We start from the raw sequence: 72,089 nt of genomic DNA on the forward strand, positions 1-72,089 counted from the left end.
TGTCCCTAGGGGTTCTGGTACCCCTAAAGACATATTTGAATCGTTCATATGGGTCATAGAGTGACCTATGACCCCCTTAGACCCATTAAACGATGACATAGGTCCCTAGGGGTCCTAGGACTCCTAGGGATATATTCAAATTGTTCCTATGGGTCAAAGGGGGTCATAGGGTGGCCTATGACTCCCTTTGACCTATTAAATGACGACATATGTCTCTAGGGGTCATGGGACCCCTAAACACATATTCGAATCGTTCATATGGGTCAAAGGGAATCATAGGGTGACCTGTGACTCCCTTTGACCTATTAAATGACAACATATGTCCCTAGGGGTCTTAGGACCCCTAAGGACATATTCGAATGGGCCATATGGGTCAAAAGGGGTCATAGGGTGACCTATGACCCCCTTTGACCCATTAAACGACAACATATGTCCTTAAGGGTCCCAAGACCCCTAGGGACATATTCGAATCATTCATATGGGTCAAAAGGCTTCATAGAGTAACCTATGACCCTCTTTGACCCATTAAACGACGACATATGTCCCTAAGGGTCCTAAGACACCTAGTGACATATTCGAATGGGCCATATGGGTCAAAGGGGGTCATAGGTCCCTTTGACCCATTAAATGACGACATATGTCCCTAGGGGTCCTCGGACCCTTAAAGACATATTTGAATCATTCATATAGGTCAAAGTGGGTCATAGGGTGCCTTATGACACCCTTTGACAAATTAAACGATAACATATGTCTCTAAGGGTCCTAAGACCCATAGGGACATATTTGAATCATTCATATGGATCAAAGGGGGTCATAGGGTGACTTATGACCCCCTTTGACCCATTAAACGATGACATATGTCCCTAGGTGTCCTAGGACCCTTAAGGACATATTCAAATCATTCATATGGGTCAAAGGGGGTCATAGGGTGCCCTATGACCCCCTTTGACCCATTAAATGATGACATATGTCTCTAGGGGTTCTAGTACAACATATGTTCCTAGGACCCCTAGGGACATATTTGAATCATTCATACGGGTCAAAGGGGGTCATAGGGTGACTTATGACCCTCTTTGACCCATTAAATGATGACATATGTCTCTAGGGGTTCTAGTACCCCTAAGGACATATTCGAATTGTTCATATGGGTCAAAGGTGGTCATAGGGTGACCTATGACCCCCTTTGACCCATTAAATGATGACATATGTCCCTAGGGGTCCTAAGACTCCTAGGGACATATTTGAATCATTCCTATGGGTGAAAGAGGGTCATAGGGTGACCTATGACTCCCTTTGACCCATTAAATGATGACATATGTCCATAGGGATCATGGGACCCCTAAGGACATATTCAAATCATTCATATGGATCAAAGGGGGTCATAGGGTGACCTATGACCCCCTTTGACCTATTAAACGATGACATATGTCCCTAGGGGTCCTAGGACCCCTAGGGACATATTCGAATCATTCCTATGGGTCAAAGGGGGTCATAGGGTGACCTATGACTCCCTTTAATCCATTAAACTACGACATATGTCCTTAGAGGTCATAGGACCCCTAAGGACATATTCGAACTGTTCAAATTGATCAAAGGGGGTCATAGGGTGACTTATGACCCCCTTTGACCCATTAAATGACGACATATGTTCTTAGGGGTCCTAGGACCCCTAGGGACATATTTGAATCATTTATATGGGTCAAAGGGGGTCATAGGGTGACCTATGACCCCCTTTGACCCATTAAACAACATATGTTCCTAGGGGTCCTGGGACCCCTAAGGACATATTCGAATCATTCATATGGGTCAAAAGGGGTCATAACCCATTAAATGATGACATATGTCCCTAGGGGTTCTAGTATGACATATGTCCCTAGGACCCCTAGGGACATATTCGAATCATTCATATCGGTCAAAGGGGGTCATAGGGTGACTTATGACCCTTTTTGACCCATTAAATGATGACATATGTCCTTAGGGGTTCTAGTACCCCTAAGGACATATTCGAATCATTCATATGGGTCAAAGGTGGTCATAGGGTGACCTATGACCCCTTTTGACCCATTAAACGACGACATATGTCCCTAAGGGTCCTAAGACTCCTAGGGACATATTTGAATCATTCCTATGCGTGAAAGGGGGTCATAGCGTGACCTATGACTCTCTTTGACCCATAAAATGATGACATATGTCCCTAGGGGTCATGGGACCCCTAAGGACATATTCGAATCATTTATATGGGTCAAAAGGAGTCATAGGGTGACCTATTACCCCCTTTGACCCATTAAATGAAAACATATGTCCCTAGGGGTCCTAGGACCCCTAGGGACATATTCGAATGGGCGATATAAGTCAAAGGCCCTATGACCCCCTTTTATCCATTAAACGATGACATATGTCCCTAGGGGTCTTAGCACCCCTAGGGACATATTCGAATGGGCCATATGGGTCAAAGGGGGTCATAGGGTGACTTATGACCCCCTTTGACCCATTAAACGACAACATATGTCCCTACAGATTCTAGTACCCCTAAGGACATATTCAAATCATTCATATGGGTCAAAGGGGGTCATAGGGTGACCTATGATCCCCTTTGACTCATTAAACGATGACATATGTCCCTAAGGGGCCTGGGACCCCTAAGGACATATTCGAATCATTCATATGGGTCAAAGGGGGTCATAGGGTGCCCTATGATCCCCTTTGACCCATTAAATGATAACATATGTCCCTAGGGGTCCTAGGACCCCTAGGGACATATTCAAATCATTCATATGGGTCAAAGGGGGTCATAGGGTTCCTTATGACACCCTTTGACCCATTAAATGATGACATATGTCCCTAGGGGTCTTAGGATGCATAGGGACATATTTGAATCGTGCATATTGGTCAAAGGGGGTCATAGGGTGACCTATGACCCCCTTTGACCCATTAAACGATAACATATGTCCCTACGGGTCCTAGGACCCCTAAGGACATATTCGAATCATTCATATGGGTCAAACCTATGACCCCCTTTGACCCATTAAACGATGACATATGTCTCTAGGGGTCCTATAACCCCTAGGGACATATTCGAATTGTTCATATGGGTCAAAGGGGGTCATAGGGTGCCCTATGACCCCCTTTGACCTATTAAGTGACAACATATGTCCCTAGGGGTCCTAAGACCCCTAGGGACATATTTGAATCGTTTGTATGTATATGGGTTAAAAAATGAAAGGATATATATATACTATTTATACTATTTATACTATTTTATGATAATAATAATAATATAAATAAACACAAAATATTTACACTATTATATCTATAGTAATAATATTAATACTATCATGGGTATAATAATAATATTGATACTATAGCTATATTAATACTATATATTAAATTTACTATATATTAATACTCTTATATATTAATACTATTGATAATTTATATTAATACTATTATACTATTAATACTATTATATAGTAATACTACTATACGATTAGATTAGTAATAAATCAAAGTCAGTTTCCCTCCAATGATTTTCATAATATTAATATAATTATGGAAAAGGAGGGAAATTATAGCAAGTTTTCCCCCCAAAAATTCATTTTACATAATCGGATATCCAATTTCAAATTATCCTATTGCAAATCGAATATCTGATTTTACTGACACCAATTCCCAATAATTCCCTGTCCTTGCAGACCGGACAACATCATTTTTTCACTTTTTTTTCATGGGTTCTGGAAAAAGTTGTGTTTTGGGGCACACTAATCAAAAAAATTCAAAAATATAACATTAGGTGTTCGAATTTGTCATTTGAATGGGGAGCAGCAGTTGCCGAAATGATAAACACAAACAGAAGATATCCAATGAAGACATTGCGGCATATAGGGAAAGGGACAAAATGGAACACCGAAAAAAAAGATAAGGTATGCTAAATATTAGTCAAGTTGACGATGAATTAATCGAAGGTGAAATCATAGAGTCAGATAATGAATATGTATAGTTAGGGAATGAAAATGTACCTATTGAAAATGATAATGCCGAAATTAAAAATTTGGAGAATAAAAATTTTGAAAAAGAAATGCCACCAAGTCATAATCCAAATTGCATAATTGACCATGTCAAAGATGACAATGCACAAGAACCTTACATATCTCCTAATTATAATCGACATGAAGGTTCTAAAACACCAAAATGGATAATTGAAATTGATGAAACGATTATTACTAGTTTGGAAGGAAAAAAAATTAGAAAGAACCATTCGGTTATGGGCTTCAAGACTATATCAAATGTTTTTTGGCAACAAGATAGTGGTAGAGCAATGTCAGCTTTTCATGCACTTATTAAAAATGCAAAATATGAGACCTATGCTTTCCAAATTGAAGATTCATGTCAATAAAAAGTTGGAAAGAAATGCCATTGTCCTGAAGAATATTTTCAGTACTCTCAATAGCATTGGAAAAAATAGCAAAGAGAAGGATAATAGAGCTGCTTGAAGGGTCATTACAACCTCTTTGGTAAGTCATCATTTGAGAAAGGGTAGATATATGAGACAAACTTGTATTGATTTGAATCTAAATCATACTACTTTGAGAAGAGCACTTAGTCGACGAGAGAAAATTGATGAACCTCTTCAAAATGGAACATGGGCATTTGGTGGGAGACTTCCACATTTTGATTAAAAGCTATCTGACAATGTGAAGGAAGAAATTACACAATTTTGGCACTCCAACTCATGAGTATCACCCAATGCTAAAGATGTCTTAAAGTTGAGAATTGGCATCAAAGACCGCATGCCACATCCTAAACACCATTTAGAAGTAAGTCAAACTATGTTGTTCAAACAATTTAGAGAGAGTCATCCAAGTCTTCATATATCACAAAGGGCTTTTGAATCTTTGAAGCCATTTTATTGTGTGCCACTCAAAATTTGAAATACATGTTGTTGCAAATATCATGTTGAGTTTTCTATGCACCATGAACTATTACGCTCCATTTGTTCTACTTTGCATAGTAAAGAAATGTTGGAGGATTGTGGGGCTAGTGGGCTTCCAAAATCATCAAGAGACTTGCTAGATCAACTCTTATGTCGTAGAGTTGATGGTTGTTCCTTTTATAGAAATGTTTGCTTAAATGAGAAGTGTTTAGAATGTGGTGGCTTATCCAAGTTTGACACATGTTTCCATGAGGGGTGCGAACGAGATCTTTGAAAGACAATACTAAAAAAAAGGGTATATGAAACGGTGAAATACACATTGAAGAGTGGGAGTGAGAGCTCTAGATGTGAATTGGTTGTAAAAGATATCAGTGTGGCTAATTTTATTTTAGATTTCAAGGAAAATCTTTTTTACAAGTATGCAAGACATAGTCACAGGTCTCAGTGGTTGGATCAACAATTTAGAACATGTAAGGAGACTTTTCCTATTGGCACTATTATATCAGTTGTTGATTTTGCTGAGAACTACACATTGAAACCTCAAAATGAGACACAATCTCAGTATTACAACTCCATTCAAATTGCAATTTTTGTTCACATAACATATAGACATGCCCCTGATAGTGTGGAAGATAATCAAAAGATTATTAGAGAGTATCATTTTTTTATGAGTGATGATAGATCTCACTCTCATGAGTTTGTGCAACATTGTTTTAAAAAAAAATTGATTTCTTATATGAGCATGCAATTGCTATGGATAGACATATCATTTGGTCAGATAACTATACATGTCAATTCAAGAATGCTCGCATATTTTATTGGTTGTGTAGGATGCATGTAGAGAGAGGGGTGCCTCATATTTGGAGTTTTTTTGAGTCCGGCCATAGAAAAGGGGAACATGATGGAGTAGGGGCATGTGTGAAGAGAGCTCTAGTTAAGGAGCAACTAAAGATTTCAACAACAGGGCTTCTTGATGCTCATAGCATTGTTGATTGGTGTAGTTTAGCATTATCACAGGGGGGACTCTTGATTCAGTGATACGCAGGTTCTTTTGGTTGGTTGAGGAAGGGTCCATAGGTGATAGATCAGATTGTGCTATAGTGAGAGACTCATCAAAAATGCATTCATTTCGGAGCTCTAATTCTAGTACATGGACCATTTGGACATGACAACTAGTTTTTTTTGTCATACTTGTTTTCAGTGTGATTGGAATCACTATGAGTCAAGTGAGTGGGTGGACACATGGGCTCCACATTATCTTGCTCCATTGTCTATCATACCCTCTATCAAAAATGATGAGATGGAAAGTTCACTTGAGCATAACCATCTATCAGATCTACTTCAGCCAGGACATGTCTTTGCATTGGTTGCACCACAGGGAATGATGAAAAATTCGATTATTGGTTAGCACGTTGTGCAAGAGGCAAACAAAAACTTGCACAACTGATCACAGATGATGATGGATTCACATATCCTACTGGTTCAGTGGTTGTTGTTGGAACATGGCTACGGACATACATGCTTAGAAGGAACGGAATTCCTACATTCGAAGACTATAAGAAGCACAAAGTAATTCTTATATATTCGCATCTTATTATAGCAACAAAGGTAAAGTTATTGAAGCATCAAGAAAGACCAAAAGTAAAAGAACTTTTTGCTATTGCTAATGCTAATCATGAAGCCCTATTGGAGACCCTAAAACATAGAGAGGACCCTATTGGAATACTTGACTAGGTATATATACTTCTTATGTTATTTTCTTCATAATGATTTAATGAATTGATGATTATTTTGTTTAATACAATAAGTTACTAATTTTTTTATGATATTGGAATGTAGGTACATCATGAAGAGTTGGAGGGGCGTGGTATTGGCGAGAATTTCTAAAATTTATGATGTATTATGATGTAAAATGTGTACTTTTTTTGTATATGCTTTTTGTATTTTGGTAGGTTCTTTGTAAGGAATTATAAGAGGAAGATATTGAACAAGTTCTTGCAAATCATATTTGCATGTGATACAAGGCTATAAGGACAATTTTAAGAGCATTTATAACTATATGAAAGATAATTGCATGCAGATATCTTATTACAAATTTGGTTTTTTCCTTATTTGACATAAAGCTGACATTATGATTAATAAAACTATTTTTATCAAACTAATCAAATAAGAAAAATCTAGAAAGTACGGATGAACAATTAGAATACTTGATTTCTTCCATTTTGCAACCAATCATAGCATTTGAAAGCATAAAGAGTCATAATATTGTATAATGTTTTGAAAGACTTTCATATTGAAAAGTTGTATGAAGCACATTTGGGATAAGCCATGAAATCCATGAAAGAAGATAACATGTACGATAAGCAATTAAAGCTAATAAGCAAGATAGCAAATGCATAATGACATGATATGAAGTTGGATATGAAGGCTATGAGTGAATGAGAAAGTAAAATAGGGAATCTCATGGATAAGATAATGGTTTTCACCAAGGCACATTTTTTATCTTCTTTGCTATTTTTTTTTAATTTTTTAGAAATAGGTCAACTATTTTCAAGTTAGATAGTGTTCCTAATGAAAAGATAAGTTATGATAAGACAAGATCATAGATAATTATTCTCAATGATGTTGATAGGGTGAAGGAACTGAGATGATAGTAGGATAAGAGTTCATTCCTTGGAAGGATTGTATGAGTATGGATAGTAGGTAAGTGTAGCTTTGAAAACATTCCATAAGGGTAAGTGAAAAAGTGGAGAAGATCAACATTTACACACACCTTGGAGGGTTTCCGAATGATGGAGGAATCATGGAGGAAATGGATCAAATTTTAGATGTATGAGCTAGTAGACAATGTTAGAAGAATATTGAGTGGAATATGTGTAAGCTTTTGAGAAAGATGTTTGGAAGAAAATGGAGTGGAAGCCTTTGGAATATTGAATGTCAACTTAGATTTATGTTCAATATTAAAGTCTTTCAAGAGAGACTTTGGAGAGCTAGAAGTAGAAAGTGTAGGAGAAGGTTTGAAGACATTAGATTAGATGGATAAGGACTAAGGATAGAATTACGAAATGCAAAGGGATAGTGACTAGGGATTTCAACATCTTTAGAGTGAGTAGCATGACCAAAGTCATCAATAGACTCGTGAGTACCTTTTATAGGAGAAAGACCTTTGATAGGAGTGTTTGACTCTTGAGCATAGTTTTGAAGTGGATATGGAGAAGTAGAACATGAGGGGACACTTTGATCTTGACATCTTTCTTTATATAGCATAGAAAGATCACTTTTCCCATAAGTTTCAATAAGCTCAATGGAGGTAGTGGAAATGGTATCCTCATCATATGTAGGAGGTGGGTAACACACAGGATATAGAAAGGTGAAATTTTGGATGAGATGAAAAGGTGTTTGATTTTGATCTTTATTTATATATTTTTCTTTTTGAGAGTCATCTTGATATGGAGCACCTTCTAAGGACAAGGGAAAATGTGAGGTGTGCATGATAGAATCTTAAAGAAATAATGCAGGATTAGCTAAAGTGGGCATAGTAATCATAGTATTGCATGAATGTTGAGGATCTTTAGTCTTAGTAGCATGGAAAAGGTTTGCAGACAAGTGAAGCTTAGCTTGATTTTCTTTTAGTTGTAGCCCTTGAGGGTACGCATGGTCTATATGGAAAGAATTAGGTTCTTTGTTTGGTGGAGGCATTTTCAAAAGCTTTGAAACTTTAGGAGGTTCATTAGTGTTATAAGAAGTGAAGGTGTCAAGGAAATCATCACTTGACATAGGTTCATCAGCATGATCTTGTGACACATGAGTCATTAGAGGTATCAAAAATCCCATCATAAATGAGATCTTTGATTTTATGTTTCAACACTATGGAATCTTTAGTTTTATGAAATTTTCTTCCATGGAAGTGGCAATAATGATAATTTCTCCACCATGGAGGTTTGATTTTGGGTTCATAAGGTCTAGAGTTGTCTAGTAATGTGATGGATTCATTATCAAGAAGTGTTTGCAAGATGTTATCATGAGAATCTTCCAATGGAGTAAAATTTCTCTCAAAAATTTATCCATGATAATTTTGTTGTTTCTTAAGTGAATAGGATGCATCCATCTCTTCATCACTATCTTGGTCAAAGATAAGTCCATAATGAAAGTTTGGTATAGGCTCAAAGGAGGTATCACTTGCTTGTTCTCTAAAGAGATCTTTATCTGGAAGATGAAGATATTTGATGTCTTGGCATAGAATATGTAGACCTTGAAGAAGATGACCCGTGTGTATGTAAAGGTCTTAACGGAGATTAATTTAAGAATGCAATATTCTCCTCTAACATTTTCTCAAGTTTAGAATTGATTTCTATCATGTGCTTAGAGAGATGAAGGTAAGAAAGATTATTTGTCTCTTCTAGCTCTTTGTATTGAACATATAGATCTTGAAACTCTTTAGTGGCATGGAGGATATCATGATCATCTAGATTTGGTTGAGGTTTGGTAGCACAAGGTTTGAATACCATAGTGATAGATAGATAATAAAGCATGAAGGAGACTAGAGGAAGCTAATAAGGTGACACAAGATAACTTGATGTCCAAACTAGAGAGGTAGAGTGTTCACATGTCAAAGAGAGGTAGAAATGAATGAGTGACTTGTCAAAAAAATTGTCCAAGCAAGTTATGACACTAGTGACACAAGTCAAGAGCTATGAAAAAATCCCAAATAGCAATGTAGATAAAGAAAGAGAGATGACAAGTGAACAAATTTAAGTGTAGTCAATAGATCAAGGAAACCATTTAGTGAAAGAAATTCTTAGTATGCATATCATAGACCATGAAGTTAGAAAATACCAATAGCTCTAAGACCAAAGAGCCATTTTAAGCATGTTCAAGCACTAGAGACATAGAAAATCAAAGTCAATTTATGAAACTCCCCTTAGCAAAAAATGCAAACAAATATTTGCACTTGACGTTTTGACTTGGTTGAAAAAGTTTGACAATAATTGATAATATTGCAAGCTTGATGTTCAAAAGCAATTTTTTTTCCAAGAAAGATAGCGACACATGGAGTAGTCTTCAAACAATCAAACAAGGCACAAAGCAACCTTTCATGATACAAGTCAAAGGGGTCAACCTTTCTTGACAACTTTTCAAAATCTAACTCCTAACGGCTACAAGTCAGTGCCATTAGTTTCGAGTGGGTGGGTGAACTGTAGTGACACCCTTGTTCTAACCATGGAGACCCTCTATCATCCGTGGGCACCCCGTACTAAGGAGTCCTCAAGGTTCTCTAAGTGCATTTTGAGGTCGATCTTTTGAGGGTCATAACTCGGAGCTCGTGAGGGCTATCAATAAACTATCAAATGCTACAGGACATTGATGTTGAGGCCTAAAATAACCTATCTCATTTTTGAGAGATCACATTCTGTTTGGATTAGGTATAGCGATCTCGCTCGATGCCAAAACTCGCAATGTGCCTTAGTTCATAGGTGCACCACAGCGTAACTTTAAAACCACTAATCTTGGCATTGAATCGTCAGTACCATTAGCTCCAGATGGGCAGGTGAACCCTAGTCACACCCTTGTTTCAGCCACAGAGACCATCCATAATTTGCAGCCACCCTATACCAAGGAGTCCCCAAGGTTCTCTAAGTGCATTTTGAGGTCGATCTTTCGGGGGTCATAACTCAAAGCTCATGGGGGCTATTGATGAACTATCAAATGCTATCGAATGGTGATACTGAGGCCTAAAATAACCTATCTCATTTTTGAGAGATCACATTTCATTTGGATTCAGCACAGCAATCTCACTCGATGCCAAAACTCATAGTATGCCTCAGTTCATAGGTGCACCACAACATAACTTTGAAGCCACTGATCTTGGCATCGAATTTTCAGTGCCATTAGCTCTAGATTGGTGGGTGAACCCTAGTCACACCCTTGTTCTAGCCACGAAGACCATCCATCATTTGTGGCCATCCTGTACCGAGGAGTCTCCAAGGTGCTCTAAGTGCATTTTGAGGTCGATCCTTCGAGGGTCATAACTCAGAGCTCATGAGGGCTATTAATGAGCCATTAGAGGAGACAAGTTTGTAAGGATGGAGTGGCTTAGTGTTTTTGCTAAAATAAGTTAGTGGGAAGGCTTTATTAGAGGGTCTTGGCCAAACTAGTGGGGTGTTTGCCCACTCTCTAATTTTAGAGATAGGTTCTGGAGGGAGATTAGGGGAGCTCTACTACAACTATCCTTACCCTAGCTTGGACCAAGGTTGGTATCTCAAACTTGCTTCTTTTCCATTTCTTTCTTTTAGCATGGTTAAGCAAATATGCAAGTGTGGAGTTTATCAATGGAGTATGCATTGCATTGCATTGTGGAGTAGCATTCATGTGAGTGCTTGAATGGTGTTCATTCCATGTAGATTAGTGTGACACCATTGTGCATCTTGTTGTATTGTGTGGAGTATTGTGAGTATGAGGTTTGGATTTTGTCTATTTCCTTGTTGTATTATGGGTGTTGATATTGTGTTGTGAAAATGTGATGTGCTCTTGAAAATTTCTTGTTTTATTTCTACTTGGTTTTTTTTTCTTGTTTTGTGCTTAAGTATTGTTATGGGGTGGGACTTACACTCACCCTTGTGCTTGAGTATTGTTATGGGTATGGCAAGTCTCCATTTTAGAACACACCTTCACCCTATGTTTATGGTTCCATCTTTGAAGCCATTGTGAAATAGCCTTGGGGGGAAATTGTTCAAGTTTGAAATGTAATGTTTATACATTGAAAGATTGTATGTGTATCCTAGTTTGAGCCTTGTTCCCTAGCACGAGGGTGGTCTCTTTGAGGCCTATGGTTGGGTGGAAAGTACCCATGGTCCTTGTTATTTTTTTGTGTTGCATATGTAGATTTGTGTCCAAGGGAGCAATGGAAATGGCTTGGAATGATCATCTTGCAGATTGATGTTGGATGAGAAAACTTGACATTGTGCCCTCATTTGTGAAGGAGGATTCACCAGCTTGTTCATGTTCTCAACAATCATGTTGGACAATGTTCATGCTACTCATTGTCCATATCTTTCAATGTCCATGTTCCTTATCATTTTGAAAAATCCCTTATGTTTCCCCATTGTGATGGAAGGAGATTGTATCATTGTTACCTAATGTACGTGTAGAGGAAATAATTGATAAGGTTGTATATGCATGTTTCATTTGGAGTTTATATTGTTATGAAAGCATTGGTACAAGTCACGGATTTTCTTTGACATCATTGTTATCATTTGAAAATTTGAAAGAAAGTTTTCTCCTTGTCGTATTGTAAATGACTAGATAATAACAATCCATAGATGTTATGTGATACCATTGATTGTATAAATTTAAAACTTAGTAGATTTCTTACAATCTTGTTGTGCACTCAATAATTTGGAAGGAAAATTTTATGTTCATATCACATGCATGGATAAAATTGATTTTAATTACCAAGCTTAATGCAATTCTAAGCAAGGAAATCATCAAATTAATTTCATGATATAACAAAATGAAGTTTTTTGTAAGAGAAGATATAATAAAATCTATGAGATAAATTGTTGTAGGCATGCATTTTCCTCTCTAGAAAATGTATGGTAAAGGCAAATAAATCCCTTCCTTAATACAGAGCAATAAAATATTAAAGAATATTCCCAGATTCTAGACTGCTATCCAATAAAAATAAAAATAATAATAGCATATAGAGACTAATGAGTGTCCTAGACTAATATATTTCCTAAGTGGCAGAATGGTACACATTACAATCTTGTGACCTCTAAGTCACATCCAACACTCAAATAATAAATTAGTAATTAAATAAATAAAGGCATATTAGTGTGCATGTTAGAGAATATGACAAATTTAAATATTTAACTCAAAAATAAAATAAAAGCCAAGATTGATCTTGACCGCCCTTCTATAGTAGCCCCCAACATTTCCTAAGCCATCATAATGCAAAAAAATTTCTCCACTCCCCAAGGTGTATTGTTAAATCTGACATTCATTCTGACATGTCATGTCAAAACTTTTATCCTTGAGTTTGCCTTCTTGAAAAGGGGTTTCATCCCCATTAATATACTTGGGTGCATAGGAGAAAGGGTTTATGTCACATCCTTGTCTTATGCACTAGTTGTCCCCTCCTTGCAGTAGTGGTCACATGTTCCCAAGCATAGGTAGTCGACTTGAAATTTCTTACAGCAATGGTCACGTGTTCTGAAGCATAGGTAGTCGACTTGAAATTAAGGGGGAGTGGGATAGCAATCCCAAGGGATTTGTACTTAGGAGAATGTCAAGTTGACATTTAATATGACTTGTTCACATTAGGACTGTTGATTGGAGCGATGGGAAGAAGATGTCCTAAGGCTTGGATTAGTCAAAATTCTGCACATGACCCACATAGGACCTTGTGGAGACCATGTGTAGGAAGAAATGTGGCCTTTGTAAGAGTTAGGGAATGATGAGGATTTAAGATAGATAGGAGATTCACCCTTTATATTTGTTTTTATTTTTATCAGATAATTATTTAATCATTTCAAGTCTTGAATAGAGGATAATGACACTTAGTGTATTTGACCTTAGTTTAAGGGTAATGTTTATATCAAGGGGCTCATTTAGGAACATGTAACAATTAAACCATATGGTAATGGAAAAGCTCAATATAGGAAAATAAATTAAATGAAATAAATAAGTTTACAAGAATGCATATATAATTGAACATGATGTTAAGTACGGAGCATTTAATTAAATTAGTGTTAAGACTGTAAATTAGGATAGTTGGATGTACATATAATAGGGTTAATATGAAGTAAGTTGTTGGAATGATGGGATTGGAGAATCAAGGATAAGGATGGATGATGGATTAAAATAATAACTCAAATGTAGTTTTATCTAGTCAATAAAGCACATTGATAGATAAGAGTTACTAGATAGAATTGAATGCATGACAAACCTGTGTAGATGTTGGATTTAATGTCAAGTGAATTTTATATTTGGCTTGAGGGAATGTTAGTTAGATAATGAATTTTGTGGATTTGATTGAAGATATTAGTAGAATATCAAAGTCGATAGAATATATATACCAATTTGAAAATGTAGTGTAGGGATAAAGCATTAGTTAGCTAGTATGTAATAAGGGTCAATAGGCATGTCATTAGAGGTAGCTCATCAGCTCATGTACTCTATGCATAATTAATGATAATATGATTCATGTACACCACATTTTACTATGTTAGTTACATGAAATGATGAATACATATATATCATAATGACAAGGTATGCTATATACAAACCTTATTTATACACTTGCACCTAATCCTTGCATAAACAATTCATCTAACAAATTTAAATTGACACACTCAATACGATGGTGTAGTAGGATGTGTTTAAATACAGATCATGAATTATTATTGAGTTAAGTACTTTGAATTGGCCCTTAGACTTACTAAGAGTTCCTCATTTTATGTGCTTACTAATTCGTACTATGAAACTACTTTGAATCTTAACATGCTTTGATAATAATAATATTGATAGTGAGAAAGTGAGCTTATGGTGAATAATTAGATGTAATAATGTAAAAAGTAAATGTAATAGTATAGTAATTATAGTAATTAAAATAGTAAATTTAAAAGCATGGCAATGTAGCTAGATTAGTTAGTAGTTGATGAGCTAGATAGTTAGTAATTATCTTTTGTTAGAGTGAGTTTAATTTATGTATTGGAATAGTAATTTTTGTGTTTAGGAAACTGTAGTGAGTGCTAGTTTGGTGAGGAAGCAATGTTGATAGAATGTATAAGGATGACTAAATAGAGTAAAGAGGGAGAAAATGACTCAGTATTAGTCCAATCTTTGAGAGGACCTGTAACTAGTAAGATATGGATGCAAGCACATGATACACGTTTGGCACATAAAACAAATTGTTTATTCCATAAGTTGTGTAACTAATGTGTTGAATGATGGATACTATCAATGCAAGTGGCCCCTTCTCCATCATGTAGACTTCGAAGCTACCTTTGGTGCATATCTTTTCTAATTTCCAATGGTTAGATCCGATATAGTGTGGTAGATAAGTGCACATTTTCTTATTTGACTAAGGGTGCTCATGTGATGAGTACTAAATCTAAATTCTCTAGATACGTGTGTTTAATCGATTAAGATATACTACACTTCCACACCATATAGTAATTGTCACATTAATATATATTGTAATGATTAATGAATGTGTGTACATTGGTAATGAGGATAATAAGTAATTATGATCCCCTTCCCTTACATGCTATAATCATGACCTAGTCCATATGATACAACTGACAGACCCTAATAGAATATTAGTATCAGAGGCTTGTTAGGATATGAATTACCTCACTAATTTATGAGTGTTGTATCTTGAACTTGCTTATTTGATTTGTGATGCTAACTTGAACTAGACTGTCATCCAATCTATTTGAAAATCACCTGTGACTAAAATGTTACAACCGGATGACACTATCCACATGAGTCTTGAACTCCTATTCAATGATAACCTTGTTTTACAATATGTAATTTCTTATGCAACTTCATAAGCTACAAAAAAATTTAAAAATTTTTGTATTTTTACTAGTAAAATTTAGGGCATGACACATGATCCACGATAAATTGAACAATACTAGATACTAAATTAATATGTATATCATTGTGCACATAAATGAAAAAAATATATATCAAAATACATGTATCCATAGAAAAAAATTTACACAAATATATATATCAAAGATCATGTATCCATAGATAAAGTACTCAAATATATATCAAAATACATAGATCCGTATACAAAATGTGGCTGATCATGCCATCAGAATGTGTATAATATCAATGTTGTTGTATACAATGTGGCATATGCCATCTCAAAATGTCTCATGATGCATCTTACAAAAACTATACTATCCTAGGGTGCTAGTGGATGATCAAAATGCAACCTCTTCACTGCACTAGGTGGATCGGATGCCTCCTACATAAACAAAAAAGGAAAACCCAAAGTTAGACTACTAAATTTATATGATTCTACATATCTAACATTGAATTACTCAAATGCATAATGATCTTTTCCGTAATGGAGATTAATACTATCAAAATTTCATAATAAATACCTCTCTTGTTGACCTCCTGCACTGGCCAAGAGTCATCTCATATGCCCTCAGCAATGCTGGTACCTCTCTGATTGTGGGTTGTATATGTTCAAATACCTTTCTCAGATGAATCTACAATTTAAACTATAACATTATAATTCATAGCATGCTAAATTTATAACATATTTAATCATGAAATCAAACTATAACTTACTATTGTAGGCTCCTCCTTAGGAGTGAGGGGTCGTGTCATCAAATCTACATAACTGTCCCATCAGACCTCTTGTGCACTAGGAGTCTCCTATGAGATACAAAATAGTAGTTGTTAATATCACAAATATTAGTTTTGAATTTATTTATGAAGATAAGTGATGCAGCAGCATCCCATGCTCATTAGGAAAAAATTGAAGATCCAAGGCATTACAAAGGTCATGGAGCATCTCTTGAAGTCAATTGGGCAATCCTTGCACCAATTATGGATCATGGAAGCATACAAAGTTATAATGTTGGACTCATATGTGGAAAAAAGTTGTAATTGGGCATGAGATAGGATTTTAGGATTTCATATGGTAGATGAGTCATTTGATAGGTTCATGTAGGTTTTCATGATCATATTTTGTCATTAGACAAGTCAAAACATTCAATAAGCCCATTAAAAGCATAGTTTAATAGTTAGAAATTTGAATAGTAACGGTTATGTATTTTTTGGAGGGAAACTATATAATTTAAATTTTATGAAGAGTTAACAAATGAAACCGATTGGAGGTGGTTGAGGGGGTTACTAACCATCCCTTGAAACTTATAAATTGTGATTGTACAGCCTGGAGGGTCAGATTTGTACTGACTGTCTCAGAAAATTGAATGAAAGTGCTTGGTTTTCAAGAGCAACTTGAAGAATCCTTTGTTTTGTAAGTGCTTTTTGATATTGGAATGATTGGTAATATCATCTTAGATATTAAAATGCATGGTGAATGCTGAAGGAGAAGTTCTAGAATTGAGTTTTGGGGTTTGAACAAGTAGGCCCTGGTTCTTAAGCCATTTTAAGGAGGGTTTTGAAGTTTGGGTGTTTAGGAGTGTGACCAAGACCTATAATATTGAAAATCCTTTGATTTAGATCATTAATAGAGACTATGAAAAAGGATTAATTCAGATTGAAAGTTTGAAGGGTACTTTCTTTGTAAAAGTGGTCTAATTAGGCCTAATTCTGAGACAAACTGCCCTATTTTGTACAATCTTTCCAAAGGAGTGATATCTAATTTTTGGATATGTTATAAAAATAAAAAAAGGGTATCTAAAAAGCTAGTTTATTTTCTTGGTTTTTTGGAAAGTTTGGGAGAAAAATTAAGAAAATAGGGTCTGTTGATCCAAAGAAGAGAATAGCCTAGTAAAGGGCAAAAATGGTCTCTTTTGTATCTACTAAAGATTTGTGGGTTTGGAAACATTATAAACATGTTGGTTGAAGTTTTTAAAGGTGTGTAGAGGTGGACGGAACACTTGGTGAATGTAAATCCAAGTTTGGAGTCTTTGGTGGCATTGTGTGCATTTGGGAACACCATTGAAACATAGGAGTTGGGTCCATATTGTGCTTGAATTTGCAAGTTTGTGGTTAGATCCTCCATCCTCTACATCAAATGGTATCAGAGCATCAACAAGGTCTTTTGGGAGTAGATAAGTTGTAGGTTTCATCATCATAGGAGTCTTTGTCATCCTTAGTGTGCTAGTCCCTTTGTTGAAACCTTGGCATGTCTAATTCCTCCTTGTGTGTCCCAGAGTTGAAAGGTACATAAGTGGTGTCCAGAGATTTCTTGGTGAGGAAAGAAAGAGAATTAGTGAGTTGGCCCTTGGGAAGGAAGAAAACTCGTTGTGAAAATTCCTCCTAAAAATTAAATGGCTAGAGAACTTGAAGAATTGAGAGAAGAGTTAGCAAGAGAGAAAAGAGAGAGGAGAGAACTTGAAGCATCTAGAGTGAGGGAAGAAAGATAGATGAGAAGAGAGAGGCTAAAGCTTATTGCAAGGATAGAATCTTTAGAAAAGGAAAGGCAAGAACCTAGAGGAGAAGAGGTTAGAGGAAGAAATCATGGAGAGAACCATGAAGAAGAAGAGGTTGGTAATGCAAGGCAAGAGCATGAGACAATAGATGATCCTGAAGAAAGGAGATTTATGAGAATCATTAAGGTAGTACAAGGTAATGGTGGGAGAACCATATTGATTTGCCAATATACCAGGGTAAAATGGATAATGAAGAAGTGCTAGGGTGGATAGAGGCCCTTGAGAACTACTTTGATCTTGAAGACATAAAGGCAGATAAGAAGGTAAAAGTAGCAAAAGCAAGACTGAGAGGAACAACACTCACTTGGTGGACTAGTGTTCAAAATGAGAGAGAGGAAAGGTGGTGCAGGGCACCTGACCTATGTGGCAGGGGGGAACAAGTATCTATGTTGCTCGACACCTTGCCACTCCATGAAAGCAAGGATTCAAGTAGATTAGGAAGATGGAATAAAGGTTTGGTCCATATTTTACAAGTTGGTCTATGTTTTTTAATAAAGGCACATGTAAGGCCCACAAGCATTTTGGTGTGGTTATAAACAAAGTGACTCCATGGGACCAAAAGGCCTTAGAATAGGGTATTTAGAGTCTAAACAATATTAGCAAAAAGTGGTTGTTTATTTTTTTATGGTTGGGAACACCTATATGGTTGTTCCAATGGTCATGTAGACCTTTATATATGTCATATGTGATCTCAGTTGAAAGGGGGAGATCAGAGTGTATGGTGGTTTGGAGAAAAAATAATAAAAACTTTAATTTTCTGGAAATTTACTGGTAATTGCTCGATTGTTATGCTGGTACAGATTCGTACACAAATTTTATGATTTCTAAGTGTATGAAATAGTTGCAGGGGTGAGTTAGGAAACTTTTGGTTTTGGTTTGACTCAAAAAGGGGTTGGGGTTTAAAAGTTATCTGCATTTTAGTAGAAGGTGGTCTGAAAAGCCTTGTTTCCTAGACCCTTCCACAAATGCATCCCTAACTTGCATTCCCACTGGTGGAACCCTCTAAAACTGAGGGATATGAAAGTTAGGAGACTAGGAAACATAATGCCAGAGGTTGGAGGCCTGGAGAGAAGGGAAACTATTTTTCCAAGTCGGCCCTAGGTCAAGCAAGCCCATGTGCTTGACTGATTTTTGCAAGGTAATTGGTGACAGTCATGGTTGTAGGCACTTCTGATCAGTTTGAGTGTTGGAGTTGGATGCATTGATTGTGTTGGAGATTTCCTTAAGTATTTTGGGTCTTGGGAACCCACCTTGGCCATTCTTCCTTGAAGCCCTAGCCTAACTTGATCAATTAGGCCTTGGTACCAAGAAGCAGTTTGGAGGGTGTTGGAGCAAGATCAGCCCAAAATCTTTTGGATTCCTAGTAGGTGACAAGAAGGGTGTTTGGACCTATGGAAAAGTCCCTATGCTATTAAGGGATACTAGGAGAAAAGTGCAAAGAAGCTAATTGGAAGGCTACAAGGTTTGTAGGCCTAGAAGTGCAAAGGTGTGTTGAGAGTTTGGTGGAACCAAACAAATTGATGATTTTGGGTTGGAACAGTATGTCCATGATTGTCTCCATTTCTGGTGATAGTTGGTGAGGCTTTTGAAGTGGTATTTCCTTGTTTGGCTTGGAGGTTGAGTATACCCGGAGTGGGTAAGATGACTTGTGAGAAGTCCTAGAATCCTAAGTTGGATTGTGACAGCCATTTATTGGCTTGTGGAAAGTAGTTGTTGCAGACTCTGCATCAAAAAGGGATTGAATAAGATTTCAGATTGGGAGAGAATGAAGACCATGGTGAGAAATCAATTCTTGCCATCTAATTTAGCAATCCAAATAAAGATAAGAAGGAACAATTTGAAACAGAGGGATATGGATGGCATGTCCTATACTGAGCAATTTCATACCCTGAGTATTAGGGGAGGACTAGAAGATGAAGATGATAAGGTGGCTAGATACATTAATGGCCTCAAGTACAATATTCAAGATGAAATACGATTGAATTTACCAAGGACACTTGGAGAATGTTTTCAGTTGGCAATTCGAGCAGAGGAGAAGTTGAAAAGAAAGAATGAGAGGCAAGCAAATCAGAGAGGAGGTGGAACAATGAGAGGAAGAGGTGTAAGAAGTCAGTTTGACACTTCAAACAATCAAGACAAAGATAAAGGAAAATAGATTACATCTAAGACAAGAGGAAGTTTCAGGGGAGGAAGATTTGGAAGTGGAAGATGTAATAGTGTTTTCATAGGTAAATGCTTCACATGTGGAGGAGTAGGCAATCAATCCTACAAGTGCCCTGAGAAAGGTGTGGATTTTAGGAAGGAGGAGAGGAGAGTCACCTTGACCATAGGAGAAGAGGAAGAAAAGAAGTACGATAATGCAAACCCTAAACTTGAAGGAGAATCTTTGATGGTGAGAAGAGGACCACAAATGTAGTAGCAAAAGGAGACCAGACCATCCATTTTGAAGACAAATTGCATGATCCATGGTAAGATTTGTACGATGATAATAGACTCTGGTTCCTTTGATGATTTAGTGTCTTATGAAATGGTAAATAAACTAGTATTGAAGAAGTATCCTATTGATAGACCATATAGGGCATCTTGGGTCAGTGATGCACAAAATATTGTTGTAAGGGAGCAAGCAATAGTGGATTTCTCTATAGGAGAATATAAAGATCAAGTTATATGTGATGTCATTCTAATGACATGTTGCCATGTAATCCTTGGAAGCCCTTGGCAAGCCTCAAGGAACACTATTCATTTTGGCTCATCAAATATTTATATAGTACACAAAGATGGTGTGAAGTTTAAGCTAAATCCTTTCACGGGTCATGATGAGGAAAGAGTTATTTGTTTTGGCAAGAAAGAGTTTGTGGACTTGTAGGAGTAGAGGGAGAGTAAACATGATATGACAGATCTGCCACTGAAGCCATCTCTTTTGGTTATGAAGGATGAGATTGTTCAAGACAAAACTCAGAATTCTACTTACAAGTAGACAGTGACAGCAAAAGAGTGATGATAGGAATAGTATGGTGTCCTTTGGTGATGAGAGTGAACAAAGAAGTGAACATATCCATGGAGGATAAGAGACAGGGTCAGCATGACCTTAGACAACAAGTTATTCAGCCTTTGTCAAGGATAAAACATGACTATTCACAATCAGCAGGCAGTAAGGTTACCATGATTGGTAACAAGGATCCAATGTTTTTTGTTTCTAATGATTTGTATGCAGGTGTGTAGGGTAATACATTGTAGGTGCAAAGTTGCAAATATCTCTCTAGAAGGATGGGAGGAAAGAAGATAGTACCCCTTAACTCTTGGGACAAGAGTTGCTTTGAAGGTGGGGTGTTTGGTGCAGGGGCACTTATTAAATCATCTAAGAGAGCCTTGGTACCAGATGAAGATAGAGGATCAAAGACATCATTGATTGTTAATTGGGATATATTAAAACCAATAATGGAATTATGTAATAAACAATGTACTTTGAAAGACAAAAGTCATAAAAGTCCTAGTAAGGACCTAAGGGCAACATGATGTAAAATGGCCAAAAGAGCCATATGGGGTAGTCTTAGGATAGTTTCATACTTAGTTGCATTTAACAAATCCATATGACCCATTTTGAGTCAATGGAATAGTTTAGAAAGTTAGGGAATGCATAAAAACTATAGTTTGAAATTTGAATTTCAAATTCAAACGGTCACATTAGTTTTGGAGGGAAAGTAGTAATTTGGTATTTGTTTGATTAAATAAACCTTTGTAACCAACATGGTTAGTTGGACAGGTGCATATAAGCCTATTAAAGTTGTAATGAACATATGCAAGACATGAATCATTATTGGTACGAAAAAAATCACAGAAATTGTATGGAACAACAATCATACTTTCCTCTACATCAATAAGAAAAATAAAAAATAAATGATACTTATACATACAATGGGGCTCTCTGTGCGAATGGAAATCCCTAATGATCTAGGACACCGAATTTGTACAGGCTCATCACTAGTAGCCACACCCTAAATACAATAAATAATGTAATTAAATGAGATTACCACAAACATTTGACAAGAATGCATTGATATTTAATCAATTAGAAAACATCTAATTACCTTTCCTTTGTCAGTGCATGCTGGCTCACCCCTCGCACTTTGTCCCCCTAAGGTAGGTGGTATTTGCAAGATAAAATAAAGATTAGCAAACATATATGCTACAATATCAAATAGAAAAAAAATGCGAACACAAAATAATGTACCATAGATGTCTCAAGGCCAAATGAAATGGCCGAGAGTGTAGCATCGTCTATCTGTCTTAGCTCCTCCTCGGTCATAAACTAAACATGAATGAAGATCACATACATGTAAAAGTCAGTATGGCTAAAAAATTAAAATTACTCTATTATAAAAATTAACTTTAAATCGCATATGTCATTAAAAAAAAAATGTATAAACATACCGACACTGAAGGAGTCCATGCCTCTGCATTCCCCTCCTCTCTCGCATCAGGGTTTGTAGCCTCTGCACGTGCGTCTAGTGTATCCTCATCTAATACAAAATGATACTCAAGAATATCACCTATGGGACCTAGGAAAATATTCTTGCATGTAATGCAAGTGTGAGGCACACAAACGTGTGATGAGCTAGCCGATGATGAACTAGCACCAACATCATCAACACAAGAAGGCAGGACTAACCTAGCCTGAGATATCATTAGGCTACTCAGCCTATGAATGGCTCTGATGATCTGAGAGCTAGCCTATGCCATAATATCTGGATGTTGCACTTGAGGAGGGGGGGAGATATCAGGGGGGCGACCAAAGTGCCAAGTTTCTTCCGCTGGGAAGAGGGTCTATCCTGAGGAGCTCCTAGTCCTAAGCCCATGTTGGGCTTCATGCTCCAATAGTTCACTCTAAGTTTCAACACAAATTTTGCATATAATTTTCTAAGGAAATAAAATGGTATGTCTAAATTTCCATGTGGAGGGATATCAAAGACCATCCACCAATGATCCCAAAATTTGCACGTATGGCATCATTTGTACACCATTTAATTGATAGTTTGGTTTTTTTTGGGTCAACTGGTATACCCATTTTTGGGTTAGCAAAAAGGCTAGCCAAATCATCTTTGGTTATGTTGAGGGCCGCGACCTCATCATAATCCAAACCATCATCAAACATCTGGTGCATTTCATCACGCCAACAAAGAGCAACATTTTGTTAGTTCCTAAGGGTTTCAATGTTATCCACTATGGTGTTTAACGTGGATAACATAGGAGCCAATGCAGGTACATTATTATATGTTCTATGCAAACCTCTCAACTCGGTGAGATTTTTATTTATCAAATCCTCAATTCGAGAAGGGTTTTGAGGAGGTAGAGGATCATTTGGTGGACGATTTTGTGGGGATACTGGATCGTTTGGTGGTGGGTTACGAGGAATATTATTCCCCGCCTCAGTGTCATCATTTTGATCAGCCATTCCTATTGAATTGCAAAACGTAATATATATTTTTAAAAAATCTAAATTTTAACCATTTTTGTCAAAAAAACCCTAGATTCAACTAAAACAAACAAAATCATCCTAAAATCTATTAAATTTAGGTTCAAAATGAGTTGGGAAAAAAAAAATACCTAAATATCTAATATTCGATCTCGTATCTGATATTCGATCCACAGTGGTAATACTAGCCTCAAATTTGCGTAAAATGAGGGCTCGTAGGTCTGTGATTTTATTTAATCCAATGCACAGGTATTGGATATCCAATATGGCCCAATAACATATAATGAGTATAATATATATAATATAACATATAACATAGAATATATATTACATTATGTTACATTTTATATATTTTTATATTATATTTTATATATATTATATTAATTTACTATATATTATAATATAAAACATAATATCATATAATAATATTATTATTATATTATATTATTATAATTTATAATTTATTATACTTTTTTATTATATATTATATTATAAGATATTACTTTTTGTTATTATATTATATCTTTTATATATATATATATATATATATATATATATATATATATATATATATATATATATATATATTATATTACATTACTATATAATATAATATATTAAATATTATATTATATTATTATAGTATAATATTATACGATTATAATATTATATTATTATTATTATATTATAGTATAATAATAATTATTATAATAATATTATATTAAATAATAATATTATTATTATAATAATAATATTATTATTATTATAATATAATAGTATGATATATTATTTAATATTATTATTATTATTTAATATGATATATTATTTAATAATAATATTATATTAAATAATAATAATATCATGTAGTAAATATTAATATTAAATAATATATCATATTAAATAATAATAATATTAATATTAAATAATATATCATACTATTATATGATAATTATTATTATTATTATTATTATATTAAATAATAATAATAATAGTGGTACAATATTATTACTCTAATTATTAGATATCCGGTCACATGTCAGATATTCGATTTAAAATCAGATATCTGATATTATCGAATATCCGATGTCAAATCGGATATCCGATATCATATCGGATATCCGATAAGGCTCGGCCTTACCTTCCAAATTTGGTTCCTGAATAGATGAAAAAAAGTCAAAGCGAATTTTGAAGCACTTTTAGGCGTCTTCAAACTTTCTTTTTTTCACATCACCACTTTTTGGCACACCATGATCCTGCACATACCCATATGTATATGTATATATATGTGTGTGTGTGTGTGTGTGTGTGTGTGTATGTGTGTGTCTGTGTGTGTGTGTATATATATATGTATGTATGTATGTATGTATGTATATCCACACACGCACTATTGAGAATAACAATATAGTACACATAGAAGTTGGTGAACTATTTGTTGTGATCACATTGAAACCTTAAACTATTCCCTACCAATATCTTCAACCCTAAGGATTGAACACTAATAAGATTTTTATATTATGTGGTTTATCTATTTACAAATGTCATCAAAATAAACTATTTCTACTAATAAAATATAGAATGATGTCTTTTGATCTATCGATAATGATAACAATAAATTGTTTGAGTCAATTATATTTAATTTTCATTATAATTTATTATTTTTTAAATACATTATTTTTTAGTGAATTAAAATTGTAATAAATAAAAACAAATTTTATTTTTAAAAATATGAATATAATTGTTAAGGATAATATGAATCTAAAATATTCTCTATTATACAAATTCGTATGCCATGGATAACTGATTGCGCACTCTATCCTTTCATCAATGTTGTCTACCATCTATGCTTCCAATTGTCAACCGTTATTTTTTCACAGCCCATTCTTCTTAGCAGCATGAAAGAGATAGCTGATAAGCTTGGTAGTGACAACATAGCCCAGATCATGCTTCAACTCCCCCCCCGTTTGGTGAGAGTGTTTCTATTCAATGTTTTGAAATACCATTTCCTTGTAAATTTTAAAAACCTTTTTTATTCGACAATGATCTTATTGGTTTTATTTCATTTCATTTTACTGCCTATGAGGGAGATCCTATGTAACTAGTCAAATAAAACCTTCTAATATAAACCTATATATAACCTATACATAAAATCTCCCTTATAGGTTTATATAGGTTCATAAAAAATCATAAATGTAAAAAACCAGTATTACAAAAGGAAAGCAGAAGAAATATCTACAATTAAAAACTTTACTGCATTCTATCTATATATGTATACTTATAATATATATGTTTATACATCAGCAATTGAGATGGAAATATTCAATGTTTTCAACGACCATATAATGCCAATGAATTAGAAAATGCGGCATAGTAACTGGGTAGAAGGTAAACGTTAGTTTGAAATAAGATCAAATCAGATAGAAATAAATAAACGAGAGTTATGTATAAGCCCACTCCGTCTCTTGCATGATTGCCTGCTCTTCCTCCTGGCTGAAATCATTCTCCATCTTGAACATCAACCGCATTTCTTCCACACTTTTATCTTTCACAAAATTTGCATCCACCACACACAACAAATCAAATAGATCTCTGATATGTAGAAAATTCGCAGACGAGAGAATGTGACAGAAGGTCGCTTGATTTTTATCCGCAGCAAGAGCATTGTCAACGAATTGTGTGTCCCATATCTTCACATCATCCTCTGATATATTGTTGGATCTTGCATGAGCATGGAATTTACAGTAGTCGAATAACATCTCCAGAATGTTGCCAGATTTGATGTTGTCGTAAGGGATGGGGAACCTTACAGCTGCCTCCATGTCGGTGTGTGTGTCTAAAAAATCCTTGAGGACCGCAAATTCCCTTGCAGCCGTTTTCTCCACTTGGAAATCTTCATACACTTCCTCATTTCTGAACAGCCTGATTGTCACTGTATTTGCCGCCATTTTATTCTCCAGAAAGTTCAAACAGAAGTGCCAAAATAATATGCACGGTGACAAGGATGTCGATCGAATGGATTAGAAAAGGATTGAAAGATATTACCGAGCGAAAATCTAAATTATATGTCTTTCTATGTTTCAAGCATCCGGCTCCTCATATATATACCCTCCCTTTTCACTATCCCAATCGGTGCGACTTTTCAGTTAATTTTATTGCTGAACTTGATAAAGATTAATTTGAAAATTTACCTAATTTTACAGCCTAGTGCATAATTGAAATGATGTATAATAGCATCATACAAATTGTAAATGTAATGCGTCAAGGTATAGCTCTTTGTTTTCTTAAATCATTTAGTTTTTTAATTTTATTTAAATTTGTAAGAAATTGTTTTATTCATTTATTTATTTGAATTAACTAAAAAATATAGTAACTTAGGAAAGCTAAAATTGTGTATTCTTAAGGTTATGCTTTTTTATATGTTGCACTCTAGTGTACTGTTCACCAAAGATAATTGTAAAAGTTTCATATACTAAATTTATAGAATTATAATATTTTGTTAAAAGCTATGTATATAAAGTAACAAATGAGATCGAAGTTTAAATAAGAGACAATAATACATATGGAATGTTTTAACACTAATAAATCAAGTTGTTAGAACAATTCTAGAAGAAAGGAAGTCATTATAAGATTTGTCTCAATTATAAAAATATGTATGGTTAATATCAATTAATTACAAATCATTGAACACATCATGTAATTTAAGAGAAACTACAAAAGGTTGATATGTACACTCTAGAGTTATGTTTACCTTTGACAATAGAAACTCGGTAGATTTTGGTCAACATAAAGAACCATGTCCATTAGAGGAAAAAAAATGTAGTTTTGAAGGTTAGGGCCAACAATTGTCACAGTCTTTGTGAGTGACGCACAATAAAATATTGTATCTTTGAATACACTTGTAATGACTTTCCTAGCATTGACAAAATAACTTCTAGTTTCAATTGTGTAAATTTGGTTTTGCACCAACATTTCAAATCACACACTTATAGGATGAAAGAATGAATTTTTATAGTAGGTGCCTTTTACACTCAAAATATTGCTCTCACTATAGAGGTTGGTGACTCATGTTTTAGGATTTGTGAACTAACAATAATTTAATTATAGCCATGCTTTGAGCTAATGTTTCATTATGTCAATGTCTGTCTTTGGAAGACATGGTGTACTTTAATCCATGATGTTGGATGTGCAAGAAGGGATTATTTCTTTATTGATTTATGTGGCTATAGATGGATTCATGTTGAATCACTACTCATGAAACATGGGTCAAAGAGTTTGACTCAAAAATCACATAGTTAAATCCTGATAGCAATATCACAATTTGAATTGTTGTGGAAATTATCTCTTACTTATCAATTGATGAGCTTAAGGGGTCTTCTAATGAATGGTTCATCAAGCACAACACTTGGTGAAGGTTTTGCAAATGGCGTTGCAAGCTTTGCGTTTAACCATGGAGGATACTCCGTAGTTAAGCGCACTTAGGTTGGAGTAGTATTGGGATGGGTGACCTCTCGGGATGTCTCGGTGCTTCACCCCTATGAGCATCACCTAGATCCAATGAGTGCTAAGTGTTCCATTTATTCTCATGAGAGATGGATTCATGTTGAATCGCTACTCATGAAACATGGTCAATGAGTTTGACTCAAAAATCCCATAGTTAAATCCTGATAGCAATACCACAATTTGACTTGTTGTGCAAATTATCTCCTACTTATCAATCTTCAATTATATAGCACAGATCTTAGAAATATATAACTAACTCTTAATGTTTGGAATATAAAAGGTAAAACTTAAGAGTTTATCATTTGGGGTAAGAATCTGAATGGAGGTTACTCAATGGCTTCTAGTCTATCTATTACAATTCTATTAGTGTCAATCCTTTTTGGGCTACCTCCTAGATAAAGGATATCATTCTAAAAGTGGTAATTCTCTACAAGATCATGATAAAACACAAGATTCTTACCATAGATAATCTTTATAAGAGAGGATTCTATATTGTTAATAGTTGTTATCTATACAAAAAAGTGGAGAAGACCAACTACCATATGTTTTTTTGGATTCCCTTATTCTCATGAAGTATGGAACCAATGTCTTGCTAGCTAGAATCTCAACTCATTTTTTCCTAGAAATACGGAAGAATTTATCAAATAATAACATTGCCAGGTGAAGAATGATAATGTCAATGCAGTGTGGAATATAATGCACCATCATCTATGTTTGAATATATGGAAAATAGTGAATCATCATATTTTTAGGGTAAAGGAATCTCCAAATTGGGTTGTAGTTGGGAAAACTATTAGACATATAAAGGAAATTTTAATCACAATAAGGAAAATGTCAAATTTCATCAATGATGGGGTTTCACAGGATACTCCACTTCGTTGTGATTTCAACATCAATAGTACAAAGAACAATTTAAGAGAGAATGTCATTTTTCTTTTCCCTCTTGAAGGTTGAATCACTATCAACTTTGATGGGGCTTTTCCACTTGCAACCTAGACTAGAAACATGGGCAAAGCCAATGGGGCCTTCCTTAGAATTAAACTTGCTAAAGCTATGAAGTGTAAGTATCTATGGGTTAAAGTTGATTTGAATTGCAAAACGTAATATATATTTTTAAAAAATCTAAATTTTAACCATTTTTGTCAAAAAAACCCTAGATTCAACTAAAACAAACAAAATCATCCTAAAATCTATTAAATTTAGGTTAAAAATGAGTTGGGAAAAAAAAAATACCTAAATATCTAATATTCGATCTCGTATATGATATTCGATCCACAGTGGTAATACTGGCCTCAAATTTGCATAAAATGAGGGCCCGTAGGTCTGTGATTTTATTTAATCCAATGCACAGGTATCGGATATCCGATATGGCCCAATAACATATAATGAGTATAATATATATAATATATCATATAACATAGAATATATATTACATTATGTTACATTTTATATATTTTTATATTATATTTTATATATATTATATTAATTTACTATATATTATAATATCAAATATAATATCATATAATAATATTATTATTATATTATATTATTATAATTTATAATTTATATATATATATATATATATATATTATATTACATTACTATATAATATAATATATTAAATATTATATTATATTATTATAGTATAATATTATATGATTATAATATTATATTATTATTATTATATTATAGTATAATAATAATTATAATAATAATATTATATTAAATAATATTATTATTATTATTATATAATAGTATGATATATTATTTAATATTATTATTATTATTTAATATGATATATTATTTAATAATAATATTTAATATGATATTATTATTATTTAATATAATATTTAATATGATATTATTATTATTTAATATAATATTATTATTATATTTTATTATTATTTAATAATAATATTATATTAAATAATAATAATATCATGTAGTAAATATTAATATTAAATAATATATCATATTAAATAATAATAATATTAATATTAAATAATATATCATACTATTATATGATAATAATAATTATTATTATTATTATATTAAATAATAATAATAATAGTGGTATAATATTATTACTCTAATTATCAGATATCCGGTCACATGTCAGATATTCGATTTAAAATCGGATATCCGATATTATCGAATATCCGATGTCAAATCGGATATCCGATATCATATCGGATATCCGATAAGGCTCGGCCTTACCTTCCAAATTTGGTTCCTGAATAGATGAAAAAAAGTCAGAGCGAATTTTGAAGCGCTTTTAGGCGTCTTCAAACTTTCTTTTTTTCACATCACCACTTTTTGGCACACCATGATCCTGCACATACCCATATGTATATGTATATATATGTGTGTGTGTGTGTGTGTGTGTGTGTGTGTGTGTGTGTGTGTGTGTGTGTATGTGTGTGTGTGTGTGTGTGTATATATATATGTATGTATGTATGTATGTATGTATATCCACACATGCACTATTGAGAATAACAATATAGTACACATAGAAGTTGGTGAACTATTTGTTGTGATCACATTGAAACCTTAAACTATTCCCTACCAATATCTTCAACCCTAAGGATTGAACACTAATAAGATTTTTATATTATGTGGTTGATCTATTTACAAATGTCATCAAAATAAACTATTTCTACTAATAAAATATAGAATGATGTCTTTTGATCTATCGATAATGATAACAATAAATTGTTTGAGTCAATTATATTTAATTTTCATTATAATTTATTACTTTTTAAATACATTATTTTTTAGTGAATTAAAATTGTAATAAATAAAAACAAATTTTATTTTTAAAAATATGAATATAATTGTTAAGGATAATATGAATCTAAAATATTCTCTATTATACAAATTCGTATGCCATGGATAAGTGATTGCACACTTTATCCTTTCATCAATTTTGTCTACCATCTATGCTTCCAATTGTCAACCATTATTTTTTCACAGCCCATTCTTCTTACCAGCATGAAAGAGATAGCTGATAAGCTTGGTAGTGACAACACAGCCCAAATCATGCTTCAACTCCCCCCCCCCGTTTGGTGAGAGTGTTTCTATTCAATGTTTTGAAATACCATTTCCTTGTAAATTTTAAAAACCTTTTTTATTCGACAATGATCTTATTGGTTTTATTTCATTTCATTTTACTGCCTATGAGGGAGATCCTATGTAACTAGTCAAATAAAACCTTCTGATATAAACCTATATATAACCTATACATAAAATCTCCCTTATAGGTTTATATAGGTTCATAAAAAATCATAAATGTAAAAAACCAGTATTACAAAAGGAAAGCAGAAGAAATATCTACAATTAAAAACTTTACTGCATTCTATCTATATATGTATACTTATAATATAAATTTTTATAAATCAGCGATTGAGATGGAAATATTCAATGTTTTCAACGACCATATAATGCCAATGAATTAGACAATGCAGCATAGTAATTGGGTAGAAGATAAACGTTAGTTTGAAATAAGATCAAATCAGATAGAAATAAATAAACGAGAGTTATGTATAAGCCCACTCCGTCTCTTGCATGATTGCCTACTCTTCCTCCTGGCTGAAATCATTCTCCATCTTGAACATCAACCGCATTTCTTCCACACTTTTATCTTTCACAAAATTTGCAGCCGCCACACACAACAAATCAAATAGATCTCTGATATGTAGAAAATTCGCAGCCTAGAGAATGTGATAGAAGGTCGCTTGATTTTTATCCGCAGCAAGAGCATTGTCAACGAATTGTGTGTCCCATATCTTCACATCATCCTCTGATATATTGTTGGATCTTGCATGAGCATGGAATTTACAGTAGTCGAATAACATCTCCAGAATTTTGCCAGATTTGATGTTGTCGTAAGGGATGGGGAACCTTATAGCTGCCTCCATGTCGGTGTGTGTGTCTAAAAAATCCTTGGGGACCGCAGATTCCCTTGCAGCTATTTTCTCCACTTGGAAATCTTCATACACTTCCTCATTTCTGAACAGCTTGATTGTTACTGTATTTGCTGCCATTTTATTCTCTAGAAAGTTCAAACAGAAGTGCCAAAATAATATGCACGGTGAAAAGGATGTCGATCGAATGGATTAGAAAAGGATTGAAAGATATTACCGAGCGAAAATCTAAATTACATGTCTTTCTATGTTTCAAGCATCCGGCTCCTCATATATATACCCTCCCTTTTCACTATCCCAATCGGTGCGACTTTTCAGTTAATTTTACTGCTGAACTTGATAAAGATTAATTTGAAAATTTACCTAATTTTACAGCCTAGTGCATAATTGAAATGATGTATAATAGCATCATACAAATTGTAAATGTAATGCGTCAAGGTATAGCTCTTTGTTTTCTTAAATCATTTAGTTTTTTAATTTTATTTAAATTTGTAAGAAATTGTTTTATTCATTTATTTATTTGAATTAACTAAAAAATATAGTAACTTAGGAAAGCTGAAATTGTGTATTCTTAATGTTATGCTTTTTTATATGTTGCACTCTAGTGTACTGTTCACCAAAGATAATTGTAAAAGTTTCATATACTAAATTTATAGAATTATAATATTTTGTTAAAAGCTATGTATATAAAGTAACAAATGAGATCGAAGTTTAAATAAGAGACAATAATACATATGGAATGTTTTAACACTAATAAATCAAGTTGTTAGAACAATTCTAGAAGAAAGGAAGTCATTATAAGATTTGTCTCAATTATCAAAATATGTATGGTTAATATCAATTAATTACAAATCATTGAACACATCATGTAATTTAAGAGAAACTACAAAAGGTTGATATGCACACTCTAGAGTTATGGTTACCTTTGACAATAGAAACTCGGTAGATTTTGGTCAACACAAAGAACCATGTCCATTAGAGGAGAAAAAATGTAGTTTTGAATGTTAGGGCCAACAATTGTCACAGTCTTTGTGAGTGACGCACAATAAAATATTGTATCTTTGAATACACTTGTAATGACTTTCCTAGCATTGACAAAATAACTTCTAATTTCAATTGTGTAAATTTGGTTTTGCACCAACATTTCAAATCACACACTTATAGGATGAAAGAATGAATTGTTATAGTAGGTGCCTTTTACACTCAAAATATTGCTCTCACTATAGAGGTTGGTGACTCATGTTTTAGGATTTGTGAACTAACAATTCATTATGTCAATGCTTGTCTTTGGAAGACATGGTGTACTTTAATCCATGATGTTGGATGTGCAAGAAGGGATTATTTCTTTATTGATTTATGTGGCTATAGATGGATTCATGTTGAATCACTACTCATGAAACATGGGTCAAAGAGTTTGACTCAAAAATCACACAGTTAAATCCTGATAGCAATATCACAATTTGAATTGTTGTGGAAATTATCTCCTACTTATCAATTGATGAGCTTAAGGGGTCTTCTAATGAATGGTTCATCAAGCACAACACTTGGTGAAGGTTTTGCAAATGGCGTTGCAAGCTTTGCGTTTAACCATGGAGGATACTCCGTAGTTAAGCGCACTTAGGTTGGAGTAGTATTGGGATGGGTGACCTCTCGGGATGTCTCAGTGCTTCACCCCTATGAGCATCACCTAGATCCAATGAGTGCTAAGTGTTCCATTTATTCTCATGAGAGATGGATTCATGTTGAATCACTACTCATGAAACATGGTCAATGAGTTTGACTCAAAAATCCCATAGTTAAATCCTGATAGCAATACCACAATTTGACTTGTTGTGCAAATTATCTCCTACTTATCAATCTTCAATTATATAGCACAGATCTTAGAAATGTATAACTAACTCTTAATGTTTGGAATATAAAAGGTAAAACTCAAGACTTTATCATTTGGGGTAAGAATCTGAATGGAGGTTACTCAATGACTTCTAGTCTATCTATTACAACTCTATTAGTGTCAATCCTTTTTGGGCTACCTCCTAGATAAAGGATATCATTCTAAAAGTGGTAATTCTCTACAAGATCATGATAAAACACAAGATTCTTACCATAGATAATCTTTGTAAGAGAGGATTCTATATTGTTAATAGTTGTTATCTATACAAAAAAGTGGAGAAGACCAACTACCATATGTTTTTTTGGATTCCCTTGTTCTCATGAAGTATGGAACCAATGTCTTGCTAGCTAGAATCTCAACTCATTTTTTCCTAGAAATACGGAAGAATTTATCAAATAATAACATTGCCAGGTGAAGAATGATAATTTCAATGTAGTGTGGAATATAATGCACCATCATCTATGTTTGAATATATGGAAAATAGTGAATCATCATATTTTTAGGGTAAAGGAATCTCCAAATTGGGTTGTAGTTGGGAAAACTATTAGACATATAAAGGAAATTTTAATCACAATAAGGAAAATGTCAAATTTCATCAATGATGGGGTTTCACGGGATACTCCACTTCTTTCTGATTTCAACATCAATAGTACAAAGAACAATTTAAGAGAGAATGTCATTTTTCTTTTCCCTCTTGAAGGTTGAATTGCTGTCAACTTTGATGGGGCTTTTCCACTTGCAACCTAGACTAGAAACGTGGGCAAAGCCAATGGGGCCTTCCTTAGAATTAAACTTGCTAAAGCTATGAAGTGTAAGTATCTATGGGTTAAAGTTGATTTGAATTGCAAAACATAATATATATTTTAAAAAAATCTAAATTTTAACCATTTTTGTCAAAAAAAACCCTAGATTCAACTAAAACAAACAAAATCATCCTAAAATCTATTAAATTTAGGTTAAAAATGAGTTGGGAAAAAAAAAATACCTAAATATCTAATATTCGATCTCGTATCTAATATTCGATCCACAGTGGTAATACTGGCCTCAAATTTGCGTAAAATGAGGGCCCGTAGGTCGGTGATTTTATTTAATCCAATGCACAGGTATCGGATATCCGATATGGCCCAATAACATATAATGAGTATAATATATATAATATAACATATAACATAGAATATATATTACATTATGTTACATTTTATATATATTATATTAATTTACTATATGTTATAATATAAAATATAATATCATATAATAATATTATTATTATATTAAATTATTATAATTTATAATTTATTATACTTTTTTATTATATATTATATTATAAGATATTACTTTTTGTTATTATATTATATCTTTTCTATATATATATATATATATATATATATATATATATATATATATATATATATATATATATATATATATTATATTACATTACTATATAATATAATATATTAAATATTATATTATATTATTATTATTATATTATAGTATAATAATAATTATAATAATAATAATATATTAAATAATAATATTATTATTATAATATAATAGTATGATATATTATTTAATATTATTATTATTATTTAATATGATATTATTATTATTTAATATAATAATATTATTATTTAATATAATATAATTATTATATTTTATTATTATTTAATAATAATATTATATTAAATAATAATAATATCATGTAGTAAATATTAATATTAAGTAATATATCATATTAAATAATAATAATATTAATATTAAATAATATATCATACTATTATATGATAATAATAATTATTATTATTATTATATTAAATAATAATAATAATAGTGTTATAATATTATTACTCTAATTATCAGATATTCGGTCACATGTCAGATATTCGATTTAAAATCGGATATCCAATATTATCGAATATCCGATGTCAAATCGGATATCCGATATCATATCGGATATCCGATAAGGCTCGGCCTTACCTTCCAAATTTGGTTCCTGAATAGATGAAAAAAAGTCAGAGCGAATTTTGAAGCGCTTTTAGGCGTCTTCAAACTTTCTTTTTTTCACATCACCACTTTTTGGCACACCATGATCCTGCACATACCCATATGTATATGTATATATATATATGTGTGTGTGTGTGTGTGTGTGTGTGTGTATATGTGTGTGTGTGTGTGTGTGTGTGTGTGTGTGTGTGTGTGTGTCTATATATATATGTATGTATGTATGTATGTATGTATATCCACACACACACTATTGAGAATAACAATATAGTACACATAGAAGTTGGTGAACTATTTGTTGTGATCACATTGAAACCTTAAACTATTCCCTACCAATATCTTCAGCCCTAAGGATTGAACACTAATAAGATTTTTATATTATGTGGTTTATCTATTTACAAATGTCATCAAAATAAACTATTTCTACTAATAAAATATAGAATGATGTCTTTTGATCTATCGATAATGATAACAATAAATTGTTTGAGTCAATTATATTTAATTTTCATTATAATTTATTATTTTTTAAATACATTATTTTTTAGTGAATTAAAATTGTAATAAATAAAAACAAATTTTATTTTTAAAAATATGAATATAATTGTTAAGGAGAATATGAATCTAAAATATTCTCTATTATACAAATTCGTATGCCATGGATAAGTGATTGCGCACTCTATCCTTTCATCAATGTTGTCTACCATCTATGCTTCCAATTGTCAAACATTATTTTTTCACAGCCCATTCTTCTTAGCAGCATGAAAGAGATAGCTGATAAGCTTGGTAGTGACAACACAGCCCAGATCATGCTTCAACTCCCCCCCCGTTTGGTGAGAGTGTTTCTATTCAATGTTTTGAAATACCATTTCCTTGTAAATTTTAAAAACCTTTTTTATTCGACAATGATCTTATTGGTTTTATTTCATTTCATTTTACTGCCTATGAGGGAGATCCTATGTAACTAGTCAAATAAAACCTTCTGATATAAACCTATATATAACCTATACATAAAATCTCCCTTATAGGTTTATATAGGTTCATAAAAAATCATAAATGTAAAAAACCAGTATTACAAAAGGAAAGCAGAAGAAATATCTACAATTAAAAACTTTACTGCATTCTATCTATATATGTATACTTATAATATAAATGTTTATACATCAGCGATTGAGATGGAAATATTCAATGTTTTCAACGACCATATAATGCAAATGAATTAGACAATGCGGCATAGTAACTGGGTAGAAGATAAACGTTAGTTTTAAATAAGATCAAATCAGATAGAAATAAATAAACGAGAGTTATGTATAAGCCCACTCCGTCTCTTGCATGATTGCCTGCTCTTCCTCCTGGCTGAAATCATTCTCCATCTTGAACATCAACCGCATTTCTTCCACACTTTTATCTTTCACAAAATTTGCAGCCTCCACACACAACAAATCAAATAGATCTCTGATATGTAGAAAATTTGCAGCCGAGAGAATGTGACAGAAGGTCGCTTGATTTTTATCCGCAGCAAGAGCATTGTCAACGAATTGTGTGTCCCATATCTTCACATCATCCTCTGATATATTGTTGGATCTTGCATGAGCATGGAATTTACAGTAGTCGAATAACATCTCCAGAATTTTGCCAGATTTGATGTTGTCGTAAGGGATGGGGAACCTTACAGCTGCCTCCATGTCGGTGTGTGTGTCTAAAAAATCCTTGAGGACCGCAGATTCCCTTGCAGCCGTTTTCTCCACTTGGAAATCTTCATACACTTCCTCATTTCTGAATAGCCTGATTGTCACTATATTTGCCACCATTTTATTCTCCAGAAAGTTCAAACAGAAGTGCCAAAATAATATGCACGGTGAAAAGGATGTCGATCGAATGGATTAGAAAAGGATTGAAAGATATTACCGAGCGAAAATCTAAATTATATGTCTTTCTATGTTTCAAGCATCCGGCTCCTCATATATATACCCTCCCTTTTCACTATCCCAATCGGTGCGACTTTTCAGTTAATTTTATTGCTGAACTTGATAAAGATTAATTTGAAAATTTACCTAATTTTACAGCCTAGTGCATAATTGAAATGATGTATAATAGCATCATACAAATTGTAAATGTAATGCATCAAGGTATAGCTCTTTGTTTTCTTAAATCATTTAGTTTTTTAATTTTATTTAAATTTGTAAGAAATTGTTTTATTCATTTATTTATTTGAATTAACTAAAAAATATAGTAACTTAGGAAAGCTGAAATTGTGTATTCTTAAGGTTATGTTTTTTTATATGTTGCACTCTAGTGTACTGTTCACCAAAGATAATTGTAAAAGTTTCATATACTAAATTTATAGAATTATAATATTTTGTTAAAAGCTATGTATATAAAGTAACAAATGAGATCGAAGTTTAAATAAGAGACAATAATACATATGGAATGTTTTAACACTAATAAATCAAGTTGTTAGAACAATTCTAGAAGAAAGGAAGTCGTTATAAGATTTGTCTCAATTATCAAAATATGCATGGTTAATATCAATTAATTACAAATCATTGAACACATCATGTAATTTAAGAGAAACTACAAAAGGTTGATATGTACACTCTAGAGTTATGGGTACCTTTGACAATAGAAACTCGGTAGATTTTGGTCAACACAAAGAACCATGTCCATTAGAGGAGAAAAAATGTAGTTTTGAAGGTTAGGGCCAACAATTGTCACAGTCTTTTTGAGTGACGTACAATAAAATATTGTATCTTTGAATACACTTGTAATGACTTTCCTAGCATTGACAAAATAACTTCTAGTTTCAATTGTGTAAATTTGGTTTTGCACCAACATTTCAAATCACACACTTATAGGATGAAAGAATGATTTTTTATAGTAGGTGCCTTTTACACTCAAAATATTTCTCCCACTATAGAGGTTGGTGACTCATGTTTTAGGATTTGTGAACTAACAATAATTTAATTATAGCCATGCTTTGAGCTAATGTTTCATTATGTCAATGCCTATCTTTGGAAGACATGGTGTACTTTAATCCATGATGTTGGATGTGCAAGAAGGGATTATTTCTTTATTGATTTATGTGGCTATAGATGGATTCATGTTGAATCACTACTCATGAAACATGGGTCAAAGAGTTTGACTCAAAAATCACACAGTTAAATCCTGATAGCAATATCACAATTTGAATTGTTGTGGAAATTATCTCCTACTTATCAATTGATGAGCTTAAGGGGTCTTCTAATGAATGGTTCATCAAGCACAACACTTGGTGAAGGTTTTGCAAATGGCGTTGCAAGCTTTGCGTTTAACCATGGAGGATACTCCGTATTTAAGCGCACTTAGGTTGGAGTAGTATTGGGATGGGTGACCTCTCGGGATGTCTCGGTGCTTCACCCCTATGAGCATCACCTAGATCCAATGAGTGCTAAGTGTTCCATTTATTCTCATGAGAGATGGATTCATGTTGAATCACTACTCATGAAACATGGTCAATGAGTTTGACTCAAAAATCCCATAGTTAAATCCTAATAGCAATACCACAATTTGACTTGTTGTGCAAATTATCTCCTACTTATCAATCTTCAATTATATAGCACAGATCTTAGAAATATATAACTAACTCTTAATGTTTGGAATATAAAAGGTAAAACTCAAGACTTTATCATTTGGGGTAAGAATCTGAATGGAGGTTACTCAATGGCTTCTAGTCTATCTATTACAACTCTATTAGTGTCAATCCTTTTTGGGCTACCTCCTAGATAAAGGATATCATTCTAAAAGTGGTAATTCTCTACAAGATCATGATAAAACACAAGATTCTTACCATAGATAATCTTTGTAAGAGAGGATTCTATATTGTTAATAGTTGTTATCTATACAAAAAAGTGGAGAAGACCAACTACCATATGTTTTTTTGGATTCCCTTATTCTCATGAAGTATGGAACCAATGTCTTGCTAGCTAGAATCTCAACTCATTTTTTCCTAGAAATACGGAAGAATTTATCAAATAATAACATTGCCAGGTGAAGAATGATAATGTCAATGCAGTGTGGAATATAATGCACCATCATCTATGTTTGAATATATGGAAAATAGTGAATCATCATATTTTTAGGGTAAAGGAATCTCCAAATTGGGTTGTAGTTGGGAAAACTATTAGACATATAAAGGAAATTTTAATCACAATAAGGAAAATGTCAAATTTCATCAATGATGGGGTTTCACAGGATACTCCACTTCTTTGTGATTTCAACATCAATAGTACAAAGAACAATTTAAGAGAGAATGTCATTTTTCTTTTCCCTCTTGAAGGTTGAATCACTGTCAACTTTGATGGGGCTTTTCCACTTGCAACCTAGACTAGAAATGTAGGCAAAGCCAATGGGGCCTTCCTTAGAATTAAACTTGCTAAAGATATGAAGTGTAAGTATCTATGGGTTAAAGTTGATTTGAATTGCAAAACGTAATATATATTTTAAAAAAATCTAAATTTTAACCATTTTTGTCAAAAAAACCCTAGATTCAACTAAAACAAACAAAATCATCCTAAAATCTATTAAATTTAGGTTAAAAATGAGTTGGGAAAAAAAAATACCTAAATATCTAATATTTGATCTCGTATCTGATATTCGATCCACAGTGGTAATACTGGCCTCAAATTTGCGTAAAATGAGGGTCCGTAGGTCTGTGATTTTATTTAATCTAATGCACAGGTATCGGATATCCGATATGGCCCAATAACATATAATGAGTATAATATATATAATATAACATATAACATAGAATATATATTACATTATGTTACATTTTATATATTTTTATATTATATTTTATATATATTATATTAATTTACTATATATTATAATATAAAATATAATATCATATAATAATATTATTATTATATTATATTATTATAATTTACAATTTATTATACTTTTTTATTATATATTATATTATAAGATATTACTTTTTGTTATTATATTATATCTTATATATATATATATTATATTACATTACTATATAATATAATATATTAAATATTATATTATATTATTATAGTATAATATTATACGATTATAATATTATATTATTATTATTATATTATAGTATAATAATAATTATAATAATAATATTATATTAAATAATATTATTATTATTATAATATAATAGTATGATATATTATTTAATATTATTATTATTATTTAATATGATATATTATTTAATAATAATATTTAATATGATATTATTATTATTTAATATAATATTATTATTATATTTTATTATTATTTAATAATAATATTATATTAAATAATAATAATATCATGTAGTAAATATTAATATTAAATAATATATCATATTAAATAATAATAATATTAATATTAAATAATATATCATACTATTATATGATAACAATAATAGTGGTATAAGATTATTACTCTAATTATCAGATATCCGGTCACATGTCAGATATTCGATTTAAAATCGGATATCCGATATTATCGAATATTCGATGTCAAATCGAATATCCGATATCATATCGGATATCCGATAAGGCTCGGCCTTACCTTCCAAATTTGGTTCCTGAATAGATGAAAAAAAGTCAGAGCGAATTTTGAAGCGCTTTTAGGCGTCTTCAAACTTTTTTTTTTTCACATCACCACTTTTTGGCACACCATGATCCTGCACATACACATATGTATATGTATATGTGTGTGTGTGTGTGTGTGTGTGTGTGTGTGTGTGTGTGTGTGTGTGTGTGTGTGTGTGTGTGTGTGTGTGTGTGTGTGTGTGTGTGTGTGTGTGTGTGTGTGTGTGTGTGTGTGTGTGTGTGTGTGTGTGTGTGTGTGTGTGTGTGTGTGTGTGTGTACGTGTGTGTGTGTGTGTGTGTGTGTGTGTGTGTATGTATATCCACACACGCACTATTGAGAATAACAATATAGTACACATAGAAGTTGGTGAACTATTTGTTGTGATCACATTGAAACCTTAAACTATTCCCTACCAATATCTTCAACCCTAAGGATTGAACACTAATAAGATTTTTATATTATGTGGTTTATCTATTTACAAATGTCATCAAAATAAACTATTTCTACTAATAAAATATAGAATGATGTCTTTTGATCTATCGATAATGATAACAATAAATTGTTTGAGTCAATTATATTTAATTTTCATTATAATTTATTATTTTTTAAATACATTATTTTTTAGTGAATTAAAATTGTAATAAATAAAAACAAATTTTATTTTTAAAAATATGAATATAATTGTTAAGGATAATATGAATCTAAAATATTCTCTATTATACAAATTCGTATGCCATGGATAACTGATTGCGCACTCTATCCTTTCATCAATGTTGTCTACCATCTATGCTTCCAATTGTCAACCATTATTTTTTCACAGCCCATTCTTCTTAGCAGCATGAAAGGGATAGCTGATAAGCTTGGTAGTGACAACACAGCCCAGATCATGCTTCAACTCCCCCCCCCCCCCATTTGGTGAGAGTGTTTCTATTCAATGTTTTGAAATACCATTTCCTTGTAAATTTTAAAAGCCTTTTTTATTCAACAATGATCTTATTGGTTTTATTTCATTTCATTTTACTGCCTATGAGGGAGATCCTATGTAACTAGTCAAATAAAACCTTCTGATATAAACCTATATATAACCTATACATAAAATCTCCCTTATAGGTTTATATAGGTTCATAAAAAATCATAAATGTAAAAAACCAGTATTACAAAAGGAAAGCAGAAGAAATATCTACAATTAAAAACTTTACTGCATTCTATCTATATATGTATACTTATAATATAAATGTTTATACATCAGCGATTGAGATGGAAATATTCAATGTTTTCAACGACCATATAATGCCAATGAATTAGAAAATGCGGCATAGTAACTGGGTAGAAGATAAACGTTAGTTTGAAATAAGATCAAATCAGATAGAAATAAATAAACGAGAGTTATGTATAAGCCCACTCCGTCTCTTGCATGATTGCCTACTCTTCCTCCTGGCTGAAATCATTCTCCATCTTGAACATCAACCGCATTTCTTCCACACTTTTATCTTTCACAAAATTTGCAGCCGCCACACACAACAAATCAAATAGATCTCTGATATGTGGAAAATTCGCAGCCGAGAGAATGTGACAGAAGGTCGCTTGATTTTTATCTGCAGCAAGAGCATTGTCAACGAATTGTGTGTCCCATATCTTCACATCATCCTCTGATATATTGTTGGATCTTGCATGAGCATGGAATTTACAGTAGTCACATCTCCAGAATTTTGCCAGATTTGATGTTGTCGTAAGGGATGGGGAACCTTACAGCTGCCTCCATGTCGGTGTGTGTGTCTAAAAAATCCTTGAGGACCGCAGATTCCCTTGCAGCCATTTTCTCCACTTGGAAATCTTCATACACTTCCTCATTTCTGAACAGCCTGATTGTCACTGTATTTGCCGCCATTTTATTCTCCAAAAAGTTCAAACAGAAGTGCCAAAATAATGTGCACAGTGAAAAGGATGTCGATCGAATGGATTAGAAAAGGATTGAAAGATATTACTGATCGAAAATCTAAATTATATGTCTTTCTATGTTTCAAGCATCCGGCTCCTCATATATATACCCTCCCTTTTCACTATCCCAAACGGTGCGACTTTTCAGTTAATTTTATTGCTGTACTTGATAAAGATTAATTTGAAAATTTACCTAATTTTACAGCCTAGTGCATAATTGAAATGATGTATAATAGCATCATACAAATTGTAAATGTAATGCGTCAAGGTATAGCTCTTTTTTTTCTTAAATCATTTAGTTTTTTAATTTTATTTAAATTTGTAAGAAATTGTTTTATTCATTTATTTATTTGAATTAACTAAAAAATATAGTAACTTAGGAAAGCTGAAATTGTGTATTCTTAAGGTTATGGTTTTTTATATGTTGCACTCTAGTGTACTGTTCACCAAAGATAATTGTAAAAGTTTCATATACTAAATTTATAGAATTATAATATTTTGTTAAAAGCTATGTATATAAAGTAACAAATGAGATCGAAGTTTAAATAAGGGACAATAATAGATATGGAATGTTTTAACACTAATAAATCAAGTTGTTAGAACAATTCTAGAAGAAAGGAAGTCATTATAAGATTTGTCTCAATTATCAAAATATGTATGGTTAATATCAATTAATTACAAATCATTGAACACATCATGTAATTTAAGAGAAACTACAAAAGGTTGATATGTACACTCTAGAGTTATGGTTACCTTTGACAATAGAAACTCTGTAGATTTTGGTCAACACAAAGAACCATGTCCATTAGAGGAGAAAAAATGTAGTTTTGAAGGTTAGGGCCAACAATTGTCACAGTCTTTGTGAGTGACGCACAATAAAATATTGTATCTTTGAATACACTTGTAATGACTTTCCTAGCATTGACAAAATAACTTCTAGTTTCAATTGTGTAAATTTGGTTTTGCACCAACATTTCAAATCACACACTTATAGGATGAAAGAATGAATTTTTATAGTAGGCATTTTTTGTACTCGAACTATTTCTCTCACTATAGAAGTTGGTGACATGTTTTAGGATTTGTGAACTAACAATAATTTAATTATAACCATGCTTTGAGCTAGTGTTTCATTATGTCAATGCCTATCTTTGGAAGACATGGTGTACTTTGATCCATGATGTTGGATGTGTGAGAAGTGATTATTTCCTTGTTCATTTATGTGGCTATAGATGGATTCATGTTGAATCACTACTCATGAAACATGGGTCAATGAGTTTGACTCGAAAATCACACAGTTAAATTCTGATAGCAATATCACAATTTGAATCGTTGTGGAAATTATCTCCTACTTATCAATTGATGAGCTTAAGGGGCTTTCTAATGAATGGTTCATGAGGCACAACACTTGGTGAAGCTTTTGCAAATGGGGTTGCAAGCTTTGGGTTTAACCATGGAGGAAACTCTGTAGTTAAGCATGCTTAGGCTAGAGTAGTATTGGGATGGGTGACCTCTCGGGATGTCTTGGTGCTTCACCTATGTGAGCATCACCTAGATCCAATGAGTGCTAAGTATTCCATTTATTCTCATGAGAGATGGATTCATGTTGAATCACTACTCATGAAACATGGGTCAGTGAGTTTGACTCAAAAATCACACAGTTAAATCCTGATAGCAATACCACAATTTGACTTGCTATGGAAATTATCTCCTACTTATCAATCTTCAATTACATAGCACAAATCTTAGAAATATCTAGTTAACTCTTAATGTTTGGAATATAAAAGGTAAAACTCAAGACTCTATCATTTGGGGTAAGAATCTGAATGGAGGTTACTCATTGGCTTCTGGTCTATCTATTACAACTCCTATTAGAGTCAATACTTTTTGGGCTACCTCCTGGATAAAGGATATCATTCTAAAAGTGGTTATTCTCTACAAGATCATGATATAACACAATATTCTTACTATAGATAATCTTTCTAAGAGAGGATTCTATATCATTAATAGTTGTTATCTATAGAAAAAGGTCAAGAAGACCAACTACCATATGTTTTTTGGATTCCCTTATTCTCGTGAAGTATGGAACCAATGGCTAGCTAGAATCTCAACTCATTTTTTCCTAAAAATATGGAAGAATTTATCATACAATAGCACTGCAATGTGAAGAATGATAATGTCAATGCGGTGTGGAATATAATGCACAATCATCTATGTTTTGAATATATGGAAAATAGTGAATCATCATATTTTTAGGGTTAAGGAATCTCCAAATTGGGTTGTAGCTAGGAAAATTATTAGAGGTATAAAGGAAATTTTAATCACAATAAGGAAAAATTCAAATTTCAGCAATGATGGGGTTTCGCAAGATGTTCTACTTCTTTGTGATTTCAACATCAAGAGTACAAAGAACAATTTAAGAGAGAATGTCATTTTGCTTTTCCCTCTTGATGGTTTAATCACTGTCAACTTTGATGGGGCTTTTCCACTTGGAACCTAGACTAAAAACATGGGCAAAGCCAATGGGGCCTTCCTTAGAATTAAACTTGCTCAAGCTATGAAATGTAAGTATCTATGGGATAAAGTTGATTTGAAAAACATAATAAATTTCTAAAATGGGAGAACTTATCCCACATGGACTATAAAATCACTAATTAAAGAGGCAAGATCAATAGTAAACATGTTCAAGAAAATTATTATATATCATGTTTACATAGAAGCCAATTCATGTGTGTATTATATTTCCAAATTCGTAGTACAAGTAGAGAGGAATATATGATGGAAAGGTAATTTTTAAAAAGATCACCTTTCAAAGGAAAATATTAATGAGGACAAGACTCGTTCCTTGATGAGAACCATAAACAAATGTGATGAATACATCAAGCCAATAGATTAGTTATTTGAACTTAAGTTTAAAGATTCAAAGTGCTAAGAGATTTGATTATGGATATGCTTTTAGGGTCTCTTAGATTAATTTTTTCCTTCTCTTTGATTTAGTGCAAAGCTACCTAGTTTTTAAGAACAAGAGATCGAAGGTTGAATTGTGGTTGGCAAGCCAAAGGGACATGAACCAAGTAGTTCAAATGAATGACAAGAGGAACCATGGGTTTGGATGTTAGATAACTAAGAGGAGTGGGGGTGAATCAGTTATGTCCAGTTATCCTACATGCCTTTAAAAAATATTATTATTAGTTAAAATTTCATAGACATCAATAAAAATAACTCAGTAATCTCATTAAACTTCAAAATTCATACTTGTAATCAATTTACTTCAAGCTATTATTTCACTATTCATGAATTTACCAAGTATCAGAGATATAACTTAAAATTTACCTATCTTTTAACAAGTTGTCATATTCAGTAAATAACATAAAAACCAACTTGCAACATAAAAGAAAACACACATTTGATACCATAATTTGACATGAAAACCCTATAAAGGAAAAAACCACATTGGACTGACAATCCAAATAATTTCCTTTTTCTAAAGTGAGCTCTGCTAGGAGTCATCCTTGTTAAAGGTTGCATCTACTTTTTTAGTGTGACCTAGTTAAAGGATTTTAACATAAATATCATCTATACCTTATCATTCCTTGATCCCGTATAAAGCTTTTATTTCTATAAAGGACTTAAAATCATCATTAAATGATGTTATCATAGAAGATTTCATAGAATTGTTAGGTCCACTTGGTTAAAAGAATTAATAAAGTAACAATCAAATGATCTATTAGATTTAGCACTATCTTTCTTGTTCAAATCTCTATTCTAATTTTTCTTTTTTCTTCTTTAATCTCCTTTTGGTTGATTCACTTCTTCACACTTTCACTTTGTGCTAACTCTTCTTGATTTTCCTTCTTCTATACTCGGTTCACCTTGCTCCTTTTTTCTCTTTCAACTTCAACAATATTTTGATATCAAACAAAAACAATCAAAAAATAATTAGAAACAAAAATAAATAAATAAAATTGATCATCTTCTTAAATAGTTGTCTTCCACCTTTTAGATTCTTCCACATTTAGCCTCCTAACCACAATCGCAGATCTAAGATTTGATGTATTTAATCACTTAGAAAATAGAAATTTTATCAAACATTGTACATATCCTTATCATTCTTGGAGCTCCATCATTAGATCTTCATTATATTTTTCTAGTCATAGATCTTGTAACTAACTTTGACTTTAGCCATTGAACTTCTTGAACATTTTTTATTTTCATCATAAATCGACCTCATATCTCATCCTTCTTAATTTGTTCTTCTAGCTAATACTCAGTGAAAATTAGATTTCACTCGGTTGATACATCACTCACTTAATAACACAATTACTCAATTAATGCTGAAATTTAGCTTCTCTTTGCCAACTGTTCAACGATAAACATAGTCACTCAGTGAATATAGTATTCCTTGTTTCAACTTGTTACTTGGTGTATATTGTATAGCTCGATGAATATATAAATATCATTATTACATTACATGATTTTAAAATAATGAAACTAACATTACACTATCATAATTCAACTCATGCAAGTGCCCATTGAATACTAATACTTATCAACACTTTCATCATCACACTTTCTTCAAATCCTCTTCATCAATAAAATCTTCTTCACCAATCAAATGATATGGAACTCTATCAAATCAGCATAATTTCTAGCCAACTAAAAATTGGCATCAATGACAACATAACAACTAAAATAACTCTTTTACATACAATATCAACATTATCAATTTGGGGCTAACAATCTCTCCCTTTGGAATTGATGGAAACACATAAGTGTGTGATTTTACATTATAAACATTACACGTAAGATAGATAAATGTATGCATTAAAAACAATACGTCATTTCAACTCTAGAACTTTATTTAGGTTCTCTGGAATAGATTTCATCATTACACGTACTTGATCTATATCTTCCAAAACATCAATCTTCAACATTTCTCTCCCTTAGGATATATTCTCTTTCTTCTCAATAGTATCTTCATTCTTTGCCTTAATGTATTAGCTCAATGCATAATCTATCCATTTGATATTTCATCCTCATTTCTGATTCTCTTTATCTACATCACCTTTGACAACAATCTTGATTCTCTTACATGATGTATAACTTATTAGCATATTCTCTCCCTTTATTTATTCTCTCCCACTTTGATAACAATGTCAAAGGTAACTTTAAATTATAATATGAAATTTATATAACCTTATAGTTGTACCTTTCATGTAATTTTTGTTCTATTACAATTATTTTCACAACTTTAGGAAATAATCCCTAAAGAGTAAAGTATTGCATCATCTCTGCAAATATACATCTGACAATACATAAAATGATGTGACATGTATCTTTACTTAGCAAAAAAATTTCATGAGAAGGTCGCACAACTTACTTCTTAGATACTCAAAAGTATCTTTAGGAAATGACTCAGTAAATATGTTAGCAATTTGTTCTTTAGACTTCACATATGCAAGCCTTACTTATTGCTCTCGTACAATCTACCACAAGTAGTGATAATTCATTGATATATTATTAATCTTTGTGTGCATCACTAGATTCTTTGATTTATTTATTGCACTAGTGTTGTCACAATAAATAGTAATAGACATGGTTATCTCCTCTTGCAAACCTTCTAATAGTTGGTTAAGCTAGACAATATTAGAATAATTAATTACAATAGAAATATACCCATATTCAAGAGTAGATTATGAACTGGAGCTCTATTTCTTACTCAACCATGTAATTAGTCTTTCTCCTAAAAAGAAAGTTACACCACTTGTTCTTTTTTTATCATCAAAATTATCAACCAAATTTGTATCAGTATAGGCTCTAAGAATAAATTCACCATCTTTTATATAACATAATCCAAAATCTTTAGTCCCTTTAAGATATCTAAGTATCCTCTTGACAACTATCATATGTGTTTCTTTAAGATTGGAGGAATACCTTACAACAATTCCAACTACATGTGTTATATCTAGACTACTATGCAAAACATATTGAAGTTTTCCAATTATTTTTGTACATTGTATTTCATTTACCTCTATCATAGTATCTTCTTTTGATAATATGCATCCAGTCACCATAGGTGTACTGAGTGGTCTTAAATCATCCATGCCAAATATTTTCAATATTTCCTTTACATACATAGACTGAGTCACATATATATTATTCTTTTTTTGATGAAATTGTAAAGACTAAAAAATTTAATCGCACCAAATATTGAAATCTCAAATTCTTTTCTCATTTGATCATAAAATTATTTTCATAGAAAGTCATCTCTACCAAATATAATATCATTCACAAAAGTCTTGGCAATCAACAATATATTTTCAAATTCACTTTTCATATACAAATTACTATTTTCACTAGTTCGTGCAAATCTAGTTTTAATCAAATGAGAATGTAACCTTTGTATCATGCTCTTAGGGATTTTTTTAGTCCATAAAATGCCTTGTTAAACTTGAAAACTAGGTTCTTCTAATCAGGTTCAACAAATCCTTCTCATTGTTCTATGTAGACTTTTTCAAGTATCTTGTTCAAAAATATAGATTTGACATCCATTTGATATACTTTGAATCTCTTGTAAGTAGCATAAGCCAATAATGTTGTTACTCCTTCTAATCTTACTACAAGTGGAAAAGTATCACCATAGTCTATTCATTCTTCTTGGGAATAACCTTTACAAACTAATCTTTCTTTATTTCTTAGCACTTCTCCATTTTTATTCAACTTTTTTCTTAAAATGCACTTTGTTCCTATCACATTCTACCTTTGCGGGTCTTAGTACTAGTCTCTACATGTTGTTATTCTCAACTTGATCAATCTCTTTATTCATATAATTTATCAAATCCTCATCACAAAGTGCAGCCATAACTATTATGGGTTCAAATTCACTTATTAAATAGATATTATATTTTAGCTTACTTATTTTCATTACTCCAGCACCCATGTCTCCAATTCTTTATTCAGGTGAATGGTTCTTTCTCACATACATTGCTAAGACAAGTTGGGATATTTTATTCTCACTTGGTTAGGGCTCAACTTCTTACTCAAGTTGTACTATCTGCTACTTAGGTAAGGAAGGTGGTTGCTTCATAGCTCTTTGTTGATGCTTAGGTAGTGTGTAAGGTACATCTTCATACACATATAAAAACTTATGGTAATATTCAAGTTCCTTCTTTCTTTCCACAATGTTCTTGTCTCCTGACTTATCAATTCTCATATTTTCACTTTTAATCATAATGTTATTTGCATTGTTCAAATATTTATATGCTTCTCTCTTTGATGAATAGCAAAGGGAATTACCTTCATCTCCTTTTGAATCAAATTTACAATTCCTTTCCTCATGAATATAACACCTACTTTAAAATATCTTGAAATATCTTACATTAAGAGTATGACTATACCATAGTTTATAGGGTGTCTTGTTTGTTCCTTTCTTCAACTAAACTTGGTTGAGAGTATAGAATATATTGCTGATAGTTTCTCTCTAGAACATTTTTGCAATATCTTTTTTCAATTAGCAATGTCCTCATACAATCCACAATAGATCTATTTATTGTCTCATCAATCCCATTTTTTTGTAGTGTCTTTAGTGCATATAGCTATCCTTTAATACCATACTCAACACAAAAGTTAGCCATGCAACAGATAGAAACTCACCACCTCTATCATATTTTAGACATTTCAATTGTTTACCATTCCCTTTCTCAATTATATCCTTATACTTTAAACATAACAAAATCGTGTCCTCTTACCTTCATGAATATGACAATAATCATCTAGAAATAATATGAAATATTTGTCATCATAATAAGTTTCCACTCACATTGGTCCATAGAAATCAGTATGCCCTAATTCCTAAATATCATTAGAAGCGTGTGTTTTTCTTGAAAAACTTGACTCTATTACCTTATCAAGCTAGCATTTTTTACACATAATATTCTTAGATTTATGCAAATTTGGTAAGCCTCTAGCTCTTTTCTTTCTACTAACCTTCACCATATTTCAAATATTTGTATGACACAACATCTTTACATAGCCATAAATCCTTAACCTTAGCAAACAAATATGTATCAATAGTAGGATCATGTAAAATAGATTACCTTTGGTTTGTACTTGAGCTCCACTCAAAATTCCTTTATCACCATAGATCATGACTTTTATGTTCTAAAACTCCAACTTATGACTTGTATTCTTAAATTGAGCAACACTTGAAATATTATACTTTTGTCCTTGTACCTAGTATGCATCATCACATTTGATTTTATCATTCAACATTAGTGACCCTCTAACTTTCACTAGACCTGGAACATCATTACATAGTTTAATAGTTCCACCATCGTCAATTTCTTCATATTTGTCAAGATTAATTATGTCACCACTCATGTCATGAGGTCATCCACTAGGTAAGTGCAAGAGGTTGGGTCTCACTTTTGGGCAAAAAGTGGAAGTGTTTTCCCTATTTTTGAAATTTATTGTCAATTGATGTCAAAATTTGATGCATTTAGAGATTGAAGACAAAAAAGCTTCAACAATAAAAATTGTAGTGCTTAGAATCTACTTTCTGAATGTGTAATTTATTTTTTTACCCATATTATTAATTTTTTCTTTCTGTATGGATCCTTAAAACCCACTTTTCAAAATGCCTATTTTAGGACCATACCACACTCGTGTACAGACACCATAATTTGATACAAATAAATCAATTTTTCTAAATCATTTTTAAAAAAGTTACCTAACACAGCAAAGTTTGACAATAACATTTTTTCTTAATTTTTTATTAAATAATTTGTTTATTTTTAATTTTAATTGGCTATAAAGGTAAATTTTAAAACTTGTTGTGTACCAACACCATAATTTGATCAAATTTTCACTTTTTTCAAAAATTTATTATCTTAACATCAAAAGAATTGTATGTAGATTGATGACATATAAAGTAATTTTTTTTTAAATCATATAATAAAAAAAGTTATTAAAGTTTTAGTGAACCTCACTATTTTACATTTAGGTACCATATTTGATTAAAAAATAATACAAAAATAGTAAATAAAATCATAACACTAAAAAAATTATATTTTTGAAATTGGGATAGTGAGAGCTATAATGGGTTTTTGTTTTGCAAAAAAATTTGATAGGGAAGACCCTCTAACAATTACTACAAGGAATGAATTTGTCAAATCAATGCCTTAGCCAAATCTTGAGAGGTCAAGGCATAGGCTTGGTCTCACCAAGCCTATCCTAAACCAAAATCTAAGGGAGGAAAAAAAACATCCCACCCCATGTTGTAAGAAACCGACACCCATTATTTGAAATTCAAAAAATGGCTACTTGTTTTGAAAAATTAAAAGCAACATTTAAAATGCATTCAAAATCCCCCAAAAAAAAATAAATTAAATTAAACTTTTTCTAAACGGGTACCCCTTTCTAAAATTTTAATTTTTTTATTTTTTCAAAAATGGGTAACCTTTTTTTGAAAATAAAAAAACGAGCACCTAATTATTTTTTAAATGGGTGCCCACTTTTTAAATTTAGCATTGGGTACCCAAGCCTAATATAGGTCCCCATTTTTTAAAATGGGTACTTGTTTCTAAAAGAGCATGATTGAGACCCAACTTCTTACTTCTACCCCACTATCTATTATCCATGTATCATTCTTTCTAACATGTGAAATAAAGGCTTTTTCAATCTCGTACCTTTCTTGATTGAGATCTTTCTTAACAACAACATAAAATACTTCTTTGTCATCATCAATACTAGACTTAGTATGATCTTCTTCATCAATGCAGCATGATTTATTTGCCTTTTCCTTGTAGTCCTTGTTCTTCCTATACTTTTTATATTTCTTATGATTTTTATTGCTCTTAAGTTGCAAACATACCAACTTTAAATGCACTTAGAATATATCAGTGGTTTAAATTCACCTCTACATCTCGATAATTTCATTGTGAGGAATACTTCAATATGATTTATTTCATCTTCATATTTTGTTTCGCTTTCCTCTTTACTAATCTTCTATTTTTTTCAACTACCAATGGTTAGTGAAGACTTGAAAGCCTTTCCAATCATAATCATATTATTATCATAATATCTCAAGTCAAATGCAGTTGAAACTGACCAATTAAATCATCAAGTGTAAGATCATTACCAGGCATGGCTATAACTTCTTGAATTTCCAAAAAATTATAACATAGATGGGTAGAATATTTCTAAGAACTTTACTTAGAATTTCATAATCATTAATAACTCCTCCAGCATCTTAGTTTTCCCTCACAACTTCCTTGATTTGGTTCACATACTATGCAACATTATCACATTCTATCATTCCCATGTCATAATACTTTTCTCTTAAACTTTTTTCTTTATATCCTAGCACATTTGGATCTCCACCATATACTTGTTCTAGCTTGTCCCACATCTCTTTAGCATTAGCAGAGTTCTTGGCATCACCAAACTAGAGGTCATTTAGGGAAGATAAAATTTCACTCATTAGACTATATGATATTTCTTCTCATCCATTTTCTCCAAGGTCATATGAAGGGGAGGTGTGGTGTATTCATGATCCAACAAGTATATAGTATGATCACCACAACTTGATAGATATAGCCTCATTCTAACTTTTAATGAGGAGAAATTCTCCTAATTCAGCTTTAACACCTCTCCCTTGTACATCTTTGATCTTTAGCTCAAGTTCATTTAGACTTCTTCCTCCAAGAACTTACTGCTTCGATACTAATTGTTAGATAATTGGGGGGTTGCATCAGTTAAATGTCTAGTTATCCTCTAGGCCTTTCAAACACTTCAGTACCAGATCAAGCTCAATAAACTTCAATAACAATAACTTAGGGATCTCATTCAACTTCACAACTCATATGTGTAATCAATTTACGTCAAAATATTATTTTACTATTGATAGCTTTAGTAGTTATCAGAGATATAACTTAGCTTTTACATAGCTTTTACCAAATTGATGTATTAAGTAAATAATATGAAAATTTAACATGTAACATAAAAGTAATGACACACTTGACACCACTATTTAATGTTGAAACCCTATAAAGGAAAAAACCACCTTGGACCGAAAACCTAAATAATTTCCCTTTTCTAAAGTGAGCTCTACTAGGAGCCAACCTTGTCAAGTGTTACATGCACATTTTTAGTGTGACCTTGTTAGAGGATTTTAACACAAATATGATCTCGACCTTATCATTACTTGATCCTTCCTCAAGAGTGACCTTTTTTAAGTGACTTACAAATATGAATAATCAATGTTACCATATAAGATTTCACAAACATGTTAGGTCTACTTGATTAGGAGATTCTTCAACTACAATGCTAAGAAAGTAACAATCAAAACAACTATTAGATTTAGCACTACCTTGGTTGTTCACATCTTTTTTCTTGTGTCTCTTTCCTTCATTTATCTTATTCTATCTTATTTACTTCTTCACACTTTTACTTTATACTAACTCTACTTGATCTTCCTTCTACTCTACTAGGTTCACCTTTCTCTTTTATTCTCTTTCATCTTCAACAATATTTTAGAATTAAAAAATAACAATTAGTCATTAGGGATCTCATTCAACTTCACAACTCATATGTGTAATCAATTTACTACAAAATATTGTTTTACTATTGATAGCTTTAGTAGATATCAGAGATATAACTTAGCTTTTACATAGCTTTTACCAAATTGATGTATTAAGTAAATAACATGAAAATTTAACATGTAACATAAAAGTAATGACACACTTGACACCACTATTTAATGTTGAAACCCTATAAAGGAAAAAACCACCTTGGACCGAAAACCCAAATAATTTCCCTTTTCTAAAGTGAGCTCTACTAGAAGTCAACCTTGTCAAGTGTTACATGCACATTTTTAGTGTGACCTTGGTAGAGGATTTTAACACAAATATGATCTAGACCTTATCAATACTTGATCCTTCCTAAAGAGTGACCTTCTTTAAGTGACTTACAAACATGAATAATCAATGTTACCATATAAGATTTCACAAACATGTTAGGTCTACTTGATTAGGAGATTCTTCAACTACAATGCTAAGAAAGTAACAATCAAAACAACTATTAGATTTAGCACTACCTTGCTTGTTCATATCTTTTTTCTTGTGTCTCTTTCCTTCATTGATCTTATTCTAGCTTATTTACTTCTTCACACTTTCACTTTATACTAACTCTACTTGATCTTCCTTCTACTCTACTAGGTTCACCTTTCTCTTTTCTTCTCTTTCATCTTCAACAATATTTTAGAATTAAACAATAACAATTAGTGAGCAACCAGAAAAGAAAAAAAAATCTTGATCATCTTCTTAAACAATAATCTTCCACCTTCTAGAATCTTTTGCATATTTTTTAAATTTAACCATGATCATAGATGTTAGATTCAATGTACTTAGTCACTTATAATATAGAACTTTTATTGAACATTGTGCTCATCATTATCTTTGTTGGTGTAAATATGTATTTACTATTTACACTTAAGTTTAGTTAGGTTAGTGTATTATTTTATTATATTGCATTATTTTAATATTTATTTTGTGAGACACTTAGGAGTTTGTGTACCTTTATGAGTTGTCATGTTCACAACATAGAAGTAACAAAATCTATTTCAGCACATGGCATCTACAATACTAGAGTTTGCATCATTAACTATGTTGTCATGTAGACAACACAGTTATTCACACTCCTAATTTAGTGCATGGTGTCTACAACATAAATTTACATGCTACACCTTTGTAGGCTTATCCTCTCATCTTTGCACTTATTCCTATAGTTAATGGAGGATAACCCATATCTAGTGGACATGTGCCTAGTTGTATGACTTATCATGATGTTGATTCCTAGGCATTCTAGATGCATCTTGGAGGCCTTTATGTACAAACACTCCTAGTGTACTTAGACATTGAATCGAATTCATATTGATATTCTGATCATAATCTTTCTAGTCTAATGTTGTGCTTATGTTTAAGTTCTTTGATCTTGGGTGAATTTTTCCCTAAGGAAATTCTTACATGGTATCAAAGCTTGGAGAATCTCTCTTCACATAATTTTTTGAGACCATTGTTGCTTCAGCACCTTAGCCCAGATCTGGAGTATCGCAGTCATTGGGACCATCTAGAGCCAGATCAAACCTTGCCATTACGTCTAGAATGTCAATTCAGTGAAAATTGGCTATAAATTCAACTACCCTAGGCCAAAGTCGATTGTGAGGCAATTTTTTTTTGCAAATCAACACCCAAAGACCCAATTTCCAACTTGGCTAAGGTCATTTTTCATATCTATTTAATTTTTTTTTAGATCTAATAATTCTCTACTTTTTCGGATGGAATTTTTGAAAAAAAATTTGCTAGGTAGTGCTGTAGAGAAATTTTTTTGTAGAAGTATTGGGCAGTCACACCCCGACCCTATACACATATTGAATATTCCCTAGCATCATCGAATATTCCTTCATTTTTAATCAGGTGCATAATAGTCAAAAATCTAGCCAAACCCCCTTATCGAGAGTGATCCACCAACCTCCGGTCGACATCATCCCTCACGTAAGGTTCACTTAGTTTCAAATCTGTGGATTGTGCTTTTTAAATAAAAAAGCATCTGCCTTCACCTTGCATGTGGAATTGTTCCCCTTGTCGGTATTTTTTAAACATAGTGGTTGTAAAGATTCCCTTGGTGTATTGAAAGACTCTAGTGGCATTCACGGCAATGGTACATAGATTCACGGTGTCCTACTCTCCCATACCAGTTGACTATTTTTTGTTGATGTTAGCAATTTATGAAGTTAAAATTAATGGCCATTTGATCATCATTCCTAGGAATTTTCTAACTATAGTGACATCCATTTGATCATAAAATTTAGGCTCTTAATTTTCTACCTAGACTCCTCTTCAGATGTGTTTTTGGTTTGGTAGCGCAACTTTGAGAGCCCACAACTTAGTCATCCGAACTCCAAATTAGGTACAATTTTTTTTTATTTTGGGTAAAATTTCTTGAGCTTTTTAGTGGCAGTGTTCTTTTCTAGTTTTGGTTCAAGGATTTGTTAGAAATTGCATTTTTTGTCAACTATACCTATTCAATCCTGCATTTTGCAACTTGAAATGCTTTGTACGGGCTCATATGGACACATTTTTAGGTTCCTTTTTTTTTGGAAGTGCATTATTTTTTGTCTACTTTCCAAATCTACATTTAGATTCTAGGCTTGTGTGGACAAAAATCTCACTTTCAGACTTAGGGATTTTTTTGCATTGTATTGCTTTGATTACTTTTTTGAATTGCTGTAAATCTGAGCTAAAGTGCATAGTTCTAGATTTAGGCCTCAAAAGGCAGTTATAACAAGCAAAATCAAAAATCCACTTTGTATATTTTGACAAGTGGCCCATTGTACACGCACTACATATAAAGTGCCAAAAGCATCTTTTTTGGGGAGGTTCTTTTGATTGAGTGAGGGGGGGCACGTGTACTATGTTTTTTGTGTCTCTCTTATGTACTCTTTTACTTTTTTGCATCATTGGTTCACCTAAAGCTCCACTTCAAACTTCACACAATTATTCTACATGGAAAGATATTGTACAGAGTAGATTAATGGGAAAAGGTCTAAATCTTTATGTTGATGGTACAATTCCAAAATCCACTAATGCTAAAGAGCTCATTGATTGGAAAATTATAAACAATTGGGCTTTAGGAATTATCAAGAGTTGTGTACATAGAGATCTCTTATTTCACATTTTTAGTTTCAAGGAAGCAAAACTTGCATAAGACAAACTTGAATCATTGTATGGTAAGGTGGATTAGGAAAAGGGATTCTAGATTGAGGACAATCTACTTCTATTGGATCCAAAGAACTTTGACACAATTCAGGATTACATCAACAAAGCTAATGATTATAGGGCACTAATTAAAGATTGTAGAAATCCCATGAAGGATGAAAAGTTGATTCATCATATCTTGAAGAGGCTACCTTTAGAGTATGCTTCCTTTGTTTTGAGTTATAATACTCACAAGTTAACCATGGGAATTGCTTTCCAGAAGCCTATATTTGATGCATTTACAGAGATGTTGATTGTTAAACAATCTCACTTGATAGATTTGGGACTTCTTACATCATCAAAGACCACAACATTGGTGGCTAGTGATGAGCACCAATCAAGTCAAGGAGGAAGAAGTTCTAATAACAAAAAGAAGAAGTAGTGGAAGCAAAAATCATAATCTAAGACACAACAATCCTCCTCATAGCAAGGCAATTCTTCTTCGAACAAGAAGGGAAGTAGTGAAAAGAAGGATAAACTTTTTTGTTCATATTGCAAAAAGCCAAATCATGATGAGCAACATTGCAAGACTAAGAGAACCGATGAGTTGGAAAACCTACTTAGGAATAACAAAATTCAAGTGCTAGGTACTTCCAAGGATTCAACTCCACCCAATTCAAAGGGAAAGGGGCAAGCACTTATGGAAAATAAAAGTTCTTCTTCAGAATGGATTCTTGACTCAAATGTCTCCTATCATATAGGTTCTTCAAAGGGAGACTTTTCTTCATTAAAGCAGTCACAAGTACCACACATCTTTGTGGGAGATGATACTCAAATGGAAGTTCAAGGGAGAGGACATGTGGAGATGGAAAATGGGGAATTCAAAGATGTTCTCTATGTTCCAAATCTTAGCTCTAATCTCCTATCAATTTACGAAATCACTCACCTTGGAAATGGCAACAAAGTTGAGTTCCTTCTAGATTTAGTGATGGTGTGAAGTCTCAAAGATGATTCATTGGTTGCAGTGGGAAAAATCAATCATGACAAGAGGATTTATTCCTTCTCCCACTTTGTGCCCAACTCTCCTTCACATGCCTTGTTAACTCAATCTAATTCACAAATCAAACTATTGCATGACTAGTTTGGTCATCTTTCCTTCCACTATCTTTAGCAACTTTTCTTAAAACACATGGTCAAAGGTCTACCTAACATCAACTTTTCTAAGGGGGGGTGTTCATCATGTTCCATGGATATGCATCTCGAGGAGAAGTATGATAAAGGGAAGTCTTCTAAAGCACCAATTATTCTTCAGTTGGTTCACATGGTATTAGCAAGAGCTTTTACAATGACATCAGTCAGCCAGGGTCACTACATCCTTACTTTCATTGATGATTTTTCATGTTACACATGGGTCTACTTCCTTCATCATAAGAATGAAGTGGTTGATAAGCTACAAGCCCTCAAGAGTCATGTTGAATAGAATTCAAGGAAACCCATCAAGATTTTACAGATCGATAATGAAAGTAGATATATGGACAGAGGCTTAAAGATTTTTGCAAACTTGAGGGAATTAATCTTCAAAATCCACTAGCATTCAATTTGCACAAGACAGATGTTGTAGCACTAAGGATTAGGACTCTTAAGTCCATGACAAGTTGCATAATAAAAGCCAAGTCTCTTGATCCAACACTTGAAGTCAAAGCCATTAGCAGTGATACTCAAATACTTAACAAGTCTCCTCATAATGCCTTAGATGGTAAGACTCCTTTTGAGGTATGGTGCAACAGAAAACTAGTTGTGAGTCACTTCAGAGTCTTTAGTTGTCTAGCATGGGCAAACATATCTTCCAGAGGATACAAGGTACCAACAACTAGGCCTTGTACTTTCATTGGATATGAAGACAATGCTAAGGCATACTAACTTATGGATCCTGAGACTTGTGAGATTTTTGTGGAGAAGGATGTTCACTTTAAGAAAAGTTCACTTAGCTTATCCTATAATCCTCTCCACACTTTATACACTATGGAAACTAATAGTGACACCAATGATAGTGCTTCAACAAATTCAGATAAGTGGGGTTTTATTGACAGTTACAACAAGAAGTCATGACATTAGTATAGTCCACATGCATATATTTCCATAGTGATAGGTCTAACATAGTAGGGTACACCTTGTCTTCCAGCTCTAGCAATAGTGGATGACTACATGATAGACATTGCAGGTTTGTTTGTGGAGTCACTCATAGTAGACTTGGGAGACATCCTTGATGATTTACATCTTCTCTTTGATGAAGATGATCCTTCTACAATTTTTGTGAGGGCTCACTTGGACCCTCATATCCATTCTCTACATGATTGATCTTTACAGGTTGACATGATTGTGGATCCTTATGTATAGCAATTGGAGAAGGTCTCTTGATCAATTGAGGAGATAGTTGTCTCTATGAGACATGTTCTACAGACATCCTTGCCAAATTTTTACTCATTCTTTTCAGCATTGTTGGAAGGTGAAACCATGAACATTGACATAGGGACACTTGAGCAAGTTTCAGGGCCTCCATACATCTACATGATTGTACCTTTGCCATTATTTCTTCCAAAGGGGAGGAACATCATTAACCACTCTTGGACTAGCTTCTTCCTCATAGTGGCTTTCACTGATCGACATTCTTCCTTTAGAGGGGGACTACCTTGTCTCTCTTCCTCTTCCTTCTTATGGGGGGATTTTTTCCTCTTATGAGGTCTTGTTCTTCTCATTCTTCACTATTGTATATATTTGATGTATGTCGTAATGGGGGGTCTTGATTACTCCATCCATCCATGCATCTTGTCTTTTCATCTCTCTTTTTGAGGGAGGGTTTTTCCCACGAGGTTTTCACTCTTTCTCTACTTTATGAGAGATTGTGTTTCATTATGTACATGAGTACCTAACATGGCCTAGTCACTGGGACCCATCTTGCATTTCATCCTAGTCTTCATAAGCTTAAGGGAATTCCACTAAGTTGCACTTAAGGGGGGGTGTTGGTGTAAATACATATTTACTATTTACACTTACTTAATTTTACTTAGGTTAATGCATTATTTTATTATATTGCATTATTTTATTATTTATTTTTTTAGAAACTTAAGAGTTTTTATACCTTTATGAGTTGTCATGTTGACAACACAGAAGTACACGACTCTAGTTCAGTACATGGTGTCTACAACACTAGATTTTACATCATTAACTAAGTTTTCATGTAGAGAACATAGTTATTCACACTCTTAATTTAGCACATGGTGTCTACAACATAAATTTGTGTGCTACACCCTTGTAGGCTTATCCTCTCATCATTGCAGTTACTCATGTGCTTAATGGAACATAACCCATAACTGGTGGACATGTGCCTAGTTGTATGACTTATCATGATGCTAATTCCTAGGCATTTTAGATGCATCTTTGAGGTCTTTATACACAGGCACTCCTAGTTTACTTACACATTGAATTGAATTCATATTGATATTCTAATCATACTCTTTCTAGTCTACTATTGTGATTGTGTTTGATTTCTTTGATCTTGGGTGAATTTTTCACTAAGGAAACTTCTTAAAATCTTGCTTCATTCTCCATCATCAAATGTTCATTATATTTTCCCACATGTAGATCTTGTAATTAACATTGACTTGAGCCTTTGAACTTCTCAAAAATTCTTTATTTTCATCATAAGTAAACCTCATATACCATCTTTCTCAACTTGTTCTTCCAACTCATAATTGTTGAACATTACATTTCACTTGGGTAATATATCACTCAATTAATCATTTAATTCTAAACTTTAGCTTCTATTTTCTAAATGTTCAATGACAATTATGCTCACTTAGTGAATAGAATTTCCTTCTTTCACCTTGTTATTTGATGTATCTTATATAGCTTGGTGAATACATAATATTCATTATTACATTACATGATTAAAATATTGTAAAAATAATCTAACCAACATTACATTATCATACTCCAACTCATTGAAGTTCCTATTGAATATTAATACTTATCAACTATATCATCATCATACTTTCTCCAAATCCTCTTCATAAATCAAAAGATATAGAACTATACTAAATTAACATAATGTCTAGGCTACTAAAGCTTTACATTAATGATAATATAAAAAATTCTATGATTCTTTCACATTAATTATCAATAATATCAGTTGAGGAAAATACCAGGATCAACTCATGTAGGGAGGGGCGAATCCTTATCTTGAATGACTCCATAGTTTTGAGAAAAAGGTTTGGACACAATTATTTAAGGACTAGAAGGAATACAATGTCACCATCTAGAGGTTATCATTTCTCCTTACCATCCAATTTATCTTTGAAATTTATAGTTTTTCAAATAATGGTTAGAAGTTTTTCAAGGAAGGAAACACCATAGAGGAGGTGTTGAAGAAATTCCCTAAGCATAAATATGAGAAGAAGGATATGATTATGGTAAGTGTTTCTTTCTCTAATAAGAAAATAAAAAAATTTATGAAGTGGTGTGTTGAGATATCTTAGGGATTATTTTAACCTAGATGGTAGTATAAGTGCATACATTGTTTAAATTTTTTTTTCTTAAAATATTTCTAAAATGGGGATAAAATCTTGTTTCCTTATTTTATTCTACATTCCCTAAATAGGACCATGGTCAAAAATACAAATAAATAATTATTGCACTATCCTACATGAAGGCCTTATCCTTGTTTTCATCAAGTACAACAAACCTGGAATCCCTTCTATAAGCCCAAAAATGAAATTTTAAAGTGTTGTGGAGTGTAAAAGTAAAACTTGTACAATAAGAAGAATAAAAGAAATCAAGAGTGGGGATTCTAGGAAAGAAATGAAAGAGGAGGAAGAAGCAACATTTATGGAAATTCAAGAGGATAGGGTATATGAACATATTTATGGTGAATATTGTGATGCAATAGAAACAAGGGAAGATAGTGAAGAGTCCCCTCCACTCAAAAAAATAAAAAATTCCCCTACTCTACTTAAAAACATAAGACACCAAAAGAAGAGACCAAGAAAAATATAACTCAGTATGATCATAAGGGAAAATATATTAATAGGATGGATTCATGTGTCATGAACATTGTATGTGGTGCAAGAGCATCCTGGGCTTCCTTGTAATCCTACTCATTTTTGTTCATTCTACCAGTTATTCCCAAGTGCCAGTTTTTGTTGAGTACCAGTTATTGTTGAGTGTCATTTTCTATCGAGTTCTAGTTATTGTTGAGTTCTAGTTACTGTTGAGTGCCAATTTCTATCAAGTTGCAATTTATGTTGAGTTCTAGTTTATGCCAAGTTCCAATTTTTGCCGAGTTCCAATTACTATCAAGTTGTCCAGTATTGGCCAAGTATTCCTTCATGTGTCAAGTGATCCTAATATTTTTTGATTCCCAATTCCTTCTTTTACTGAGATTTTCATGATTGGTTCTTAGTGTGAGTCAGCTTACAAATTTAATTTGGATCATGAATTTAATGATAGTATCTTGTCTTGGGATGAGTACAAACCATTTTAAGCTTGGCCTTTCTATTATGTAATGATCTAGAAACTTTTCTAAGCCATTTTGGCAAGTATAAGTAGAGATATTTGGTTTATGTTAGGGTAAGGGGCTTCGTAAGAGGTAAAGGAAGATGTTTTTGGAAGAGAAAATTTGAAGCTTGATCGTAGATCTTGAAGTTAGAAGAGCTAGTAGTTGCAGCTTGGGAAACAACAAGATTGATTAGTGGCTTGCGAGCACAATTTTAGATTGTCCCTAGATATTTAAACCAGAGCGTGGGTCTAGACTAGCTGGAGTTTGGGTTGGATCTGGAGGATCATGCATAATTATTATTTTCTTTGTATTTTGTCATAACTGGGAAAATGTGACAACCTAACACATTACATGTAATCAGTTATTTTATGAATAAAGAGTTGTAAATTGGTATCAAATCTTATTTCTTGTGTCATGTTTCCACTGTGTGATTTTTTTTGGGGGCTAGGATATATCCTTTGGGGATTATCGTATCTTATACTACACCAGGTGGTATCAAAGCACAATTGTCCTTGAGCATGTAAATAGATCATCAGAGTTGAGGCAGTTTGCACTTGGACCTGGGGTAAAGTTTATCAGAGTGAAGGTCTAATCTAGTTTATTATTGTAGAGGGTTTACAAAGATCTTGGTAGATGCCTCAAAATATATTGGGCCCTAGGGAAATTGAAGATCTCTATGATGCTATGGAAGTGAGGTGTAATGCCCCCACTAGGGAACCCAAAAGAAATTAACCTAAAGTTTCACTAAGTTTGCCAAACATTTTTTTTAAAGATAATTACATAATAACAACTGATATAAAATAGCAGAAGCAATAACATACACATAAACACATAGCATAAAATAGGTTACAATTCTTAAGGGTCCCATGGAGTTGAATCGCATTTAATTTTAGTTAATACTAAAACCAATATATAACTCATCCATATTAAGAATAACTATAAGTACAAATTCCTTTTTAAAAACTATACAATTATAGGATGCCATTTGGCAATAAATAGAATGCACAATCATCCACTATACAATTCACAAGGTATGAGAGGCTGAAATAATATACATCATGAAAGAGATTACATCATCTCATAAGATCTACGAAATAAAATACAATACAATACAATACAACCATCTATCATAGTGCATAAGAAACAGAATGAAAGAGAGTACAAAACAAAGAACTCTAGCCACGACATTGAACTATTAGATCTCAATGGCATAAGAAAATGAAGTACCACCCAACTTTGTGAAACCTAAATGGCCCACTCCCACCATGTTGAGGAGAGTCTCAAGTCCCAAATAGGACAACAAATTCAAAAGCCAAAAACCAACATCTAGGTTTAAGGAATCACTTGAAAGAAAACTATGTCAAAGGGTACCAACACACAAGTATCAACTAATCCCAAAGGCAAAAAAGACACGTAGGAAATATATTATACAATTGGATAAGTTTCATCGCATAAGCCAACTGTAAGGTTACCTCAATAGGCACTATGGACTCTAGCCCCCCTAATGTCTCTATGTGGCATCAATATCCTTTTATACATATAAGACATACTAATAATTTGACTCTAAGGTTACCCTAGTATTGTTTTAATACTTCAAACCCCTAGTGACTTTATATGGTACCAATATCTTATTAATTCATTTTAAACTCATTTAATGAAATGTTATCACTTATTAAAATAACCTACAATGAGTTACCTACCAACCTCTTTAGCGCATCAGCCTCCATTGCAAATCATTTCCCAAAATGACATATAGATAACCTAACCTGAGCTTAGTAAAATTAGTAAGTCTCTTACGACCATAAATCACTCATTAGTTCCTAAATAAGCAACTGGAAAAATATTGAAAATATTACTAATAATAATCATAGATTCCACCAATATGATCATCCTAATAGGACTAATCCAAAATTAAGCACACATAAACCAAATCCACATCATAACATGACATCACCAAAAAAATCATATAATCACCTCAGTCTTATACAAGAAACTAAGAATAAATCAAGGGTAACAAATCGAAGACTCAAAGGTTATATTAGGAAAGTCACACCATTCACCTCAATCTTGCACAAGAAACTAGAAAGCACACCCAAACATTTGATCAAACTCATCATAGCACACACATGACACATCACCATGGTCAAGTATAAACGATCGTAATCAAAACATCATCATGACATCACATAACAAAACTCCCAAGACTCTAGTAAACATCTTAAATGGTCAAAGCTAAGTCAATCCAAGCTTGACATTAGTAAAACACACATCGCATACAATACATACAATAGTAACTTTTCATAACTCATTAGGTTTTGGAAAACACGCAACTTCAATTTTCACTATAGGTTTCCAAGTTTTCATTTTCATTTTCAAGAGATGGAGATTCAATAACAACTAGGGTTTCAGTTTTCTTTCCCAAGTATTATAGTTTATAGAGCTTTCAATCTCAATTAGGATTCATGTTTTCACTTTCTCAAAGTATTATAATTACTAAAGCTTCTAAATCATAAAATTCCCCTAGTGTCGATTTGCTAATGTTTTTGAGTCCACATGAGTCTCAACACTCAAGAAATCATAAAAGGTAGTTTAAACATAGTTTTCATAATTCAATTCATTATCAAAACATAAGAGTTTAGTAAACATACACATTATAGTTTTTGTCATTTCAAGATATCAAGATTTCTAGGGTTCTCAAATAATAAAATCTCCCTATTAATACAATTATTTTCATATAAAATTGTTTCATCAAGCAAAACCTAAATTTACCAATATTGCCATTTTTACAAAACAATACTTATTTTATCAAATCAACCTTAGCCTTAAAATAAAAAATGAAAAATAATCATATAGGTTTAACATTGAAAACCATTCCCAAAACTCATCATAATTACGAGGGTTTATATTTTCTTTCTCAATTTTCAAAAGTAATCATAATCAATAAAATTTTCTTTTAAGTTCCTAAAAGATATAGAAATCAATTCTCTTAATATTAAATCAACTTTCTTTTAATCTTAGCACACAAAATTAATGTTTTTCATAAAACTACAATAATCATTACATTATTAAATAATAATTATCAGATTATTAATAATCGTGATCATTACTCAAAAACCTAACGTAACAGTTTATTTAAAATTATTAAAAAATAATTTTAATTTAAATAATTAATATATTTTAAAACATATTAATTAAATTACTTTTAAAAACTATATTTTATAACATACATTAAATATAATTTAAAACATATTAAATTAACTAATTAAAACTACATTTAACAATATTTACAATTTAATATTATACATTTTAATAAAATTTATATATTAAAAAAATGTTAATTACCAAAAAAAGAAAAATTAAAAGCAAAGTGTTTATAAAGGCTTGTCGGCCTACCCATGTGCTGTTGCAATAGAGTATTGTTGCATCGGTAGTACTTATTGTTACTATAACAATATTGTTGCCACAATAGTAATCACCGTCGACCAAGTGAAAAGTGGGGGCAATGTCTATACAGCCACGAAAATGCACTTCCATATGAAGGAGAGGACTTAGTCAATTTTTTAAAAAAGTTAGAAAAAGCAATGTAAAAGAAGTGCATTTTAAGTGGCTGTATAGCCACGGGCAAAAGTGGGAGGGAGAAAGGGGGCTGGGGGTGGTGGCCCCCACCCACCATTAAATTTATATTTTTTTAAAAATATTTTGTTTTAAAAAAAAAAAAAACCAAATCATGCCCCTCCCCATTAAAATTCGCAAAATTTTAATTTTTTAATTTTTAATAGTGTGATTACATAGTAATTACAAATTACAATGTAATTACATTATATATATATATATATATATATATATATATATATATATATGGAAAATTTTCCAACACAAACATGGTATAGAATCTCAGCTCAAACAATTGAAAACTGAAAACAAACAAAATTGATTTTCTTTTCAAAACTAGCATCCTGATTTTAACAAATCCATATATGAATCCCCAATTCATCAAACAAGGGTTTCAATATTAAATTTATTCACTAATGTTTTCAAGAAATGAAGAGTGATAATTTCAACATAATGGATTTCAAATTTTCAAATCATATACAAGTATTTCTCAATCAAAGAATAACAAATTTGTATACAAGGGTTACAACCCAAAACACATTCTGAAACCAGAATATGCAACAGACATAAAGGACAAAAGTTCGAAGAACAAAACTACTATACAAATCAACCACGAGGTCCTACCTAGATCTAATGCTAAAACAACAATCGCATGGAGTATGCAACTAATCCCCTTTTTTGGAAAGCTCCTCCAAAACCCCGGTCCTCTATAAAATAAGCTTTAGATCTTTGATAAAGAGTTCTCCCCTAAATTTAGGACTTTAATTGTGCAATCATGCGAGAATACTCGTTGATCTTTATCTATTATTACTTTATTACATTTTAAATATTCATGCACAACATTTTTTCCATTAATTAAATTATCTTTATTAAATTAATTTTCTTTCTATCTTTAATTAATTTATTATTTTTTTAATTTCATGGATAAGCTTATACAATTTAATTAAAATAAACTTTATTAAATTTATGTTTTCTCTCTCTAGTTAACTACGAGATGTTTTAATAATATATGTATTAATTCAACTAATAATATTATTTAGAGTTTATTATTTAAAGTAAAACTCCTAAATAATTATTATTAAATTAAATAGATATAAACATGCCCAAAATCAGAACTTTAATAAAATATTTAAATTTAATTCCTTTATTTAATTAATTTTCAATTAATTAAATATAATTAAATATTGAATTTGATTTATAAAATTTTCATTAAATTATGTTTTAATTTGACTTAATTAAAACTGAAACTCAACAAAACCATAAAACCAAATATGATAACTCAACTGAAAGACAAAGCATAAAGTCAAACTATAGGGTCAAAATTATGAATTCACGTCACTTGACAAATTTATAAAGGTGAAACTAACTTAGATACTTGTCCTACTTTCTAGGACAATTGGCTTAGGTTAGGATTTGGACTCAAGAGTTATCTCTCCACTTATACCATTGAGATTCTACGATAGGGTACACTCATCTTGGCAATTCAAAGAAATTGATACTGGCAATATGCATAAAACCCATGCATGTACATACTCATATATTCTAAACTAAACAAGCAATGATAGGAGGTGGTACATCATGTAGATCTTGACTAGCAGGTGACTACAACTCCCTCCCTCAACCACATTAGGAATGTCAATCATAAAGTAAAACATACATGTACACCATACACATGCAAGTATGGGATAAGTAACTATAGAAACTGCATATAAATCATTCCTCTAACTAACATCATAAAATATTTGAAAGCAATTAAATGAACCTATATATCATCATCAAAATAATCCTGAAATAACTAAAATAACTTAGTAACTCAACACACATATCAACTAAATATGAAATAACATTTAATCTAATATGGTAACCAAGTATCGATAACTATAAACCTAAGCATAAAATATGCCTAAACGACTCCATCAATACAATTAGAAAAGTCAACTAGGGGTAGGCATTACATGAGGATCTCATAGAAGGTTAAAGAAATTTTTTGATCTGAGATGGAGCTAATCAAGAGTGATATGATCACTAAGATCATAAGTGCTATAGGTGGTTTACCTTAGCATACAAGTAATGAACATGGTTATGAGGAAGTTGCTAAAGACTTTGAGGTTGTTAGATCGGGTGGTGAGGACATAACTAATCATGTGGAGAGACCTATTGGAAATAGGGCTGGTCAGTTTGATAGATCAAGATCTTAGTTGAAGTTGAAGCATAAGATGGAGGTTTCTAATTTTTTAGGTGCTTTGAATCCTAAAGACCTGATTGATTGAATTGGAAAATTGGAAGACTACTTTGAGTTAGAGGATATGGGAGATCTGCTGAGAGTGAGGTTGGAAAAGAATAAGCTAAAGGGACATGATGCTCTTTGGTGGAAATAATTACAAAGAGATAGAGAAGAGGAAGGTGAAATGAAGATCACCCATTGGAGATTGATGATGACAAAATTGAAGGCTAATTTCATTCTTCTAGATTATGAACTTGAGTTGTTTGAGAGCTTGTAGAATCTGAAGCAAAAGGATATGTCTATGAAGGATTATACCAAGGAATTTAACAAACTGAATATTTAGTCTAGACATAGAAAATTGTCCAAAAAGAAAGTGGCTAGATATATCAACAGTTTGAGATTCAATATTCAAGATGAGTTTGTTATTCTAAAGATAGATTTGGTTAAGGATGCTTATTCATATGCTTTGAAGGTAGAAGATAGGTTGAAGAGGAGACATGATCAAGGTAATCCTCGAGGGAAGGATAAGAAGGATCACTTGGTGAAGAACAAATAAATTGTTGAAGATGAACTTAAACCTATTGAATAGAGGAAGAGACTAGACAAAGATGCCTTTAGTAGTACTTGCTACATATGTGGTGAACAAGGTCATAGATTTTTTTAATGTCCTAAGGTTGGTGATAGAAGAACTATTGTGGCACAAGATGTCAAAGACTTGGTGAATGAACCTGAGAAGGATAGGGATAACTTGTTCATTTGAAGAGTGTTTCTTAGAAAGAGGATACTAGAACCTTATCAAAGGAGGAATTTTTTTAGGACTCAGTGAAAGTTTGGCGGTAAACTATGCAATATGGTTGTGGATAGTGGTAGTACTGATAACCTTGTTGCTAATGAGATGGTTCAAACACTTGGTTTGAAGAGGGTAAGACATCAATATCCTTATAGGATTGGATGGTTACAAGATGAATATGCTTTGGTGGTGAGGGAGCAATGTCTTATTGATTTTTAGATTGGGTAGTATAAGGATCAAGTGTTGTGTGATATTGTGGACATGAATAGTTGTCAGATATTACTTGATAGACCTTGGTAGTATGATTGTAGGGTTGGGCATGATTGTCTCAAGAATGTGATTACTATTGAGAAAGGTGGCAAGAAGCATTCCCTAATTCCTATGAAGAATAAAGGACTTGGTAAAAAGAACCTAAGTATTGGTAGCTAAGTTGAGTTGAAGGATTCTAAGAGGGTTTGAGATTAGTGTAGAAATAAAATCTATGGCACACCAAGGATGGATTCAAAAAAGCAAAAGTGGAACAAGGGAAACAAAATGAAAATTGAAGACTTGGAGAATATATATGTGGAGAATCAATTTTTGATTTATGTGTTTAATCCCATTAGATGTTCTTCTAGCTTTTGAGAACATATTTTTGTACCTAAGGTGTTTGATGTAGGAACAGCCTAAGTTTTCTTATAATCCTACTCATTTTTGTTCATTCTACTAGTTATTGCCAAATGCCAATTATTGTCGAATGCCAATTTCTATCGAGTTCTAGTTACCATCGAGTGCCAATTTCTATTGTGTTCCAATTTCTGGCGAGTTCTAGCTACTGTTGAGTTCTAGTTACTACTGATTTCTAGTTACTGGTGAATTTTCTAATTTTGGCTGAGTGTTCCTTCATGTGCTGAGTGAACCTGATATTTTTTGATGTTCAGTTCCTTCTTTGACCAAGTTTGTCACAATTGGTTCTTAGTGTGAGTCGGCTTTCAAATTTAATTTGAATCATGAATATAATGATAGGATCTTGCCTTAGGATGGGTGGAGACCATCATAATGTCAACCTTTCTATTATATAATGATCTAGAAACTTCTGTAAGCCATTTTGTAAAGTTTAAGTAGAGGTATTTGGTCTAGGTTAGGGTAAGGGGTTTAAGTAGAGGTATTTGGTCTAGGTTAGGGTGAGGGGCTTAGAAAGAGGTTAAGGAAGATGTTTATGGAAGAACTTTTTTTAAGCTAGATCATGGATCCTAAAGCTCGAAGTGTAGTGCCTACCCCTAAGTTACATTTTTGCTATCATTGTCGAGCTCTTTTAGGCCATTTTTATGCTTGATTACTAGAAGTATTGTTTTGAGATTATTAGATATTATTTTACATTCAGTTGAATAAATGATGAGATTATTTGGTACTCTATATTTCATGTATGCATGATGATTATTACAGTGCTTTCAGTTATTGATGATGATTAGTTAGATGGTTTATTATCCTATGTGTTTTCTTATGGATACTTACCTCATATTGCATGTGTATGGTGTGCATGTTTGTTTTCTTTATGTATGGCATTTCTGATGTGGTTAAGGAAGGGAGTCGTAGTCACCTGCTAGTCAGGATCTACATGATGCACCACCTCCTACCATTGCCTGTTTAGCTTAGAATATTGTGTCTATATATGTGTGGATTTTATGTAGGTTGTAGGTACTAGGTATCAACTTCCCTAAATTTCTAGGATGAGCATACCCTATCACATTATCTCAATGGTAAGAGAGGGGAGATAAATTCTTGAGTCT

General features: G+C 32.4%; 3 protein-coding genes and 1 pseudogene across 3 annotated transcripts; all 4 read right to left on the bottom strand.

Moving 5' to 3' along the window:
* Positions 1-25,986: 25,986 nt before the first annotated feature.
* On the bottom strand, positions 25,987-26,493 carry LOC149547759 (SKP1-like protein 11). The gene has a single exon (XM_089794181.1). It carries the CDS (start codon positions 26,491-26,493, stop codon positions 25,987-25,989), a length of 507 nt encoding a protein of 168 aa, XP_089650307.1.
* A 5,265-nt stretch (positions 26,494-31,758) lies between these two features.
* On the bottom strand, positions 31,759-32,091 carry LOC149547760 (SKP1-like protein 9). The gene has a single exon (XM_089794182.1). The coding sequence runs from the start codon at positions 32,089-32,091 to the stop codon at positions 31,759-31,761; it is 333 nt and encodes a 110-aa protein (XP_089650308.1).
* A 5,073-nt stretch (positions 32,092-37,164) lies between these two features.
* On the bottom strand, positions 37,165-37,671 carry LOC149547761 (SKP1-like protein 11 pseudogene; annotated as a pseudogene).
* A 5,203-nt stretch (positions 37,672-42,874) lies between these two features.
* LOC149547762 (SKP1-like protein 12) lies at positions 42,875-43,340 on the bottom strand. Its single transcript, XM_089794183.1, has 2 exons — positions 43,166-43,340; positions 42,875-43,047 (listed from the first exon to the last, which is right to left on the bottom strand). The coding sequence occupies exons 1-2, from the start codon at positions 43,338-43,340 to the stop codon at positions 42,875-42,877; spliced, it is 348 nt and encodes a 115-aa protein (XP_089650309.1).
* Positions 43,341-72,089: the final 28,749 nt, after the last annotated feature.

The sequence above is a fragment of the Cupressus sempervirens genome, chromosome 7, assembly GCF_028749045.1.
Source record: "Cupressus sempervirens isolate cs-2001-9-10 chromosome 7, ASM2874904v1, whole genome shotgun sequence".
Classification (NCBI taxonomy): Eukaryota; Viridiplantae; Streptophyta; class Pinopsida; order Cupressales; family Cupressaceae; genus Cupressus; species Cupressus sempervirens.

What these genes read in the sequence shown, in the direction of transcription:
- LOC149547759 (XM_089794181.1), bottom strand. Translation starts at nt 26,493, where the DNA reads ATGGCGGCAAATACAGTGACAATCAGGCTGTTCAGAAATGAGGAAGTG.
- LOC149547760 (XM_089794182.1), bottom strand. Translation starts at nt 32,091, where the DNA reads ATGGCAGCAAATACAGTAACAATCAAGCTGTTCAGAAATGAGGAAGTG.
- LOC149547762 (XM_089794183.1), bottom strand. Translation starts at nt 43,340, where the DNA reads ATGGCGGCAAATACAGTGACAATCAGGCTGTTCAGAAATGAGGAAGTG. An exon ending in TTACGACAACATCAAATCTG is followed by an intron (nt 43,048 to 43,165) that starts GCAAAATTCTGG and finishes CTCTTGCTGCAG; the next exon opens with ATAAAAATCAAGCGACCTTC.